The sequence below is a fragment of the Ascaphus truei genome, chromosome 10 (genome assembly GCF_040206685.1).
Source record: "Ascaphus truei isolate aAscTru1 chromosome 10, aAscTru1.hap1, whole genome shotgun sequence".
NCBI classification, from domain to species: Eukaryota; Metazoa; Chordata; class Amphibia; order Anura; family Ascaphidae; genus Ascaphus; species Ascaphus truei.
Window position 1 is genome coordinate 5,959,305 of NC_134492.1, and position 69,040 is coordinate 6,028,344.

Sequence of the window (69,040 nt, forward strand, 5' to 3'; positions counted from 1 at the left end):
AATTTTTGGACCCTGTCTGTTGAACTTATTTAATGAATTTCTCAGTGGAAAACAAATCCCTCCCCACATGACGAAGGCCAACAATAGTGGTGATCCCGAAAGAGGGAAATGGCCCTTTATGTTGTGGTAGCTACAGGCCAATCTCACTGCTTAACACGGATCTGAAAATCTATAGCAACATTTTAGCCAATAGACTGAATCTAATACTCCCAAGACTAATTCACTCTGATTAGGTGGGATTTGTGAGCGAGTGCCAGGCGTCAGACAACACAAGAAAAATTATTAATGTTATTGATCAAATACACAAATCCAAATTGAAAGCTATGCTGCTGAGTCTGGACGCGAAGAAAGCGTTTGATAGGATAAGGTGGGATTTTCTAGATAAGACATTAGAGGCATTTGGATTCTACGGAGTCATTTTACAGGGAGTCCGTGCTCTCTATCAATCCCAACAGCTACCCTGATATCCCAGGAGGGGAATCTAATAACAATCAAAAATGGGACTAGGCAGGCTTTTTGGACTCCATATTTATTGACTAAGGTGACACACCTTATCTTCAAGATAGAGAAGGACCTATCTTCAGGCGCTATCGCACTTTATAGAATAACGGCGACGTCCCGATGTCCAGCGCCTACATTTAAATACATGAAATATCTAATCAAGGATTTGAAAGAGTACAAACTCTACAATGACCAGCTTTGTATAACAATAATGTGTATCTACTATAAATAAGTTTATTTGCCCTTTAAAAATAGTTGATGGGTGGCTGATTGGTTTACAAATATTTCTGGAACAAAGTGCTTCCAGTGGCAGCACTTTTATTATTTTAATCTTAATTTAAATTAAACTATAAGAAGCGTATTTATTATAAAATATCGTACATTGACAATACATCTCATAGCAGCCAACAACTACACATCTGTGCAAGGTTTATAATAGGATATTAAATTCCTAAATGCTTTGTAGATTGATTTATTTTGTGTGCAAATGAAACCCCCACTTCTCCAAATCTGCTGGGGATTTCTGTTCAAGTCTCCAATGCACGTCCACAGATCTTCGTGTACTTGGGAAACGCACCACTTGGAGTGGTCATAGCGGGAATAAAAAGAAGTCAAAGTTGGTAAGGCGATTCTCCCGATGTTGTAGATGTGGTGTTGAAGGGAGCAGTTTGATGGGAGATCCGGCTGCCAGGTTTCTGCTAAGAGATGTGTCCCCAGTTTCTGAGCCATCCATGCTGCATAGATATCTGTGGGTATACTGTACATGTAAGAAACACAAACCATAAACAGACACCTACATGAATGATATTATTGTAACTTTAAGGGCATTTTACGCTACACACTATCCCCATGGAGAGACTGCAGCTCATTTTCACACATAGTATCATGGAAAAGTCAAACGCATCAGCTATGGATAGGAAACAAGAAAAAAGCGCAAAACGCAAATAGTGAAGTATATCAAATTCAATATTTTAGTGATAAAAAGGTGAGTATTCTGCGTACATCAAAGTTATAGAACATTCGCATTCACGTGTATCAATACACGAAATTACCACACAGCAATCATCAGGGGGGAGGGCCAGGGGGATCCCTGATGAAGAAGCACTTTTTAGCTTCGAAACGCGTCGGATTATTTTTGTTTTATTGTGGTACTTTTTAATACCTTCCTGCTAGTATTGTGTGCAAGGGATTAGTTAGACACTTTTCCTGTGCCCATAGCCCCTGGTTACACCGCTCGGGTGCGTCCTGTGCAAGCTGTGCCTTTTCTGTGTGACGTCATATTGATGCGCGATCACTAAGGCGGACAATCATTGCCGAGTGCCGGTCAGAGTAACTGCAGTGGGAACATTTGCCTGTGCACCCGCGTTACCGAATACCCGGCTGATGACTGCAGGAACTTTCCTTGGAGTACACACACAGTGTGCATTACGGGACAGACGTTTAAGTGGTCTTACCACCTCCATTCCTCGGACGGTCTTGGATGGTGGTTGCAGGCTGTCGTCACCGTGAAAGACCCAGATGACATCTGGAAACTGCGAGAGACGACCTACCAGAGATACATCCCCCTGGCCCTCCGCCCTGATGATTGCTGTGTGGTAATTTCGTGTATTGATACACGTGAATGCGAATGTTCTATAACTTTGATGTACGCAGAATACTCACCTTTTTATCACTAAAATATTGAATTTGATATACTTCACTATTTGCGTTTTGCGCTTTTTTCTTGTTTCCTATCTGTAGTTCGTGGGAGTGCTGAAACACTCTGTAATTATAGCAGCATACGCCAACACCAACGGTTTTGTATGGTTTATATACATTTTTCACTTCCACAGTCGGGTTGTGCCTTATGTAGTATTTTTTGTTCATTGTAACAACCATTCATAAGGACTAGTATTATAAGTGTTTCACTAAATAGACATTGTCTTACACATGATTGAGTTGTTTTTTGGGTTGCGCACTTTTATTTTATGCATCAGCTATGGATCCACAGGGTTCAGACGAAATACGCAGTGCCACACCCGACACACAGAAGGGAAATACAACGATGATTTAACATCAATAAAGATATGTTCTTAAACAGAACCTTAAAGTCAACAGCACTCAAATGTGTTTTAAGAACTACCATTACCCCTCCCTGGCACCGGGTCCTCCATTATGGGACCAACATACAGCAGCATTACGTGTAGGAGATATATTGAGGGTACGTGCTGATCACCATTTGAATGTTGGAACATTTTTCTGCAAGCTGATAACACACTGCTTAAATCAGTACAAAAAAAGGAGGAGTCTTAAAAAGTTCTCATGGGGCAAACAGAACCGAAGAGTACGGCCAGCACCCAAAGGCAATCGTGTCGAAAAAATGTTCACGTCCATCCCTGGACCTTTCATCTGGTGATGTGTACTCTGACTGTTCACCAATAAAATACAAGACTCATAGTAGAGCGCTATGAAGTTTCTTTGACTAATTAAGTCAATTTGGATTCTACATAAGGGACTTGAACATTTTCTTCTACATGACAACACTTTGCCGGCTTCCGAGGCAGCGAGGTGTCAAATTTCCTAAAATAACCTATTCAAGAAAATCTCTTTTTTTTTCTTTTCTTACCATCAATAAAGAATCGGGATTTGGCAAAGTTGAGGAGGTGTTCCCCTTGGGCTGATTGAAGCGCAATGAGGCGCGTTTCTTCTATCCGAGGGAAGCGACCGCCAAGACATATTTGTTGCAAACTCAACAATTCCTTCTGGTACAGGTCAGGGATGGAGCAGTTGTAGACATTTGGATTGTAATATAGCAACTGTGTGGCTGTTAAAAATAAAATGAAATAAAATCCCCCGATGCAACAACAAAATAATGATATTCTTTTCCTATATAGTGCAGATAGTGCATGCAGTACTGTACATAGAATGAGCCCCTGACATCCGAATTTGAAGCTGGCACTCTTGCTGCACAGTCAGGGTTATTGTTTTTACAATCAGTGCCTTTACTCACTGACCCGCTGACGTTCAGCTCACAATGCAAAAGAAAAATACTCCATATAGTTAATCTTGATATGCTACTAAAGTGCATTAGTGCATATTAGGCCATACAGAGCTGGTATGTACCATGAACTACCGTTATAATACATTTTAGTAACATTTGCTTATAAAAGACACCACCATTACTAAACGGCACTATTCAAAGCGACCCTTTCAGGCTCTGGAGAAACCTTTCAGTCCTTTCAAGTGAAAGAGAAAGAATAGTTTGTAAAAAACAAACAAGTCAGCACATCCAAAACCTACTGCTGTGCAGTTAGAAACAAAATTCCACTGTGTTGCATGGACTACTCGAGTATGAAGCTATTAAGTGACAGTAACACCCACGGAGGGTAGAGTATAGGTCTCAGGGGGTCCCTAATTGATCGTGAAAAGAGCCTCAGAGCAATGAAACAGTTCATACATTAATCCTTCACACGATATGAACAATGCCTGAAAAAGCCTAAATATTTAGTCCATGAAAAATTAAGTTAATTGTACATCATGTCTGGGCATCAATTTTAAAACATCAGTAGAAGGAGACTTACAGTGTACTCACAGGATCTCCCTCACGGTGTGTCGCGGTCGACGTGCTCCTGCCGGGATCCGGTATAGAAGATGAAGAGAGAAAAAATGGCGGTGCACAGTCGGACAGATACACCCAGGGCTGGTAAGTAAGCTATTTGAAAAGTTTATTGGCACATGACAGGATTAAAAAAAACACTAGCACGTTTCGCGCCTCTCAGCGCTTTATAGGAGCCGATAGGCGCGAAACGTGTTAGAGCGTTTTCATTCTCTCTTCAACTTCATTAACGAAAGGAATGTAACATGTCTTTTAGTGCCGGAAGATGTCTTGTTGAATAACACCGTTTAGTAAATATAGGCCTAAGTCTGTGCAATGTATGTAAAAGTGTTTCACTATATTGCAATTGTAACATTGTGTTCTTCCCTGGGACTTTCACGTGTATGCTGGACAGTAACTTATTGTGGACAATGTCGAGTAGTAATTCCCAACAGGGGCTTGTAAAGTCCTAGGGGTTCGGCAGGTGTCTCCAAGGGGTTCTCGCAAAAAAACAAAATGTAATGGCAGCTCCCAGGCAGTGAAGTCAGTTCCTGAGCAAATCGGGGACTGCGTAAGACCCCAAACTGCACCTTAACTTGGGTGGTTATTAATTACAGCAGTAGCTTCCAAAGTTGCTCCCCACAATGCTTTGCATCCACAGCAGCAAAGGCATTGTGGGACGTGGCCTTGGAAGCTCCCGTAGTCTGTAACAGCTACACACACACACCCCCCCTCCCCCCCCACACACACACACCCCCCACACCCCCCCCTCCCCCCCCACACACACACACACACACACCCCACACACACACACGTGCAGATTGGGGCCTTATTAAGTGTGTGTTTCCCCCACAGGCTCAGGACACTATTCTGCCTGGGATCGGGCAAACAGTTTTGTTAAGGAAATAAGATGTATTAACTAGAGGACACATCTTTTCTAGCAGGAGGTGCACAAAGGTTGAGAACCACTGATGTCAAGCAATACATTCCCAGCTCTTCCAGCATTCAAATGGTAACAATATAAGTCAATATTTGACTTGTTAAGTCATGGTTATTTTAACTAATACAATAATCTTACTGATATATAGCATTTTAATCACACAAAGTAATTTATGAAGCAAAGAATTATGGGCAAAGGTTACGCTACAGGTACAAATGGGAACTCAAAGAATTGAAGAGAACTGTTTGTGGATCTTCTCCCAGGCTCGTTGTGTTTATGCAGTGTATGGGAAATGAGTATGTACAGCAGGCTCGGAAAACGTTATGTAAAGTTCATAAGCACATGAAGTAAACATTGTCTGGTTTTCTTGTACATTTACTCAAGCATCGGCCAAAGTACATGAAACAGCACTCATGCCACGGTATGCTACTTTACATTCCACGCCTGTTAAACCACCGGTGAAAGCTCAGGAGATTCCAGAGCGGAATGTAGACATGTTCATGTTCTAAAAATGCCTATTTACACGGGAAAAAACTTTCATGATTTTAAAAGAAAGTGGAAGTCAGTGTGCAAATAAAAAGTAGTGGTACTCTGGTCTTGTGATTCAAAGGTAATCGCACGCAGGTCCACGGGTCACAAGGGCATCAAATGCTTCTAGAACAGAATCAATGTCATTATAAAGTCTGTTCTTTTTTGGGCAATATTTTATAAAGTTGAATTTCATAAAATTGCCTAGCAAAACGGCAGGCTAACATTCAGAAAATGCTTATAAAGCAGAAAATCCCGGCTGCTATATTTATTTGACCTGATTGGAGGAGTGTTCCGGTGCTGATTGGAGGAGTGTTCCGGTGCTGATTGGAGGAGTGTTCCGGCGCTGATTGGATGAGTGTTCCGGGGCTGATTGGAGGAGTGTTCCGGTACTGATTGGAGGAGTGTTCCGGCGCTGATGGAGGAGTGTTCCGGGGCTGATTGGAGGAGTGTTCCGGCGCTGATTGGAGGAGTGTTCCGGGGCTGATTGGAGGAGTGTTCCGGTGCTGATTGGTGGAGTGTTCCAGCACTGATTGGAGGAGTGTTCCGGCGCTGATGGAGGAGTGTTCCGGGGCTGATTGGAGGAGTGTTCCGGTGCTGATTGGAGGAGTGTTCCGGCGCTGATTGGAGGAGTGTTCCGGGGCTGATTGGAGGAGTGTTCCAGCGCTGATTGGAGGAGTGTTCCGGCGCTGATGGAGGAGTGTTCCGGGGCTGATTGGAGGAGTGTTCCGGGGCTGATTGGAGGAGTGTTCCGGGGCTAATTGGAGGAGTGTTCCCGGGCTAATTGGAGGAGTATTCCGGGGCTGATTGGAGGAGTGTTCCGGTGCTGATTGGAGGAGTGTTCCGGTGCTGATTGGAGGAGTGTTCCGGTGCTGATTGGAGGAGTGTCCCGGTGCTTATTGGAGGAGTGTTCCGGGGCTGATTGGAGGAGTGTTCCGGGGCTGATTGGAGGAGTGTTCCGGTGCTGATGGAGGAGTGTTCCGGCGCTGATTGGAGGAGTGTTCCGGTGCTGATTGGAGGAGTGTTCCGGTGCTGATTGGAGGAGTGTTCCGGTGCTGATTGGAGGAGTGTTCCGCTGCTGATTGGAGGAGTGTTCCGGTGCTTATTGGAGTAGTGTTCCGGGGCTGATTGGAGGAGTGTTCCGGGGCTGATTGGAGGAGTGTTCCGGTGCTGATTGGAGGAGTGTTCCGGTGCTGATTGGAGGAGTGTTCCGGTTCTGATTGGAGGAGTGTTCCGGTGCTTATTGGAGGAGTGTTCCGGGGCTGATTGGAGGAGTGTTCCGGGGCTGATTGGAGGAGTGTTCCAGGGCTGATTGGAGGAGTGTTCCGGTGCTGATTGGAGGGGTGTTCCGGTGCTGATTGGAGGAGTGTTCCGGTGCTGATTGGAGGAGTGTTCCAGTGCTGATTGGAGGAGTGTTCCGGTGCTGATTGGAGGAGTGTTCCGGGGCTGATTGGAGGAGTGTTCCGGTGCTGATTGGAGGACCTCAGATGCCCAGGGATCTCCGGTTAAGGAGATTTTGACACAAAAAAAAGTACAAATATGGCAGCGGACTACAAACATGGGCACCGCAATCACTAAGTTAAAGCCATGATGTCATCTCCCGATGACATTTCGTGGCTTTTCTATTGGCCGCTAGAGTGAGCCCTGACCCTGGCTACCATATTGTTTCACCAGTTTGCCCAGTGGACAGCTAGTCCACCCCAAACTCAGACGCCCCTGAGATCAGTGGTCCCTGGATATTGGGGGTCCATCGATGAGCTCAGGAGATCACCCCGATTTAGGTAAGATTTTTTAACCTTTTATCGATTTGATTTCAGCCCTATGTTGCTAACTGGAAAATAACAACATACTCACCAATCTCTTTAAACTGGTCATATCTGTAAGTCACACACATGGCTGTTTGCCCATATCGTCTACCTGTAGATGGATATCCAAAGCCTTTCTCAGGAAAAGGGGGGAAGTGTGGAACACTGTGAATCAGCCAGAATCCCTGAGATTTATTAAATAATAGGATTCCTGAAAAGAAAAAGATGTGTTCTATGGAAAGATAGCACATACTTTATACATTAATAGACATCGAAATAATACTGTCTTAGTATATATATATATATTAGATACCCCAGTGTCAACTTGTTTATAAGATGAAATAAATTGTTTAAAAGAGAAAAATGTCAGTATTTTCACTCATGTTTTGGTTTGGGATATTTAAAAAAATGGTGTTTTCGTTTTGGTTCCAAAACCCGATTTCTTTTGTTTTGGTTTTGCATTTTTACCAAGTTATGGAAAAAACCTCAAAATAAGCAGGAAAATGCTAAAATGGCATAATAAACCATAAATTATGCTTAAAATAAATATCAACTAATAACAATAATAGGGAAACTGAAATAAACCAACTGAAAAATGACAAATAATTAAAAAAAAAGATATTTGGCGAGAAACACTTGGAGATGGACGCTCAGCCCAGATGAGGGGCGATCAAGTCTCACTTAAATTTTTTTTATAAAAAAGAGACTAGATAGATTAGTACAGGAGTGGCCAACTCCAGTCCTCAAGGGTCACCAACAGGTCAGGTTTCACGGATGCCCCTGCTGCAGCACAGGTGGCTCAATCAGTGGCTCAGTCAAAGTCTTCGGTCACACTTGCTGATGATCAATTAATCAAGGGCATTTGATTAGCAGCACCTGTCTGCTACTTAGCATCTTAATCCCTATGGAAGCAGTAAGGGTGTACTTAGTTTTTCACACATAGCTTCTCCATTTTGGCTTTATTTTTGTTAAATAAATCATGACACGGTGTAACATTTCGTGTGTTCATCTGAGGTTGTATTTACCTAATTTTAAGACCTGCTAAGGAACAGATGATTGTTATTATGTCCTGATATGTAAAACCATAGAATTCAAAGAGGGTGTACTTTATTTTTCACACCACTGTACATGGTCCCTATTTAATATGTTGAGAAGCATATTAACAACTCTTTAGCTTCTATTTAAGTAAATTAAAGTGACAGCATCTTGACTGCGCGTCTTCCACTTCTCTCGCTATATTTGATAGGGAACCTGGTGTTGTTTTTCCGTTTCTCGTATGTTTTGAACTATATGTAATGTTAAATTGAAAAGTGTTTAAACGGCAAAACAAGCTAATTATTAACTGAGCTAATTGATCCATTTCACTGTACAAACAGTTTGGAAACCCTTGGTCAGTAGCCTGAAAATGACCAATGACCTTCAGAAAATCATCTTCAACCAAACACAAATAAGTGTTTTTTTAATCTGTAAAACAAGGGGTCAGGCACGTACTATATATTCATTTTTACATCTATTGTAAAGATATAAATGTGTCTACAAGTCCCACACAGGAAACCACACACCATGACGCCTGTTCATTAAAACTGCAAAATTGGCTTGTTTATTAAATGCCTCTCGCATGTCCAAAACATGCAGTATCAGCATTTTAGTTTGACATTTGGTCCCAGCTGTGCAAATCAATGCAGGAGGCACATTTCGTATAGAAATTAATACAATTCTCAAAATTAGGCAGTAACAATGGAGGGGGTAGGGGGTACGATACATTTTATTGGACAAACAAGTAGTTGATACGTTATAAGCTTCCGAACCTCTCAGGATCCTTCATCGGGTTACCCTGATCCTGAGAGGTTTGAAAGCTTGTACTATATCAAGTAATTGTTGGTCCAATAAAAAAGTACGGTACCCCCTCCTCCCCCCCCTCTCCTTTGTTACTACATGGAAGAGAGGATCAGCACGGCGACCCGCCCTTCTTTGCCAAAATTAGGCATTGAGAGAAAGAAAGAGTAACCTATTGAACTTGGGTGAAGAAACAAGTAGTTCAAATAATTTTATATTTATGCATATCTTTTGAACATAAATCGTCTTTGAAAGCTTTTCTCCGCAAGTTGAAAATGTTCATTCTTTTCATGGTATAGAAGGAGAGCACTTATAAAAGACTATTTCCGTTTCTCCCCACTCCCCAATGCACAATCCGACATATTGCTTAAAATAGAGCACATTTGATGCGCAAAGTTCATACAAATGAGATGTTTATTGTAGCTGTATATGTGCATAAAGAATTCTTAATTAATATGGTGTGAACTCCAGATATCAATAACATCCTAATGCATTCTATTTTTGAGTGAGTTTGCCTGGAAAAACTCACAGTTTAATGAATAGGACCCACAGTGTTTAAACTTTGCAGGGGGAGATTAAAGTTCTGAGGCAACCCCCAGAGTATTGGGGTTCGCTGCTTTCAGGTTTACTAAAGATGAGACAGTTACGTATATCTGGGCAATAGTGGTGCTATATATTTTCAGCCTGGGAATGGTGTGACTTTTGAATGGGTTGTTGGTGACCCCACAACAGGTTCTGTGAGGCTCAGTGCACACTTGCCATAGTGCCATGTAACATGTGTGTGAGAAGGCAAGCGGTGATTGAATTGTGTCGGTCATAAGAACAAACAGTTTGTCAACCAAACAAATGCACTTCCCTATAGAAAGAATTTTCAATTTACTTTTTAGATATCGGTTAAAAGGGGTCGTTTTGTACCCAGCCGTGTGTAAGAAAATCAGTCAAAACATTTCAAACCAAAGTAAGAAAAAAATGACATTAACGAAAGTACATGAAGACTCACCCTTGGTGTGGCCTCTTTTTGTAGTAAAGTTTTTGGTTCCTGGAGGAGCATCATTATACATCATATACGCTGTACTGTTTTTCTGGAGGAAAAGAATGTTAGTTTGGTATGTATGTGATTACCTCATACAGATAAGGGGGGCCGGTATACATAACTGCCTGTCATTCCCCCTAAACAGTTTGTATTACTGCTCCCCTCCAAATCCATTTCCCACAGAAGGTAAAGCTCTCTGACAAATACGCAGAGATGGGGGGAGGTGGTTCCATATCGGTCCCTGGCAAACGAGATGGGACGGCCGTCTCACTGAAAATCTCGCTGCCCTACGCAGAGGTATCATTAGGGACATTCTTGAAGTTGTTAAACTTTGAGCTCTGTAGAAAGCGCCGGCCGCATTCATCACATCGGGCATTGCGTGACAACTCTCCTCCAGGGCACCTGCAAAGTGCTCGCTCAGCGTGGAAAACCTCTTTCCCTTGAACAGAAATCACAAAGACCCCTCCTGGGACTTCATAATGGCTGCGGGTCAAGGCAGGTACAGTAGGCTCCATCTCGAGCTCAGGTCACATTGGGGTTTGGACACAAGTAGAGATGCTGTAGACTGATCAATATCAGATTGGGACACAAACAGAGATCTGGCCAGCTGTTCAAGTCTGATTCGATACACAAAGTCCTGCTCAGTCAGCCCCACGTTGGGCATCAAAAGTAACCCTCCTTACCCGGCTCTAAAGGAGGTCACATCAGATTAACTATACACATCCCTCTCCCACAACTTAATGTCCCTGTTTCTCTAATAGACGCTATCTGAAAGGGCATGTTACTATCAGAAAACAACAAACGATAACAGGACACATCTTAATACACACAAACCTATGTAGAGGACTCACAGTGAAGACCCAGTCAGAACTCTGAAGATCCTGCGTCAAGAACACAAGGGGAGGCTATATATGCTTACATTGGCCTTATACATCACATGGTGGGGAGGGGAGTAACCTGAGTGAGCCTATACTGTTAACTCCTTAAGGCAATTAACCCCTTACAGAACTAGTAGTCCACAAGTCACTTCCCTATTTTCTTGCAGTTTGCTCATGGAACATGTGGTGACCTATACAACACTGTAAGATATAATGATACCGGGCACTCAACAGCATTATCAGAAGCGTTTTAGCATTCAAAATCATGGGGATTGATGTGATGTGTTACACAGTATCACACACACACACACACACACACTCGGTACGCTTTTAAGAAGCAGCAGTTGGTTTTAAACCTTAGGAATAAAAATAACACACTTTATTATCTTCGTTAACAGCACAAAAATTAAGGTGTGTTACTTCAGCAAATTCCATTTCCACATTACAAAGTGTTAAAGCAGCCTCACCTCTCTGCTCCCCACAAAAGAAATTACTTTTTTTTTCTGGCTTAACTGAAATGGGGGGTTCCTTAGAGTGCATCTGTGGTCCTCCGTCATTTGGGCACCCACCCAGTTCCCAAGTGACCAGAGTTTTCATTTTTTGTGAGTTCCGTGAAAAAACAAAAAAGCATGGCCACCAATAGAAAGTTACAACGTCACCTCCCGATGATGTTGCGGGTTCTCATTGGCCACGGGAGCGAGCCACGACTTTGCAACCATTTTTTGTTCACCAGATTCTTGCCCGGTGGACAAAATGACTTGTTGCTTGGTAACCTGGGGGTCCTTAGACATCGGTGGACGATGGATCAGTTCAGGGGAATCCACCAATTCAGTTAAAGAAAACAACAGTGTGAATTGTGGCATTCAATGCCTGCCTGCGTCTCGTGTGAAATCCCTGATGGTTTGTAAGACATTGGTACAGATAAGTTTAACGAGTTACTCCGTTTATAGTATAGTAATAATGTATTATTGACTGTGGTTGCCAGATACAATATAAAAATTATATTTTGTAATTCCTAGGTTTGCTCTCAAACACTAAAGGAAAGATATAGGGATTATATGTTTATATATCAAGGTTTGAGTTGAGATGTTAGGTGCAGTATCTGAGTATTAGCTAGGGTACTAGAATCAGTGAAACCTGTCATTAATATAAACCTTTTCTATTGGCCGCTAGAGTGAGCCCTGACCCTGGCTACCATATTGTTTCACCAGTTTGCCCAGTGGACAGCTAGTCCACCCCAAACTCAGACGCCCCTGAGATCAGTGGTCCCTGGATATTGGGGGTCCATCGATGAGCTCAGGAGATCACCCCGATTTAGGTAAGATTTTTTAACCTTTTATCGATTTGATTTCAGCCCTATGTTGCTAACTGGAAAATAACAACATACTCACCAATCTCTTTAAACTGGTCATATCTGTAAGTCACACACATGGCTGTTTGCCCATATCGTCTACCTGTAGATGGATATCCAAAGCCTTTCTCAGGAAAAGGGGGGAAGTGTGGAACACTGTGAATCAGCCAGAATCCCTGAGATTTATTAAATAATAGGATTCCTGAAAAGAAAAAGATGTGTTCTATGGAAAGATAGCACATACTTTATACATTAATAGACATCGAAATAATACTGTCTTAGTATATATATATATATTAGATACCCCAGTGTCAACTTGTTTATAAGATGAAATAAATTGTTTAAAAGAGAAAAATGTCAGTATTTTCACTCATGTTTTGGTTTGGGATATTTAAAAAAATGGTGTTTTCGTTTTGGTTCCAAAACCCGATTTCTTTTGTTTTGGTTTTGCATTTTTACCAAGTTATGGAAAAAACCTCAAAATAAGCAGGAAAATGCTAAAATGGCATAATAAACCATAAATTATGCTTAAAATAAATATCAACTAATAACAATAATAGGGAAACTGAAATAAACCAACTGAAAAATGACAAATAATTAAAAAAAAAGATATTTGGCGAGAAACACTTGGAGATGGACGCTCAGCCCAGATGAGGGGCGATCAAGTCTCACTTAAATTTTTTTTATAAAAAAGAGACTAGATAGATTAGTACAGGAGTGGCCAACTCCAGTCCTCAAGGGTCACCAACAGGTCAGGTTTCACGGATGCCCCTGCTGCAGCACAGGTGGCTCAATCAGTGGCTCAGTCAAAGTCTTCGGTCACACTTGCTGATGATCAATTAATCAAGGGCATTTGATTAGCAGCACCTGTCTGCTACTTAGCATCTTAATCCCTATGGAAGCAGTAAGGGTGTACTTAGTTTTTCACACATAGCTTCTCCATTTTGGCTTTATTTTTGTTAAATAAATCATGACACGGTGTAACATTTCGTGTGTTCATCTGAGGTTGTATTTACCTAATTTTAAGACCTGCTAAGGAACAGATGATTGTTATTATGTCCTGATATGTAAAACCATAGAATTCAAAGAGGGTGTACTTTATTTTTCACACCACTGTACATGGTCCCTATTTAATATGTTGAGAAGCATATTAACAACTCTTTAGCTTCTATTTAAGTAAATTAAAGTGACAGCATCTTGACTGCGCGTCTTCCACTTCTCTCGCTATATTTGATAGGGAACCTGGTGTTGTTTTTCCGTTTCTCGTATGTTTTGAACTATATGTAATGTTAAATTGAAAAGTGTTTAAACGGCAAAACAAGCTAATTATTAACTGAGCTAATTGATCCATTTCACTGTACAAACAGTTTGGAAACCCTTGGTCAGTAGCCTGAAAATGACCAATGACCTTCAGAAAATCATCTTCAACCAAACACAAATAAGTGTTTTTTTAATCTGTAAAACAAGGGGTCAGGCACGTACTATATATTCATTTTTACATCTATTGTAAAGATATAAATGTGTCTACAAGTCCCACACAGGAAACCACACACCATGACGCCTGTTCATTAAAACTGCAAAATTGGCTTGTTTATTAAATGCCTCTCGCATGTCCAAAACATGCAGTATCAGCATTTTAGTTTGACATTTGGTCCCAGCTGTGCAAATCAATGCAGGAGGCACATTTCGTATAGAAATTAATACAATTCTCAAAATTAGGCAGTAACAATGGAGGGGGTAGGGGGTACGATACATTTTATTGGACAAACAAGTAGTTGATACGTTATAAGCTTCCGAACCTCTCAGGATCCTTCATCGGGTTACCCTGATCCTGAGAGGTTTGAAAGCTTGTACTATATCAAGTAATTGTTGGTCCAATAAAAAAGTACGGTACCCCCTCCTCCCCCCCCTCTCCTTTGTTACTACATGGAAGAGAGGATCAGCACGGCGACCCGCCCTTCTTTGCCAAAATTAGGCATTGAGAGAAAGAAAGAGTAACCTATTGAACTTGGGTGAAGAAACAAGTAGTTCAAATAATTTTATATTTATGCATATCTTTTGAACATAAATCGTCTTTGAAAGCTTTTCTCCGCAAGTTGAAAATGTTCATTCTTTTCATGGTATAGAAGGAGAGCACTTATAAAAGACTATTTCCGTTTCTCCCCACTCCCCAATGCACAATCCGACATATTGCTTAAAATAGAGCACATTTGATGCGCAAAGTTCATACAAATGAGATGTTTATTGTAGCTGTATATGTGCATAAAGAATTCTTAATTAATATGGTGTGAACTCCAGATATCAATAACATCCTAATGCATTCTATTTTTGAGTGAGTTTGCCTGGAAAAACTCACAGTTTAATGAATAGGACCCACAGTGTTTAAACTTTGCAGGGGGAGATTAAAGTTCTGAGGCAACCCCCAGAGTATTGGGGTTCGCTGCTTTCAGGTTTACTAAAGATGAGACAGTTACGTATATCTGGGCAATAGTGGTGCTATATATTTTCAGCCTGGGAATGGTGTGACTTTTGAATGGGTTGTTGGTGACCCCACAACAGGTTCTGTGAGGCTCAGTGCACACTTGCCATAGTGCCATGTAACATGTGTGTGAGAAGGCAAGCGGTGATTGAATTGTGTCGGTCATAAGAACAAACAGTTTGTCAACCAAACAAATGCACTTCCCTATAGAAAGAATTTTCAATTTACTTTTTAGATATCGGTTAAAAGGGGTCGTTTTGTACCCAGCCGTGTGTAAGAAAATCAGTCAAAACATTTCAAACCAAAGTAAGAAAAAAATGACATTAACGAAAGTACATGAAGACTCACCCTTGGTGTGGCCTCTTTTTGTAGTAAAGTTTTTGGTTCCTGGAGGAGCATCATTATACATCATATACGCTGTACTGTTTTTCTGGAGGAAAAGAATGTTAGTTTGGTATGTATGTGATTACCTCATACAGATAAGGGGGGCCGGTATACATAACTGCCTGTCATTCCCCCTAAACAGTTTGTATTACTGCTCCCCTCCAAATCCATTTCCCACAGAAGGTAAAGCTCTCTGACAAATACGCAGAGATGGGGGGAGGTGGTTCCATATCGGTCCCTGGCAAACGAGATGGGACGGCCGTCTCACTGAAAATCTCGCTGCCCTACGCAGAGGTATCATTAGGGACATTCTTGAAGTTGTTAAACTTTGAGCTCTGTAGAAAGCGCCGGCCGCATTCATCACATCGGGCATTGCGTGACAACTCTCCTCCAGGGCACCTGCAAAGTGCTCGCTCAGCGTGGAAAACCTCTTTCCCTTGAACAGAAATCACAAAGACCCCTCCTGGGACTTCATAATGGCTGCGGGTCAAGGCAGGTACAGTAGGCTCCATCTCGAGCTCAGGTCACATTGGGGTTTGGACACAAGTAGAGATGCTGTAGACTGATCAATATCAGATTGGGACACAAACAGAGATCTGGCCAGCTGTTCAAGTCTGATTCGATACACAAAGTCCTGCTCAGTCAGCCCCACGTTGGGCATCAAAAGTAACCCTCCTTACCCGGCTCTAAAGGAGGTCACATCAGATTAACTATACACATCCCTCTCCCACAACTTAATGTCCCTGTTTCTCTAATAGACGCTATCTGAAAGGGCATGTTACTATCAGAAAACAACAAACGATAACAGGACACATCTTAATACACACAAACCTATGTAGAGGACTCACAGTGAAGACCCAGTCAGAACTCTGAAGATCCTGCGTCAAGAACACAAGGGGAGGCTATATATGCTTACATTGGCCTTATACATCACATGGTGGGGAGGGGAGTAACCTGAGTGAGCCTATACTGTTAACTCCTTAAGGCAATTAACCCCTTACAGAACTAGTAGTCCACAAGTCACTTCCCTATTTTCTTGCAGTTTGCTCATGGAACATGTGGTGACCTATACAACACTGTAAGATATAATGATACCGGGCACTCAACAGCATTATCAGAAGCGTTTTAGCATTCAAAATCATGGGGATTGATGTGATGTGTTACACAGTATCACACACACACACACACACACTCGGTACGCTTTTAAGAAGCAGCAGTTGGTTTTAAACCTTAGGAATAAAAATAACACACTTTATTATCTTCGTTAACAGCACAAAAATTAAGGTGTGTTACTTCAGCAAATTCCATTTCCACATTACAAAGTGTTAAAGCAGCCTCACCTCTCTGCTCCCCACAAAAGAAATTACTTTTTTTTTCTGGCTTAACTGAAATGGGGGGTTCCTTAGAGTGCATCTGTGGTCCTCCGTCATTTGGGCACCCACCCAGTTCCCAAGTGACCAGAGTTTTCATTTTTTGTGAGTTCCGTGAAAAAACAAAAAAGCATGGCCACCAATAGAAAGTTACAACGTCACCTCCCGATGATGTTGCGGGTTCTCATTGGCCACGGGAGCGAGCCACGACTTTGCAACCATTTTTTGTTCACCAGATTCTTGCCCGGTGGACAAAATGACTTGTTGCTTGGTAACCTGGGGGTCCTTAGACATCGGTGGACGATGGATCAGTTCAGGGGAATCCACCAATTCAGTTAAAGAAAACAACAGTGTGAATTGTGGCATTCAATGCCTGCCTGCGTCTCGTGTGAAATCCCTGATGGTTTGTAAGACATTGGTACAGATAAGTTTAACGAGTTACTCCGTTTATAGTATAGTAATAATGTATTATTGACTGTGGTTGCCAGATACAATATAAAAATTATATTTTGTAATTCCTAGGTTTGCTCTCAAACACTAAAGGAAAGATATAGGGATTATATGTTTATATATCAAGGTTTGAGTTGAGATGTTAGGTGCAGTATCTGAGTATTAGCTAGGGTACTAGAATCAGTGAAACCTGTCATTAATATAAACCTCTGAGCAAATCATTCATTTTCACACTAGTACCTTTAAGAAATGTTTTGTTCAGGATGACTTTCTAAGGCTTACAGTTGCACTTTAATTCCCTCTAATCCTATTATTCATATTTTTTGAGTTTACAACCAAGGTTTTCCCTTGTGACTTCCATGGCTATGTTTAATAAAGTGCTCTGTAGCATTAATGTGATATATATATCAGTTGTTGATTAGATTGTCTTCATGTAGGGTTGAAAAAGCTGTGTCTAGTATGTCATGGTCAGACATTGTTATACTCCGCACGTCAGCTTGAGTAAAGGACCCTACTCTGTTCTCTTGTGATAACATAGTCATTTCTATAATATGATCCTTGCACAGTAACTCGAGGCGGTAGCGCTGTTCCATGCTTTGACTCTTGACCTGAATGAGTATCTTTGTGGTGAAAAAGTTAGCAGCTCCAACATTTCTGCCGCTATTAGGCAAAGATGTTTCCTGAGATATTTCGCTTTTACTATAAATGAGTAGCACATTGTAGGAATATGGGCTAGAACTAGCTTCTGATCTAAATGAAGTAGGGGAGCTTCTTGTAAAGTAGCTAATGATTGTGGTGCATTTTGCATCTCTGACAGGAATATGTTTATATATTATTAAGGTTATGTCTTAATCCCATTAATGTTTCATTAAATTCCTCTGAGCATAAACAGTGTTACATAAGGTTGAGTCCATAGTGACTTCAGCCGTGCGGAGGCGCGCTGAAGCTGAGGGAAAGCGGGTGCTTTCCCTGGCCTTAGTTCGCACGCCGTCCGGGGGCGTGTCGGGGGCAGGCCAGTGACGTCACAGAGCACCGCTCACGTGACCATCCCTTCGCGTGTAAACTAAAATGTGATTGTCGGCTACGCTTCCGCACGCCTGCGGACGCGTGCGCGAGCCCCTGTTAAAGCCGCTCTCACTGTCAAGCGTGAGCGCGGCTCAGAGCGGTCAGCGCCTAAGCGCTGACCATGCCCGCGGACTAAGACCTCATAATTGTTTTCTTCTTTTAATATGTGTAAACTTTCAAGACCTCAATGAAAATACGGAAACAAATGACATAACATGCAATGAATATGAAAGCAGGGTTTTATGCAGACAGGTGCAGTTCAAAGCCAAGTTCTGTGTGGAACATACTGTAGCTCTGTGCCTCACTCCACTATGCAACTAAATAGCACACATTGATGTATAGATCTTATAATGCCTATGTAACCATGCCTGGTGTGGCTACTAGCCTGCCCTCGCTGGCATGCAAGTCCCGGTAAGAACAGGCAGTGCCAGTACCAATTCTGGGTTTTCCCCACACAGGCAGCTTCCCTTGAGTGACAGGGGAGGAGGTGGGACTAGGTCTGTGATCTGCCAAATCCTGGGTTCACACCTAGTTCCTTCCCCCTACTGTACTTAAGGAAGTTGCAACCCCAAATTCTTCAGTTGTCTCTACCATGAGAGAGAAGGTATCACACAGGGCTGCTGAGCACTGGCAGGGCCTGGTCCCCTTCCCTAAGGGGAGAGTGAGTGATCACCTTTTCCCTTGGTCCAGCTAGAGGGTTGGGGAAGAGCAGGGACTGCTGCGGGGGCCCTCAACCCGTAGTGAAGGTCCAGGGACCATCCTAAGTCTGGAGACCAGAACAGTGACTGTATTGGGCAGGGACTGCATTCAGTTCGCACGGTGACCGGCTGCTGGTTCCTGCTCAGACTGCAGCCGTGATCACACAGACAGTGACTGTCTCCGTCTAGGTGTTTATAGGGCAGGAGAATGTCCTACTTCTGTCACTGGCTGTTACCCATTCATGAGGATGGGTTACAGCTTACTTTGGATACTTTTAATAGCACATTGTAAAGTGGTTCGACCTATTCATGTATATGGGGTATAGCTATATTTAACATCATTACTCTAGTACTCTGTAGTGTTACAGCTGATACAGCAACTGCTGTTATTTTGTCTTGTACACTTAACTATAAGGGCGCATATATTTACACTACATGAGGTACTAAACATATCAGTCACTCAGCTCTTTATTAGAATAGAGCTACATTTTTGTTACAATATTTCTGGCTGGACAAGTGCAACATCAGTAGCTGCTAAGTATCTTATATTTCCGCACCAAAGTGGGATCATTAAGAGGAGTTTGGTGTCTTTATTCTGTTATATTGTATGTGCTGTGTACTATTATTTGCACCAATCCTTAGGTAGCCGTGTAGTCCTTATGCTGCGCTTATACATCCGGCGACGCGACCGATGATGTCAACCGTCGCTGTCGCGACGAGTTGTATTTGGAAGTTTAGGTGACGTCGATGGATGACGTCATAAAAGGGGCGGGCAGAGGCACGGAGAAGCTCCCGATTGGCCGCAAGGGGAGACCGTCGCCGAAAAAATCAAATATCAGTGACTACCAGATTTCTGGTAGCACTGTCGCTCAGTCGCTTTGTCGCCGTTGCGTGCGCTTATAGTGCCGACGACAATGCATTTGTTTTCTGCAACGGCGATGTTGCGTCGCCGGAACTATAAGTGCAGCCTAAGGTGCAGGTCACAAGCCTTCAATACTCCTGTTACATGCAGCAAGCGATCACACCCGTGTCTGCTAAACTCACTAATTGATCAAATTTATTCAATGAAAGTGTTGGCGGGTTCTGTAACATTAGTGGCTGTCAGCAGCACCCTCTCAGCACCCTCTCAGCACCCTCTCCTCTACTCAAAGCCTATTTACACCAACCAAGGGTTATATGCATGTCAGACCCTTTACATAATTGATTTAATACAGCTCAACTATATATTTTAGTATTAGTGATGCAGGGTGTCACACTACACTCGTCATAGGATCATCACAGTGTATCTGTTCATTTTAACCAACATTATTTTAGTATTTATGATCATTAAAGATTTTATTTTAATTATACAACTAATCATTCAGTTCAGGGAGCACGAGTGTTACATGTTGGGTTTCTTTCTCCTCTAGTATACCATAATTAACCTACCCATCAGCACTCCTCCTACACTCCTCTAACATTATTAAGCTGAAGCGGGGCACCCCTATTGCTATCTATATACCCCAGAAGCCTGTCCTGCAGTGCCCACAACCATCAGCTACAACTCGGTATTCTGCGAGCCAACAGGTAGCATGCACCATACACCAGGTAACAGGGGGATCTCCCAGAGGGGGGGGGGAAACAGCGTTACACCTAGAAAATACTGAATGTCACATATGACCTTTACTGACCTGACGGTTACAAAAGCTAAGGGGAAGAAGTGGCTTTTTGGTAAATGTCTCTGACAAATAAATGTCTCTGACAAATAAATGTCTCTGAAATGGAAGAATCCGGTTTGAGATCTATTTCCCCTAAGAAAAGTCACCTTTTGATTCCTATAACCAGGCACCAAAATTAGATTTTAAAAGTGATGCAGTTCTAATATACTGAGTATCTTTGATTTCTATAGCAGGTTTTCGCACACTTCCCCAGCAGTGCAAATTCTGTATAACACTTCCTGTTCCGATCATTTGTTGGCAGTATTCCCAGCCGTTTGAGCTGCACACTGTAACAATAGTTAATGTTACCATAGTAATATCAGGATACATTGTAGCTGCTGAGTTACACTAACTGAAGGATTGAAAGTGAAAGGCAGCCATTTAGTGAACCCTGGGAAGCAGGATCTTTGCTGATAGATCATAGGAGAATGAATCGGTCAGCAGTTTAGGTAATTATATTTCAATAAAGGTAATCAAAGGCGGTATATATATATATATATATATATATATATATATATATATATATATATATGCAAATATAGCTGTATGCTCATCTGCATGTCTTAGGCAGGTCTGCAACCCCGCCTTTCCCCATTATCACCCAGCATACAGCACTTCCACTGCAGCAAGGGATTCTGGGAAATGACATGCAAATGAGCACACAGTGTCGCTTTTTGCCTCAATAACCATTTACATGTTAATAATGGTTATTGAGGCAAAAAGTGACACTGTGTGCTCATTTGCATGTCATTTCCCAGAATCCCTTGCTGCAGTGGAAGTGCTGTATGCTGGGTGATAATGGGGAAAGGCGGGGTTGCAGACCTGCCTAAGACATGCAGATGAGCATACAGCTATATTTGCATATTTGCTTTCCTGTGGAGGGTTTTTGTCACTTTTTTTACTCACCATAACTTAACTCAGTATTATTATATATATATATATATATATATATATATATATATATATATATATATATATAATATATAATTTTTTAAAGTTCCGCGTGGACTGTCTCTTTAATGTGCATGAAATTCTGGTTTTAAAAATTCTGTTGTCGATTATTTTATATAAAGTAGTACGTCTTATAATATCAATGTGTTATTATATCAGCATGTGTCTTCCTCCCTTAATCGCACCGGGTTTAATCCCATATAAGGTCCCCTGATAACTAAAAGGGTTATTACTTTAAGTAACTTGCAGAGCTGTCATGTAGAAGTTAACCCCCGTGCTGCTGGAGAGGCCGGCAGTAGGTTGCAAAGAGGTAAAGATGGAATTTGTGCAAACATCCAAATAATTTTTAGTGTGAGGACACTTGTGAGAAAAATGCTAAATAGTGGTACCCCCCACGGGGCAGAAATTAGCTCAATGTTGGCACATTTTCATAGACCCATTAGTTTCACATGTTATGATGCATGTATGAAAGGTAGACGTATAAAACTATGACTTCACTCTAAACGAGGGGCCCCCAACTGTTTTGTGCCCGAGGGCACACTTGAGAGTTCAGGAGAGAGTGATGGGCACCAATCAGTGAGCACACACACCTCCAGACCGGCACGAGAGAGAGGAGTGCAGCAGCTGTCACCGGCACTGCGGCAAGCTACTCACTGGCAACCGGCGAGCTACCGGGAGCTCGCGATCAACGTCTTGGAGACCCCTGATCTACGCCGTATTATCAACTGGTTGGCCGGGTCAGTGAAGGGCAACCACAAAAGGCTTGCTGGACGCCATGGTGGCTTTGGGGACCCCTGCTCCAAACCGTTCTCCTAGGGGCATCCTGCACAACGGTTTGGTGAAAGGGTGCGGAGAAGTTTCCTTTGCATCTCCGCGCGAGTGAAATAATGACACTCACGTTGTAGGTCTGGTACAGTTGCTGCAATACGTGCCCTGCAGCACCCTGCGTGGCGTTGATTTGGAATTTGCTGAATTGCCATTCCTGGGACTGTGAGTCCAGGTACAGATAGTCCAGCCCTGATCCAGCACTCGCATTGATTTTATGCTTCGGTAACTTATAAATGACAAACCTACAGAACATAAAAGAAAAAGCAAGAATGACAACGGTTAATGTAGTGCAGGGGCTCCCAACGCCAGTCCTGAACACCCCCCAACAGGTCAGGGTTTCAGGATATCCCTGCTTCAGCACAGGTGGCTCAATCAGTGGCTCAGTCTTCAACTGCACCATCTGTGCTAAAGCAGACTCTTAGACTGAGTCACTGATTGAGCACCTGTGCTGAAGCAGGGATATCCTTAAAACCTGACCTGTTGGGGGGTCTTGAGGACGGGAGTTCAGACCCCTGGTGTAGTGTTTAAGTATGACAATTGTCCTCGGATAAATCATATCATTGCGTTTCTATTGGCCTTGAACCAATCTGAAGCAATACACTCAGCAGAGTTAAAGCACCAGTCCCAGTTAGGTGGGAAATAGTTTTTGAATATACAATATTAACATTAATACGACTCTCTGCTTGTGTCGCTTTGCACCAAACGCGCTGTTTTAAATGGGCATTACCTCCTAGGACAGAATCATGTTCAGAAGATGACTGACACTATTTGTTAATAAAATCAAACAAGTAAAGGTATTTTTTTTTAAATACTTTTAAAAAAAAACTTTTCATGTCTCCATAGTAACCACATGTCTTGGAGTGTTTTTACTATCTTTACCTAAACTCTTTTGATGGCATTATAATTCATTTATAGAGGTAGGGATAAACAACAATAATTAGCAGATAACATTTGAGAAATGGACGTAAATAAATTGATACATTGTAACAAAAAATTCCACCATTTGCAAAGCATTTTTTTTTTTACTTTTGGGGGGAATTAATCCTACATACTCGCAGGGTCACTGCGCCCTGTGACTGCGCCCCCTGTGACTGCGCCCCCTGTGACTGCGCCTGCGCCCTGTGACTGCGCCTGCGCCCTGTGACTGCGCCTGCGCCCTGTGACTGCGCCTGCGCCCTGTGACTGCGCCTGCGCCCTGTGACTGCGCCTGCGCCCTGTGGCTGCGCCTGCGCCCTGTGACTGCGCCTGCGCCCTGTGACTGCGCCTGCGCCCTGTGACTGCGCCCTGTGACTCGGTGAAGGAATTGAAATCCTTGTTACCTTTCACTTCAGGGATTTGTCACTGAGGAGCTGCAGGGACCTTCTAACGAGTCACATCTTCGTGCAGGACTGTCCCCACCCGCTCGTTACCAGGACCTGGTACCTTATGTTTACCTACCAATCAACAGGGTCCCCGGCTTCATTTCGGCATGAGATTTCCGCCGCGATGAGAGCGATTCCTGACAAACATAACCCTGCGAAGAAAGATCCCGGAGACATTTTACTGTCTCGTGGATCCCACAACGTCTGAAAAATAAAAAGGGAAGTGAACCTCGGCACAGCTCACTATGCCGTCAGTGCGAGAATCAGGCGGATAAACCACAATGCCTGCTATTTGTAACCAGGGCACAGACAGACTACCGTTTCCACTGGGCCTCCATGAATGTCGGTGGCCTTGCGTGGACACCTCCTATTCTCCTTCTCTCTCCCCTCTCCCCTCCCCACCCCCTCCATCCCCCCTCTCCCCCCTCACCCCCCCCCCCCCAACCATTCCCCCCTCTCCGGTGTAATATGTAATTTGTTGTTGTTCATCTGAGGAAAAATAGAAATTGTGTGCTGCGCTAATCAAAAAGAAATGATACCTATATAAGGTGTAAGAAATGACAAATAAACCTTATGGTTGCTGTGAATAATTAAAGGCTGCTAATTACCCAGGTAACTCTGACTACCCGAGCCAGATAAGAGACTGCAAGAAAAATGTTACCTGACGTCGCCAGATGAACACAATATAACAAACAATGTGTAATAAACGTGAACACATCATTGTGAATGTTACCAAACGTGAAAGTCCTTAATGTTCTAAACGTGACAAGTGAATCCCCAAAAATCCGATAAATGAATGAATCCGGTGGACTCAAGGAATCCAGCACATAAAAGAAAGGGAAATAAAAATGCATATAGTGTAATACTGTAACAATGAATAAATACCAAAGGGCAGGGGAATGGTTAGTTCCCTATAACCGGAAAGTCAGCAAGATACTAAGATAACAATAGTACATTTAATGACAATAAAAAAACAATAAAAACAGCTCCGCTCCTCACGCTGGCAAACGAAAATTGGAATCCTACTTACTCGACCCAATTAGGAAATAAGCAGTATAACATCATAGGAACCAGCGCCTCTCGCTGCCGGCAGCTGCTCCCGGAGTTCTGACGGTGCGATCTCCAGGGCCCGCTGGGGCGTAAGGATCCTCCGGTTTCACTGACTGCACGATCGGGTAGGCTCACTTCCCTCTACTTGCTCGGGGTCCCGGATTACCCGGATGTCCGCTTGCTTCTCTCGCGAGAAGCGATGGTGTCGCGGGCACAGGCCGGGTGTGACGTCAAGTCTCGGGAGGTCCCAAAAGGCCGTATGGAAAAGAGTGCCCGTAGATTCTGCTCTGTTTGCACATGCGTGGGAGTCGGGCAAACTCCACCCTACGCGTTTCACGGATCCTTCCGCTTCTTCAGGGGTATGTTGTATGGGAGTTAGGTTCAAGCTTTAAATAGTCCCATCAATTATCACATTCAAGCTAAACATGTGATATCATTTGAGAATGAATAAATGCTCATCAAAGAACACCTATACTGAACTTCTAAATACATAATAATATACTTAACCCTTGTATTCATAAACATATATCAGTGCATTATTAATAAAACCCTTATAGTGCAACTTGCTAAACGCTTAACTGTATTGAAACAACTTCAATCATTCTATAATCATAGAATCTATCTTTAACTAGCTCTCATCTCTGCTTTAATGATGAAACTAACTATATACTTAATAGTATAGGAGTAGCTTAATTCATTCTATGATCATAGAAGACACACATCATGAATGTGTATTTTTCTCAACTCTACTCTCGGAGACACATTTAATTAAGATGGAACAAATAATTAGTACTATTATTACTTAGAACAATATAACCTATTCATATAAAAATACAGTACTATGCAATACAAATGTCTTAATATATGGTTAGTACAACTCATGGCTAAATCTATAAAGCAAAGTATCATTCAACCTCATATATTTGTAGTGTAGTAGTAATAAATGAATGCTGTTTAATTAATAGAATTTATATTTAGAATTACATCTACTTTTACACTAACCAGAAGAAATTCTACTTAAGTAAACATATGGGATCATTCTAGTTTAGTATATTATTAAATCAATAATTATCAATGATGATCAAAATAATGTTTGCAAAATATTTGGAATATTATTAATTTACATCTTTTAAATCAGATCAATGAAATATATTTTTTTGAATTAGCATTTCTATATGAATTATAATAAATATATCTGGTGTTCCACAACTGTTGATCAACCGATAGATCTCAAAACTAAATTAAATCACTAAAAGATATTATAAACTCCGAGGGCAAAATGTCTACTTGGTGAGGAGGGTATCATTAATTTAATGGGACCCAAGACATGATATCTAACTCATAGCTAAACCATAGCCTATCCTTACTATTTGATTATACACATGTAATCAGACAAGAAAATCCGGGGGGGGGGGTTTGGGGGAGAAAGAAGGGGGAGGGGTGAGGGTGATCCCCAGATGCATGGGAAAATTGGATAATATATATGTTCTGAAAACATGTGGGCTACACGCTCTCCATCCGTAATCTAGCATAAAGATATTAGTCACCTAAAAACGACACTATACTAAAATCTATATTGAGTCCTTTTGGGGCCATAGTTTGCAACTCATATATCCCAAAAAGTTCCCTCTTTGCCAAATGTTTAATTCGATCATCACCTCTCCAGTTCTGTACCAAAGCTTCAAATTGTTTATCTGAGGTTGTATTTACCTAATTTTAAGACCTGCTAAGGAACAGATGATTGTTATTATCTCCTGATATGTAAAACCATGGAATTCAAAGAGGGTGTACTTTCTTTTTCACACAACTATATTAAGCTCTCACCACCCCCAATACACACATTAAGCCCCCTCACCACAATACACAATAACCCCCTCCCAATACAATACATAATAACCCCCAATACAATAATACACAATACAATAATACCCCCCACCCAATACAACAATACACAATAACCCCACTTCCCCCCAATACACACACCTTTACCTGGGGGGTGGCCTCACCTGGGCAGGTACGGAAGTTGAGCCAGAATTCCGGGCTGACCCAATGGGTGTGGGGCTTATACTGGAGGCCAGGGCCAGCCGGGCACCCCCCCCCCCCCGCCCCGCCCCGCCCCGCCCTGCAGACACCGGGCCTGGTATATTTGTCCCGTCTCTCCCGAGTAAGGTAGGGGTTAACTGTTACACCGCTGGAGGAGGGTAGGGATAATCTGCCTAACTTCAATTCGTTTAAGTACCCACAACCTCTGCAAATTATTTGTGGGTATATATTGGGTCTCTTCAGTCACATCTGTTATAGAGAAGGGTTGTTTACCTGGGTGTATTAAAGCAACAATCAAAGCAGATATTTTTTTCTTCGTTTTGTTTATAAAGCATTGAAGGAGGGGATCCCGGGAGCTGAACCCCATTATTTTCAGCTCCGGAGACTCCCTGCTTCTTACCCCATAGGGGGTGCCAATAGCAGGTCCGCCTGTGCAAACTGGGGTTCTCGTAATGGCGGCGTTCAAACTTCCGCACCCTGCGGGTCAATAAAATGCTGTGACGTCATCCAGTCCGGTTTCCTATTGGTCGGCGTGACCGGGACCTTCAAACAGAGGAGATACCGGCACCCAATACAGAGGTAAGTATCCCCGGGAGCAGGGGGTCCCCAAAGCTGAAATGAAAGGGGTTCAGCTCCGAAGACCCCCTGGCTTCCAGCCTAATAAACCTGTGCGCAGATCGTTCTCACAACTCACCGCCCGGATTCCTGGGGCTGCCAGCCGACAACAAACGGTCTTCACGCAAACATTCCGGCAATTCGCTCATTTCTTGAAACATCGCTCAGAACTTTACTCACTGAGCTAGGACAGATCTGCACATTTCAGCATTAACTGGTATGTTTATTTCTATTGAAAATGTATGTTTTATATCATTTTCAAATAGCCAAATTATATTTAAATTAATTTCAAGTAATCCAGCGTGCAAACCCCCCCCCCTCCCCCCCCGCGGGAGCTGTCCCTTATACGCCCGGAATGTCAGCACGTCGCTGTTAATATGTTATTATAACATTGGAGCAGAAAGTAACTGATAAACTCGCAAAGTAAATAAAGTATCTGACCACGACAAACGGACAGAGGTTTCTTTACTATTTGCTGTCACCTTTCAACTGAACAAATAACAGCGGATTGGTCAGATTTGCAAGTACGTTAGTGAATACCCAGGCGCCCGTCTTACCAGTCGCTCATCACCATTAGCTGAGCGCATTTCAGCGCTTGCAACGCCTGCGCCTCGCACCCGGGGAGAATGGCGCAATCCTATGGAGGATTCGGGAAGGTAGGATGGCAAATACAGAATATGTTTAAAAACATGGGGTATCTTCAATCTGATTGTAAGCTCTTCGGGGCAGGGACTCCTTTTCCTATTGTTTTATGCCTGAAGCGCTTATTCACATTGCGTTATAATGTTATGTCGCGTGTGTTGTAAAGCGCTATGCACCTGCATAGAACGATATAAATAAAGATATACATTCCCTAAAACAACAAAAAAGAGAACCGCTCCATCGCATAAACCTGCAGAACAGTGACATGTTTAATGCACATCCGCAGATAAACGCTCACTTACTAGCATAAGATTCAAATAAGTGGGGGGGGGGGTGTATGTGTTAGAGGGGGGATGCATGTGATAGAGGGGGGGATGCATGTGATAGAGGGGGGTGCATGTGATAGAGGGGGGATGCATGTGATAGAGGGGGGATGCATGTGATAGAGGGGGGTGCATGTGATAGAGGGGGGATGCATGTGATAGAGGGGGGGATTCATGTGATAGAGGGGGGTGCATGTGATAGAGGGGGGGATGCATGTGATAGAGGGGGATTCATGTGATAGAGGGGGGTGCAGGTGATAGAGGGGGGATGCATGTGATAGAGGGGGGGATGCAGTTGATAGAGGGGGGATGCATGTGATAGAGGGGGGGATGCATGTGATAGAGGGGGGATGCATGTGATAGAGGGGGGGTGCAGGTGATAGAGGGGGGATGCATGTGATAGAGGGGGATGCGTGTGATAGAGGGGGATGCGTGTGATAGAGGGGGGATGCGTGTGATAGAGGGGGGTGCATGTGATAGAGGGGGGGATGCATGTGATAGAGGGGGGATGCGTGTGATAGAGGGGGGGTGCGTGTGATAGAGGGGGGGTGCAGGTGATAGAGGGGGGATGCATGTGATAGAGGGGGGATGCGTGTGTTAGAGGGGGGATGCGTGTGATAGAGGGGGGATGCGTGTGATAGAGGGGGGATGCGTGTGATAGAGGGGGATGCGTGTGATAGAGGGGGGATGCGTGTGATAGAGGGGGGGTGCAGGTGATAGAGGGGGGATGCATGTGATAGATGGGGATGCATGTGATAGAGGGGGGGTGCGTGTGATAGATGGGGATGCATGTGATAGATGGGGGATGCATGTGATAGAGGGGGATGCATGTGATAGAGGGGGGATGCATGTGATAGATGGGGATGCATGTGATAGAGGGGGGATGCATGTGATAGAGGGGGGATGCATGTGATAGAGGGGGATGCATGTGATAGAGGGGGGGTGCGTGTGATAGAGGGGGGATGCATGTGATAGATGGGGATGCATGTGATAGAGGGGGGATGCATGTGATAGAGGGGGATGCATGTGATAGAGGGGGGGTGCGTGTGATAGAGGGGGGATGCATGTGATACTGGGGGGGATGCCCGTGATAGAGGGGGGATTCATGTGATAGAGGGGGGATTCATGTGATAGAGGGGGGGATGCATGTGATAGAGGGGGGATGCGTGTGATAGAGGGGGGGTGCGTGTGATAGATGGGGATGCATGTGATAGAGGGGGGGGATGCATGTGATAGAGGGGGGATGCATGTGATAGAGGGGGGATGCATGTGATAGAGGGGGGATGCATGTGATAGAGGGGGGGTGCGTGTGATAGAGGGGGGATGCATGTGATAGATGGGGATGCATGTGATAGAGGGGGGATGCATGTGATAGAGGGGGATGCATGTGATAGAGGGGGGGTGCGTGTGATAGAGGGGGGATGCATGTGATACTGGGGGGGATGCCCGTGATAGAGGGGGGATTCATGTGATAGAGGGGGGATTCATGTGATAGAGGGGGGGATGCATGTGATAGAGGGGGGATGCGTGTGATAGAGGGGGGGTGCGTGTGATAGATGGGGATGCATGTGATAGAGGGGGGGGATGCATGTGATAGAGGGGGGATGCATGTGATAGAGGGGGGATGCATGTGATAGAGGGGGGATGCATGTGATAGAGGAGGGGATGCATGTGATAGATGGGGATGCGTGTGATAGAGGGGGGATGCATGTGATAGAGGGGGGGATGCATGTGATAGAGGAGGGATGCATGTGATAGAGGGGGGATGCGTGTGATAGAGGGGGGATGCATGTGATAGATGGGGATGCATGTGATAGAGGGGGGATGCATGTGATAGAGGGGGGATGCATGTGATAGAGGGGGGGTGCGTGTGATAGAGGGGGGATGCATGTGATAGATGGGGATGCATGTGATAGAGGGGGGATGCATGTGATAGAGGGGGATGCATGTGATAGAGGGGGGGTGCGTGTGATAGAGGGGGGATGCATGTGATACTGGGGGGGATGCCCGTGATAGAGGGGGGATGCGTGTGATAGAGGGGGGATTCATGTGATAGAGGGGGGGATGCATGTGATAGAGGGGGGATGCGTGTGATAGAGGGGGGGTGCGTGTGATAGATGGGGATGCATGTGATAGAGGGGGGGGATGCATGTGATAGAGGGGGGATGCATGTGATAGAGGGGGGATGCATGTGATAGAGGGGGGATGCATGTGATAGAGGAGGGGATGCATGTGATAGATGGGGATGCGTGTGATAGAGGGGGGATGCATGTGATAGAGGGGGGGATGCATGTGATAGAGGAGGGATGCATGTGATAGAGGGGGGATGCGTGTGATAGAGGGGGGATGCATGTGATAGAGGGGGGATGCGTGTGATAGAGGGGGGATGCATGTGATAGATGGGGATGCGTGTAATAGAGGGGGGATGCGTGTGATAGATGGGGGATGCATGTGATAGAGGGGGGATGCATGTGATAGAGGGGGGGATGCATGTGATAGAGGGGGGATGCATGTGATAGAGGGGGGATGCATGTGATAGATGGGGATGCGTGTGATAGAGGGGGGGATGCGTGTGATAGATGGGGGGTGCGTGTGATAGAGGGGGGGATGCATGTGATAGAGGGGGGATGCATGTGATAGAGGGGGATGCATGTGATAGATGGGGATGCATGTGATAGAGGGGGGATGCATGTGATAGATGGGGGATGCGTGTGATAGAGGGGGGGTGCGTGTGATAGAGGGGGGATGCATGTGATAGAGGGGGGTGCATGTGATAGAGGGGGGGTGCGTGTGATAGATGGGGGATGCGTGTGATAGAGGGGGGGTGCGTGTGATAGAGGGGGGATGCATGTGATAGAGGGGGGTGCATGTGATAGAGGGGGGTGCATGTGATAGAGGGGGGTGCGTGTGATAGAGGGAGGATGCATGTGATAGAGGGGGGATGCGTGTGATAGAGGGAGGATGCATGTGATAGAGGGGGGTGCATGTGATAGAGGGGGGGATGCATGTGATAGAGGGGGGTGCATGTGATAGAGGGGGGTGCATGTGATAGAGGGGGGGATGCATGTGATAGAGGGGGGTGCATGTGATAGAGGGGGATGCATGTGATAGAGGGAGGATGCATGTGATAGAGGGGGGGTGCGTGTGATAGAGGGGGGATGCATGTGATAGAGGGGGGGTGCGTGTGATAGAGGGGGGATGCATGTGATAGAGGGGGGTGCATGTGATAGAGGGGGGTGCGTGTGATAGAGGGGGGATGCGTGTGATAGAGGGGGGATTCATGTGATAGAGGGAGGATTCATGTGATAGAGGGGGGTGCATGTGATAGAGGGGGGATGCGTGTGATAGAGGGGGGTGCATGTGATAGAGGGAGGATTCATGTGATAGAGGGGGGTGCGTGTGATAGAGGGGGGATGCGTGTGATAGAGGGGGGTGCGTGTGATAGAGGGGGGATGCATGTGATAGAGGGGGAGATGCGTGTGATAGAGGGGGGATTCATGTGATAGAGGGAGGATTCATGTGATAGAGGGGGGGATGCGTGTGATAGAGGGGGGATGCATGTGATAGAGGGGGGTGCATGTGATAGAGGGGGGATGCGTGTGATAGAGGGGGGATGCGTGTGATAGAGGGGGGATGCGTGTGATAGAGGGAGGATTCATGTGATAGAGGGGGGTGCATGTGATAGAGGGGGGATGCGTGTGATAGAGGGGGGATGCGTGTGATAGAGGGGGGTGCATGTGATAGAGGGGGGTGCGTGTGATAGAGGGGGGATGCGTGTGATAGAGGGGGGTGCATGTGATAGAGGGGGGTGCGTGTGATAGAGGGGGGATGCGTGTGATAGAGGGGGGATTCATGTGATAGAGGGAGGATTCATGTGATAGAGGGGGGTGCGTGTGATAGAGGGGGGTGCATGTGATAGAGGGGGGTGCGTGTGATAGAGGGGGGATGCGTGTGATAGAGGGGGGATTCATGTGATAGAGGGAGGATTCATGTGATAGAGGGGGGTGCATGTGATAGAGGGGGGATGCGTGTGATAGAGGGGGGATGCGTGTGATAGAGGGGGGTTCATGTGATAGAGGGAGGATTCATGTGATAGAGGGGGGTGCGTGTGATAGAGGGGGGATGCGTGTGATAGAGGGGGGTGCGTGTGATAGAGGGGGGATGCATGTGATAGAGGGGGAGATGCGTGTGATAGAGGGGGGATTCATGTGATAGAGGGAGGATTCATGTGATAGAGGGGGGGATGCGTGTGATAGAGGGGGGATGCATGTGATAGAGGGGGGTGCATGTGATAGAGGGGGGATGCGTGTGATAGAGGGGGGATGCGTGTGATAGAGGGGGGATGCGTGTGATAGAGGGAGGATTCATGTGATAGAGGGGGGTGCATGTGATAGAGGGGGGATGCGTGTGATAGAGGGGGGATGCGTGTGATAGAGGGGGGATGCGTGTGATAGAGGGAGGATTCATGTGATAGAGGGGGGATGCATGTGATAGAGGGGGGTGCGTGTGATAGAGGGGGGATGCATGTGATAGAGGGGGGATGCATGTGATAGAGGGGGGGATGCGTGTGATAGAGGGGGGTGCGTGTGATAGAGGGGGGATGCGTGTGATAGAGGGGGGTGCGTGTGATAGAGGGGGGTGCGTGTGATAGAGGGGGGATGCGTGTGATAGAGGGGGGTGCGTGTGATAGAGGGGGGATGCATGTGATAGAGGGGGGTGCGTGTGATAGAGGGGGGATGCATGTGATAGAGGGGGGATGCATGTGATAGAGGGGGGGATGCGTGTGATAGAGGGGGATGCATGTGATAGAGGGGGGTGCGTGTGATAGAGGGGGGATGCATGTGATAGAGGGGGGATGCATGTGATAGAGGGGGGTGCGTGTGATAGAGGGGGGATGCATGTGATAGAGGGGGGATGCATGTGATAGAGGGGGGTGCGTGTGATAGAGGGGGGATGCATGTGATAGAGGGGGGATGCATGTGATAGAGGGGTGGTGCGTGTGATAGATGGGGATGTGTGTGATAGAGGAGGGGATGCATGTGATAGAGGGGGGTGCGTGTGATAGAGGGGGGATGCATGTGATAGAGGGGGGATGCATGTGATAAAGGGGGGATGCATGTGATAGAGGGGGGTGCGTGTGATAGAGGGGGGTGCGTGTGATAGAGGGGGGATGCATGTGATAGAGGGGGGATGCATGTGATAGAGGGGGGGTGCGTGTGATAGTGGGGGGATGCATGTGATAGATGGGGATGTGTGTGATAGAGGGGGGTGCGTGTGATAGAGGGGGGATGCATGTGATAGAGGGGGGATGCATGTGATAAAGGGGGGATGCATGTGATAGAGGGGGGTGCGTGTGATAGAGGGGGGATGCATGTGATAGAGTGGGATGCATGTGATAGAGGGGGATGCATGTGATAGAGAGGGGCATGCATGTGAGAGAGCGGGGGGATGCGTGTGAGAGAGTGGGGGGATGTATGTGATAGTGGGGGGATGCGTGTGATAGAGCTGGTTGATGCATGTGATACAGCCAGGGGGTGCGTGTGATAGAGCTGGGGGATGCTTCCTTGTCTTTTTTGGTATCAAAGCGCGCCTGCAAAATGTAAATGTGATAACCAAGCTTCCAGGGTCCGCCATGATTACATATCCTGTGTCTTTAATGATTATGGTGGTGGACAGCGCGTGGGTGAGTAAGGAAAGTATCACTAGCAATGTAATTACATAATAACTCCCGTGGCTAATTGAAGTACTCCAGCAGAGCAGCAGCATCATAACTCACGCTTCCCACGCGCTGTCACCATGTGCTGTCACCACGCGCAGTCACCACGTGCTGTCACCACGCGCACATTTACACGGTTACAAAGCAGGTTCAGGCTGCATTGGATACAATATAGCAATCATCGATAACATTCCATCTCACATAGATCCTCCGCATAGTTTTTGATCAGTGTATTCTGCCCGTGCTCACTTATGGATGTGAAAGTTCGACTCTAGATGTGAAGATAATTCAGAAACTACAGACAATACAAAGCAGTACGGAGAGATGCCTGCTGGGTATTTCCCGAAGAGACTGACTGGGTTTGAAACCAAACAAAAGTCTGTGACATCATCCCAAAGGTGAAGAAATTAAAATGGCGGTGGGACGGAAACATCTCAAGAAGAAATGACTGTCGTTGGACAAAGATGGCACTCAACTGGATTCCAAGAGAGATTAAAAGACTAAGGCCTCGGACATGCTTACCGTTGGCGTGCTGATGCGCGCTGAGGCTCAGGGAAAGCGGGTGCTTTCCCTGGCCTTGCGGTTGCTGGTCCTGCTCGTCGTAAGGGGGCGGGCCGGGGGCGGCCACGTCACTGGCCGGGGGCGGGCCAGTGATGTCACGGAGCTGGTTCGCCCTCATTGGACGAACCGCTCACGTGACCGGCCTGTCGCGCCGGCAAGCGGGGGAATTTTAAATTCCCCTAAGACCTGCACTTCCGCAAGCGTGCGGAAGCGCAGGTGAGCCCCTACTAAAGCCGCTCTAATTGCGGCTGTAGGGGCTCAGTGCTGAGCGGGAGCGCGCGTCAGCGCGCTTCCGCCAGCAAGCAGGCAACATGGCCGAGGCCTAAGACCCCAAGCAAAAGTAAGATGAGTAAATGAAATCAGAAACATTGTTGGAGCGATGTGGAGAAGAGAAGCTGCAACTGCAAGATGCGGGAGATCACTGGGGAGCTTCATGCAGCAGTGGTAATGCCATTTTTTGGTGCATGTAATGTGCCACGTCTAACTCAACAGTTATTGCACGTTTCCGGTGATATGTCTTCTTGTATGCCAATGATGTTATTATGGCAGGATTTATATAAAACATGTCAATATTTTGTTCTTCTATACTGCTGACATGCTTACAATGTAATAATAGGGAGTGAAGGGGGGGAGGGATGGTAAGCTCTAGCTACTGTCTGTGGTACGGTGCCAGGGGTGAGAGGATCATTGAACGTACAAAGTACTTGCCTAGACAAGTGAGAGAACCCCTTTTGAACAAGCACTCATAGTATGATTAATACAAGTAATTAAAAATACCTTTATTAGTGTATGTGGGTAAAATAAGTGAAGTACATAAACACTCAACATAATTAAAATACGTATTAAACTTAATGTCTCTGAGTCTGAATCGTAGACTAATGGAGGTGGTGTTTGAAGGAATATAATGTATCTGGCACCATGTGCAATGAAATCAAAATCAAGAATTCTAATATTGCTGTGTAGAATGAATAGGGTGCCTCAGTGTGGTGTGTATATTGTAGTTGAAAGGGTCTGGTGTGTGTTACGTAGGTAAAGTGTCAATCACACCGCTTTCAAACCACATCTGATTAATATGTGGTTCTCTGACAGTATGCAAAGTGTAATATAACTAGTACATTACTGGCCAGACCAACATAATCAATGCTGAGTGTGGCCTAATTCGAATCGATTGTCAGAGAGACCACCAAAGGGTTAATATATATCCTTCAAAACAACGCTGGATAAAATAAAATGTCAAAGAAAAAGGCTACTATGTAGCTAGGGGTAGTGAGGCTATATTGTGGGAACTATTAATGTATAATCATGTTTCAATTGATTCCCCCTGGTCAGTAATTATTCCAAGGTTATTATAGCCTCAGATGAGCTCAACAAAATATATATAGTAAATAAATATATAATGAAATGATTAACTGCTCGTATCCCCTGTGAAGGTAGCAAGTGTGTTTCTGAATAGGCTTGCTGGTATACAAATAAATAAATAAATAAGGCCAATTGCAAACGGTTAACTTCAGCTGCCTGTAGAATAAAGATCACTCTATCTCTGCAGACCTATATAGATGGTACAGGTAAGTGATTGATTTTAATGTTTATAATAGTCGCCCTGTTGGGTCAGTCCATGTGGATGTTGTGGTTCGGCAGGCTATATTGTTGTAGACTAATTTGTCTCTGTTACCACTTATCTTCTAGGGCGAATACGCCCTGTCTGCTAGATAAAGACGACTAGATATGATATAGGTGGTGCCCAGCAGCCGCTCGGTGAAGTACCCTCTACAATACAGGGGTGCTGTGGGGGGCTGCTATCTCGGAGCGTTTAATCTCTGCTCACGAGTGGCGACATCTGTTGAGTCTCCGCCCGGCATGGTGTATTCATGAACACCGCTGAGTGTAAAATTGCCGGGTGGAGCTCAAAGTGAAGCTGCGGCTATTCTCCGCGCTCTCAGAACAGACGTCGCCGCACCAGTGCACGTGCTGACGTCACAGAGGACCGCCCACCGACGTACGTTTCGCGTCACACTGACGCTTTCTCAAGGTGGCCCGCCTCTACGTTTGCCAACAGTTTATATAGCCAAGCGTTGCTATAGTAACGATCGCAATTGGGTAAGTATATCAATGTAATAAAGACAATGGTTTGTGTTGATATTTATTGCTGTTTAAACTATTTATTTAATTATTTTGGCTGGCTAAGAGTGAAACCATGTTCGAGATAGAACCCTTATTAACTCAGGTAAGTGAATGGTGATATTACTATTAAACAAACGTGAGGATATTGTAAGCGTTCAAACTGGGTAACTCAAGCTATCTGTAGAGTGTAGATATATATCACAGGTAAATTGGGACTAGTACCAGCCTACATCTGATAATAATAAAAAGAGAATTTAGGTTTTCCTTGCATTAATATTTAGTTGTTAATTTCTTGGGCAATGTGGAGACTGTATAGGGCAGATGAAGACACATATTTCCTATATGCTGAGCCAAAATTACTTTGATGGTGCCATCTTAGGGGTATGGGTAATACAAGCACATATTGCAGAGTGGGTGGTCACTGAAAGTTAGCTCAGTGGGTTATAGATATAATGAGGTGAAGGTATGTATGCAGATGGATATAACTTACATTTGCTGTGTAGATACATACATACAGCAGATGCAAAGAGTGTATTGATCCTATCCTATGAAGGGGGCAAACATAAAACCTTCATTAAGGCCCTGGGGATACAACGTTCCCAGGGTATAAATCCACTTTGCTTCTTTTTTAAGCAACTCTCGGTCCCAGTCACCCCTTCTGATGGTTTCAGGGAGTTGGCAGATACCTTTGAAACGTAGCTTGGAGTAATCTCCATCATGTGTGTTGTTAACATGTTTGGCCAGTGGGGTGCAAGATTTATTCCGAATTGACCCAATGTGCTCTAAGACCCTTCGTCTTAGTTGTCTGCTGGTTTTCCCCACATATTTTCTGCCACACATGCAAATAGCTTGGTAGATCACTCCAGTTGTTCTGCAATTTACAAAGTTGCGCATGGTAAATGTTCGGCTGCCATCCCAATTGTCAAAGGTTTTTGAAACATGAGCGTACTGACAGGCACGACAGCCTTGGCATTTGTAGTTACCAGGTGATCTCTTGTCTAACCAGGTGCCAGTGGTGTTGGGTTGAAGGTGGCTGTGGACCAAGAGGTCTCTGATGTTGGTCGATCTTCTGCTGACCATAGTAGGTCTAGATTGTAACACTTCCCTCAGGTCCGAGTCCTCTAAGAGAACATGCCAGTGTTTGTTCACAATTTCAAAGATGTTAGACCATTGTCTATTGTGAGTGCCTATCAGGCGTATGATTTTGCGTTCTCGTTGCTTGGGGTTGGGATGTAATAGTGTTGCTCTATGTGTGTTTTTAGCTCTGTTATATGCTTTGTTCAGGCTATTCTTGCTATAACCTCTAGCGAGGAAGTGTTGACGCATAGAGTGTGCTTGTACTTCAAATTCCTCATCATTCGAGCAGTTTCTTTTTACTCTTAAATACTGGCCAGTTGGAATGCCATGGATGAGGTTTTGAGGATGATGGCTTTTAGCATGTAAGAGGCTATTAGTAGCTGTTGTCTTGCGGTGAATAGTGGTTTCTAGCCTCCCATTACTAGCACGTGTTATTCTTAGGTCTAAGAAAACTATACTATCAGCCCCTATTTCATAAGTGAGTCTTAGATTGAGAGAATTCTGATTGAGTTTGTTGATGAACTCAATAAACAGCGTGCGTGGTCCTTGCCATAGGATTACAATATCATCTATGAATCTGGCCCATAGAATGATGTGGTTAGTATATACATCATTCTCTTCGGTGAACACTATCTCGGCCTCCCACCATCCCAGGTACAGGTTGAACACTTTATTCTACAGGCAGCTGAAGTTAACCGTTTGCAATTGGCCTTATTTATTTATTTGTATACCAGCAAGCCTATTCAGAAACACACTTACTACCTTCACAGGGGATACGAGCAGTTATTCATTTCATTATATATTTATTTACTATATATATTTTGTTGAGCTCATCTGAGGCTATAATAACCTTGGAATAATTACTGACCAGGGGGAATCAATTGAAACATGATTATACATTAATAGTTCCCACAATATAGCCTCACTACCCCTAGCTACATAGTAGCCTTTTTCTTTGACATTTTATTTTATCCAGCGTTGTTTTGAAGGATATATATTAACCCTTTGGTGGTCTCTCTGACAATCGATTCGAATTAGGCCACACTCAGCATTGATTATGTTGGTCTGGCCAGTAATGTACTAGTTATATTACACTTTGCATACTGTCAGAGAACCACATATTAATCAGATGTGGTTTGAAAGTGGTCTGATTGACACTTTACCTACGTAACACACACCAGACCCTTTCAACTACAATATACACACCACACTGAGGCACCCTATTCATTCTACACAGCAATATTAGAATTCTTGATTTTGATTTCATTGCACATGGTGCCAGATACATTATATTCCTTCAAACACCACCTCCATTAGTCTACGATTCAGACTCAGAGACATTAAGTTTAATACGTATTTTAATTGTGTTGAGTGTTTATGTACTTCACTTATTTTACCCACATACACTAATAAAGGTATTGTATTAATCCTACTATGAGTGCTTGTTCAAAAGGGGTTCTCTCACTTGTCTAGGCAAGTACTTTGTACGTTCAATGCTTACAATGTACACAGTGCTGTACATTGAATTTTGGAGACTAGTTCCTGCCCCAAAGATTTTACAATCTTATGTTTGGTGATCTAGTGACTTGGAAAGATTAAGGAAAGATGACACTGGAATTTGAATCGGGTTTACAGTTTACTTGGTTTACTTGGTTCACTCAATAACACTGAGCTACGCCTACAACCAATTTATAGCAATATTTAGGGGTGGGGGGACAATTCCTATGTGCCCCAGAATATGGTAACTTCCCTATTAACAAAGAATTACATGTCATGTAAGCAACGAACTGAAAATTCCAGGATTCTGATTTATGTATAAAATTAGACTCTTCTAACCACCAAGGTGAGATCGAACAAAATAATTATAGGTTGTGTAAAAAAAGACAGTGCTTAAAACAGTAGCTGTGTATTTGCTGTGTTGCCTCACCCAGAAATTCTGGTTTGATTTGTTTAGCACTGGGAATCAGTCAGTGCTCATAACAAGGAGGGGGTACAAGTATGTTGCTTGTGGCAGCAAGCTCAAACTGCGAGAGACAGACAGTGTGTGTGTATGTCTGTGTGCGCGTGTGTGTGCATGCATGCATAAACTTTTTTCTTTTCAGCTACTACTGAAATTAGGGGGTCGCTTATATTCAGGATCGCCCTATAATCGGGAAAATACGAATTTTAAATACTCAACAGAAACATTGTATCTTTTTATTGTGACATTTTATACGTATCATCATGGTAAGTATACTTTTTTTTTTTTGCTTTCAACCAGGAAAATCGCAATCATTATAATGACACTTTGGGACGTTTGTGTGTCAGATTTGTATGTGCAAACATATGCTTTGTGTTTAATTTGTAGGGTGGTTCTGTTTGTTTCTGCATTTCATCGTTCTGAAGAGACCGTCATTTCCTTATGAAATGCTATTTCTCCGCTTATAAAACGGCGTGTGAACATATTCATTTTGCAAGATTTCCTCATTTTATTTTTTTCTTACATGTATACGGCACAGATTTTCACAGAACTAAAACTGTGACCCAAAATGCACTTTCCTAATTGGTTCGGAAATGCCAGAAGTGTGAGCTCTGGCGAGCAGGTCCCCCTTTCCTTTCTGTATCTGTTTGTGCGTGTTTATCCTCGCGTGTATGTGGGCCAAAGCAGGGCCGCCACCTTCTACTGAAGGCCAACCCGGAGACAAAACAATTCCCTTACTTGGTGCGATGTGACACGTAGCGTAGCATCATGGCGTCACGTAGCCATGGCAACGTGGCGTCATTTAATGCCGCACAGCCATGTTCACTGCAGTTGGAGGGGGAATTGCAGAAGAAAACCGGAGAATGCGGGAGACACCGCTGTACCACACCCCACCGCCACCCATAGATTGACGGGCTAAACCCGTAAGTGCCCGAAACCCAGAGTCTCTGGGTCAAACCCGGAGAGGTGGCAACCCTGGGCCTATCTGTTTTTGTATATATGTTGGCGCTTCACAAATAAACGATAATAATAATAACGGTCTAATAAATACAGCGATGTGTTTCGGTGCAAAAATGTGTCATTTGTCATTGAAATGCCATTTTAACAGTTTCATGATTACGCCCCATAAAGAAAGATGAAATAATAATGAATTGGAGAATTGGATTTTTGAGAGAACTGGCTGTGTTTAGATTCTCAGACAGCAGCTGTCCTGTGACAAAGGGAACGCACGAATATTTGTTTTTAATGTTGCTGGATCGTCTCCATATCCCGTGCTGTTTCAGAAGTGTCTTGCAGCAAAACATTGCGCTAATTAACCTGTATCACTTCGTTATAGCTATAAAGTCCAATGGAAATAGGGGGTTATTTATTAAACTGTGATTTAGACTTGAAAGGACGTTTCCTAGCGATAGTACCCTGATCGGCACTATTGCACAGTTATAAATAGCCCTTACAGAATTTGATCAATATTTCTCAAGTGATTCTTAGTTAATAGTGATATTGATTATTGACACTTTGCAATAATGATCAAGATTTTGTCTGATTCCGTGGAGTTTAATAAGTAGGGTTTGGGTCAAAACTGGAATAATACATGAAAAAGTAAAAAAATGTTTTCAGAAGAACATTTCAGTTAAGTCATCCTATTACAGATTCATTCCAATTGTTTTGTACTATGGTTTTTAATACGTTTTGAGATATTATACATACAAATTATGTACAAATTGTGCAAGGTTATCAAATTTCTGCTTTGTTTGCTATGAACTAAAATAGTCGTATCTTTTTATTTTTAATGAGTCTTTGCAGGGCAGATAGCGCAGAAATCAGGTAAGAAATAGATGCCATTGACCGCAGAGATTGTTAGGCTCTAAGCATTGTTTATTTTCCATAATTTTATGACTAATAAACACATTATTTCTGCAATTATTTTAGGATGCGGATGTTGAATTTGTGCAGACAGGCTATGGAAAAAATGCAGTTAAAGTCCTGCACATTAAGAGGAACGGAAAACAACACTTTATCAAAGAAATAGAAGCCTCTGTTCAGCTTACCTTAAAGTCCAAGAAAGATTATCTGTATGGGGATAATTCTGACATTATTCCCACAGACACAATGAAGAATACAGTCTATGCCTTGGCAAAACTTAACGGGGTAAGTTATTCCCTTTGTTTTTCATATATTAATTCTCTGTATGTTAAGTCAAAAAAATAAACACCAACGAGGAAAACAACTAAACATATATTGGCTTTGCGATGTTACGATATTGTACATTATATTGCGATGTGTATTCAGCTGTCATACTGGATCTGGAAGTATTGCTGTCAACATTGCCAAGAACAAATTGAAAACAGGATTGTTACAATCCCCTTAGCGGCGATGTGTTTCATTCTTGCTGAATGACAGACGTACAGTAGTAAGAGTGCAGCCATGTTACTTTATCCCACACACAAAGACTTTGGGATCAGAAGACAAAGCAAACAGAACAAGTCAGCCTGCTTGGTTTTCTTGCCCAAATATACAAACACATTTCTTTCGCAGGAGTTTGTATTCACAGAAACATGTCATTATTGTTGGTGACTTTTAGACACATTAGAGCCTTGTTGTTGATACCAATTATTGGCGCTAGAATGTAAACTGCTATAGAGAAAAGGGAGCTGGAGTTTATTGTTTTATCTGACTTAAAAGTAGGTGAACAATGTAACACAGCGATGTGGGAAAGCAGCAGGATGTCACGTCGTATCGGGAGAGGTGTCAGCAGCACAAAGAGAGGGGGGAGGGGGGTGATGCCACGTTATACATCATTGGCGAGATCTCACCTAGAGCCGGGATGCGCAAACTTCCGGTGCTGCACCCCCCTGCCCGGCAGCCGCAGCATTCGTGCGGGTCATGTGACGTCACGTGACCCCGCCGCTCCATTTGACGTGCGTTGCCATGGTGACGTGTCACTGAAGAGCCGGCGAAGAGCAGGTAAGGGAGTTACAGCGGCCCCGCGCCTCACCCCGGCATTTAATTTAAATGCCTTGGGGAAGGGCGGGGGGCCTCTGTAACCGCAGCACCCCCCTCCCCCCCCTCCCCCCCGCGCCCCCAAAACAATTCTCGCGCCCCCTAACCAAGAGTGTAGCGTTCCAATCTAGAGACCAGGTCTTCGGAAGAACATAAACAAATGGGTTTGTGCAAAGAAGGGCGACTAAGATGGTGCATGATCTACAGCAGGGGTGCGCAAACTGGGAAGCGCAATCATTTTTTGGGGGGGGGGCGCGGCAGTTACATAGGTCCCACTCTCTTCCCCAAAGCATTTAAATTACATTCCGGGGAGCGTGCAAGGCCCCGGTAACTTACCTTCTCTCCGAAGGCTTAGTGCGACACGTTACCATGGCAATGATGACGTCACATAACCCCACAGCGTCATTTGACGCTAGATACCAGGTTGGGAGGGGAGGGGGGTGTTAGCACTGGGACTAAGCAGGCAGGGGGGCGCAGGGCCAAAAGTTTGCGCACCCCTGATCTACAGCATAAGACCTATCAGGAAAGACTACAGGACCTTAATATGCCGCTCAGAGGAGAGAAGGGAGAGGAGAGAAGGGAGAGGGGTGTGTGATAGAAACTGTCACATAGAGAAAAGGATTTCTCTTAAAGTACAGGAGGGAAGCATATTCCAAAGAGAGAGAAGAGCTACAAAAATATGTCATTCTCTGAAGCTGGAGGAGGCAGCTAAGGGGAAAAGGTGAGGAAGTATTTCTTCATGGGCAGGGTGGTAGATTTAGGGAGTAGGGTCCCAGCAGAGGGTGTCGGGCTAATATAGGAAGGGAAATCCCACATGTTTGGGACAGACACTCGGATACATCCCAAACACGAGAGAACGGCGCAAATAGGGCCTGAGGTTTTATAGCCGATAGGAAAATGGGCCAAGTGTTTCTTATCTGTCGTCAAATCCTATTCTGAGATATGATGGACATATTAAGATGCAGGTTATAATAAGAGATCTTCATTGTGAAGTTCAAACAATAAAAAGATTGTCCCTTGCGATGTCGTTATTTGACTTATTTGATTAAATATCCATTTAACAGACCTGACGTTATCCTTCCTGTTAAAGTGCTCACACAGTACATTTCGTTGTGTTAGCATTATATTGTATTATGGGTTTCTATGTATTATTTTAACAGATTAAAACCATAGAAGAATTTGCCATGAAGATTTCGACTCATTTTCTCACATCATTTAACCACGTTACCGAAGCAAAGATTCACATTGAGGAAGCCCCCTGGAAGCGCATGGAAAAGGTACAGAAAACTATCTGTTGTGTGTTGCAAACCTCCCAGCTTGTCCCCGAGTGCAGAGACAGACCCCCTGCTTGTCCCCGAGTGCAGAGACAGACCCCCTGCTTGTCCCCGAGTGCAGAGACAGACTCCCTGCTTGTCCCCGAGTGCAGAGACAGACTCCCTGCTTGTCCCCGAGTGCAGAGACAGACCCCCTGCTTGTCCCCGAGTGCAGAGACAGACTCCCTGCTTGTCCCCGAGTGCAGAGACAGACTCCCAGCTTGTCCCCGAGTGCAGAGACAGACTCCCTGCTTGTCCCCGAGTGCAGAGACAGACTCCCAGCTTGTCCCCGAGTGCAGAGACAGACCCCCTGCTTGTCCCCGAGTGCAGAGACAGACCCCCAGCTTGTCCCCGAGTGCAGAGACAGACCCCCAGCTTGTCCCCGAGTGCAGAGACAGACCCCCAGCTTGTCCCCGAGTGCAGAGACAGACCCCCTGCTTGTCCCCGAGTGCAGAGACAGACTCCCTGCTTGTCCCCGAGTGCAGAGACAGACTCCCTGCTTTGTCCCCTAGGAAGGAGCGGGACACGTCCATGCATTTATCTATTCTCCCGAGGGGATTCGCTTTTGTGAAGTGGAACAAAAAAAAGGAGGTGAGATAATAATCCTTACTTTTGTTTTTCGGCATTTTCATTGTTGTTTTGAAAAACCTTGTATCGTTTCAGATGAAAGAGTTAAACCAACGAGGACTTTCTGGCACACATCTCTCTTCCACACAAAAAGTCACGTGCCGGTGCTCACAGTATCTGGGATCGTCCTCTAGATCCCAAGGGTTTGTACAAGAGTACGGGATGATCCAGGCACACGGACTTAGCAAATAAGACATTTAATTCAGCTTTAGAAACCAGCGTTTCGAGTGCAACGCACTCACCTTGACAAAGAGTGCGTTGCACTCGAAACGTTGGTTTCTAAAGCTGAATTACATTTCTTATTTGCTAAATCCGTGTGCTTGGATCATCCCGTACTCGTCTCAAATGAAAGCATGATTACTTTTACACCAGAACACTTTTATTTGCATTATGGGAGTTTTAAGAAGCCTGTTGGTTAAATCAATCTCTAAGAAAGTCTAGGAACCAAACACATTAGTTTACAAGGCACCTGGATTTTCAGTAGCTATTCTCCTGCAGGTGTAAATTAATTCATGACTATCGTCAATGTTTTAATAAATCTTGCTCAATTGTTTTTAATTACATTTCAATAATTGAAATGCATTTTATTCTCATGTAGCTAAAAGATGTCTGGGTATTTTACACATTTTACATGAATATGTGATGTTATGAGGATGTAAATGATTATAGAATTCCTAGCAAGGGGGAAATAATTTTAGGGGTGATCCACAAGTTAAAGCAGCTGTAAAAATTACCTTTATATAAAAGCTGAGTGAGTGACTCTGTAGAAGGGCTGTGCCACTGGCATCCTGCCGGCTTAATTTTGGCCAAACAGGGGCAAGAATCCCTATTGATGCACTCACTTAGGATAGGACTCAAAAATAATAAAGTTTTATTGATAATAAGGAAAAAACACAAACTGATTAAAACCTAATAATAGCGCATGTTTGCCACAGCTAATCCTGGTGTACTGTATGAAAAGCCTCTGTTATACCATAATATTGAACACAGATATGATCAGGATAAGGTCATATTTCAATTGGTGATCTAGGTATTTAGGGCCAATTATTTGGTATTGCTCTGATGTTAATCATAGGATCAAATTAAGATCCTTAGGAGAGACCACTTGTATATATATATGTATGTATGAGGCTAATATGGAGTAGTCAATAGACAGATGGTACCTTGTGATGTAATACAAAGTATGTCACTGTTTATGCTTATTCTTGTATATATCACACACAGAGTTAGTGCACAACTGAATTTCCAGTGACTATAACTATTATTTATGCTGCTTTGTGCAAATTGACAACTTTTAAATAAGGTCATGTAATTTGCCCTGCTAGGGCTATACGTAGAACAGTTGGACTCAAAGCATCTACCTCAAGCCTCTAATCATATATATTTAGGCAAGTACTGCATTGAGTCAATGTTATGCATGGCTATTGCTGTCCTCTCCCATTACGGAAAGCATACAATGCTGGGTACCTGCAGACTTCGGTCAGAGATCCCTATCCAAGTGTGAGCTATACCTCAAAGTCCTAGCGCTGAGCGGGGTTGTTACATTTGATATAGGCTTAATTTTGGCTGCACATATATTTAATCCAACCTCAGGCACTCCCAGTAAATCAATGTAGAACGGGAAAGAAGTCGGTGGAAACATTATGGCTGGAGAAAGAGAGGGTGGGGAGGAGGGGGTGAATTGTGGTGGGAGGGAGAGAGAGGACGGGGAGACAGAGAAGGATGAGGGGGGGGGGGGGTTTGATAGAGAGATGTGGGAAGGAGAGAATGTAAGTATGGTATGAAAATGACATTACTCTTATTATATGTCTCACAAGTACTATTACAAATGATCTATGCCTCGAGTTTCCTAGCTGGCTCCTTTTCACAAAGTACTTGCTGCCTTTGGCTAGGTAGGCAGCTGACCAAAGCATTGTGAGGTCACATGAGTTTATTGGTGACATCATAATGCAGTGTGGGTTAGCTATCAATGCTGGAGTCTGCCAAGAGGCGGTATCAGTCATTGGGTAGCATGGAGCACAAGAGGTGGAGGGGTTTTGTTGTAGCAGCATCAGCTTGTTTACCTCAATAACATCCTTAAAACCAATGAAGACCAGTGGAGGTGGAGAGAAGAAGATGTGAGTGCAGCTTATACTAAAAATGGGGTAAGGTGGAATTCTAGATTTGTTTTTTGTTTTTTTTATTGAATGAATAGTCCCTTATATTACTATATTCTAAGGGGGGAAATCCCTTTCTTCTTCAGTCTGACACGATCATGACAAAGAGTGACGTGAGGGGGAAGCGACAGGAGAATGGGGGGTTAGCCCGACGTCATCATGATGAAATTTAGGGGGGTTATGGTGGGGAGTGAAAGGAAAGCGGGGTGAGGGGGGTTTAGTTTGCCATCATCATGACCAAATTAACGGGGTGATTGGGGGGGGGTGGGAGTGAAAGCAGAGGGGGAGTGAAAAATCTCACCAGAAAAGGCTCAAGTTTTTCTTGTTCATCTCAACGATCCACAGAACCAGCCCCAGAATGTGAGGAGAACGATCATTGCCCCGCTGGGTTATCATCTTCAATGTGAAGGTTTCCTTTAAACATTGGGGGTTTCCCTGTTAGGCCCAGGCCTAGGGCGGCAGCATTTTAAATCCGCCACTGCCTCTAAGTTTACAATGTTCTATCTAGTGTCTCTCTCCCTCTCCATTCCTGCTGGGATAAGGTTAGCTCTATGTTGTTCTAAGTGGATAAGTCTACAAAGTAACCCGTTCTGGTTAAATTATGTATCTTTTTCTCATTAGTTCAAACGTTTAACTTGGAGCTATGTGCTGGGCATGGTTGCCCCCTGTCACCTTTGCTTTTTTCATTATTGTTAAAGCTTTTCTCTATTTCTCTGAGACATTTGCTTCCAGGGTTTAAGATTGGACCACAAAGAGCTTTATATGCTTGTCACTTGGTCACAAAACTAGATTTGCATGATTTAACAGAGGCTATATCTAAGCGATATAATATATTTAAAAGCTGTACCATATTAGAAGATCTACTTGAATTGCATTTTAAATTATTTTAGATCTTATATCTCACAATCTCTTCAATAAATTTAATCAGGGTTCCTCTGGTCCTTGTCCAAAATGAAAACAGTTAACAGCAGAGCTACATTCACTGTATATAGAATTGTAAGACGACTGAGCAATTCTAGGGAAAAGTAGCACTACACATAAATAAAATAATGGGGCACCTTTCTCTTGTCTAATTACAAAATTAAACTGTAGGCTCTCCAGGGCACAAGCTTATTGCGCCTGCAAAATTCTATGGACAGCGCTATATACGAAAAAATATTTTTAGTATTCTAGCTGTACCCGGTGTAACATACGTCGATCAAGCAGATCTTAAAGGTTATGAATTAAACATTATGCTTTGTTTTCACCCCTACTTGTAATGCCTTGCTGTCTCTTGTCCCATCTTCCCCACCAAGCCCTGCTCTTCTTTACACGCCCTGCCTTACAGTCTGCTCCTGTCTGTGCACACTCCAGTCCCTCCTCTCTTACTTATCTCATCCTCTCCTTGCTATCTCTCTGTTTCCTCCTCCTACTGACCTTGGTGTCTCTCCTCCCCTCTCTTTGCACTCCCTCCTACCCGATGTGCGCACTGCTCTTCATTCCCTGCTCTTCGACATCCCTGTCCTCTCCTTGCTGTCTCTCTGTTTCCTCCTCCTACTGACCTTGATGTCTCTTTCTCTATATATATATATATATAAATTTCTGCTTTTTGGAGAAACACCTCTCTGGGCGGTTTCTACTATAGCATTACAGTAAGATTGTTAATATGATTTTGACCCCGAACACCTATTATTGCTCAAATTGATTTGACGCTATTTTTTAGGTGTTACGGCCTGGGGGGAACATTTTGAAATAAGTGGAACCCGATATTCTTGAGCTCGAGATCAGTGTAATTAAGCCATTTAAATGCACCAATATTTAGAGACTCCGTTAAGGAGTGAATGGTAAATTATCTGATTTTTCTTTTTTTACCATATTTTTGTAGATTTGAGAAGTAGATGACCCCATGTGGTACACATAAATGACATGTATATATTAGATTTGCACTAAGAATTTCATTACTATAGTGTGGGATTTTTTTCATTTCCATTTTTTCGTTTTTTTAGTGTTACATTCTTTTACACGCACACACATGTTTATAGTCAAATACTTTACTGACAACCTGAAATGTCTAAATATACTGATCCTGCGATGACGCCCTTTGGCGGTCTGGAGTTGTCCTTATTCTGTTATACAGACTCTTTTAAACATGTTGAAATACACTGTAAAAAAATATAATTGCACCAGACTGGAAGTTGTATCTGTCTCAGTCGGCTTATATATCATACTATTGATTTTCAGTTTTTTTAACATTTATTTACATTTCATCTCCATTTGAATTCTACTTTTCCTGAACAGGACTCCCTGTTATTTACTCTGGAATGAAAGAACTACGGATCCTGAAAACCACACAGTCTGGATTTGAGGGATTTCTGAAAGATAAATTTACTACACTTCCTGAGGTGAAAGATCGATGCTTTTCTACTGTTGTGAACTGCAAGTGGAAATACAACACCTGTAAGCGAGTTAACTTTGATTCGGTTTGGTAAGTGCGTGCAGCGTAACCACCATGACAGGCTCCCGCGATGCTTTGCTTCACAATGGGGTCCCGCCGGTAAATTAAATGGCTGTTGGTCAATAATGGTTATCGTACTCAAGTGGAAAACCACCAATATCTTCATCATATGTTTACTAATCTCAATAAAGCTTTTTTTAAGGGTTTATCCACCACAACATTCTGTCATCTCTGACTTCCGTGCAACAGGAGGAACAATATTAGATTGCAAATCACCCCGGGGATTAGTCACATAACTAAGTAAACTCAACACCTCTACTGCAGAGGGGCCGGATTCAAAGGGGGGCGGACAGGGAGGTCGCCGTAGGCCTCCACAAAGCAGGAGTCTCCACAAAGCAGGGGCCTCCACAAAGCAGGGACTGCCACACATGGTGAATAATTTGATAAGAGCCATTTTTTCGTAAATATTTTCTGATCTTGAATTCAGCTACTTTTGAAGTATGCAGTCACTGCGTAATACTGTAATATTAAATTATATATTATATAAAATATAAATATATATGAAATATTTTTTTTTTAAATAAGCGGCTATTCTATGCTACCTTTCTACGTATCCACTGAATTGCCTTCAAAAATCTAAATTCTGCCAATTTTTGGGGCAAGTAATGTTTTATTTACTAGAAATTTATTTAAACGAATAACTGCTCCTGGCTGTGTTTCTCTCGAACTAGTGGTAAAGTCTATTTACTGCTAATCTATAATCCAGTGGTAAAGTCTATTGACTGCTAATCTGTAAACTAGTGGTCAAATCTACCTACTGCTAATCTGTAAACTACTGGTAAAGTCTATTGACTGCTAATCTGTAAACTAGTGGTCAAGTCTACTTACTGCTAATCTGTAAACTACTGGTAAAGTCTGCTGCTAATCTGTAAACTACTGGTAAAGTCTGCTGCTAATTTTTAAACTAGTGGTAAATTATATTTACTGCTAATCTGTAAACTACTGGTAAAGTCTATTTACTGCTAATCTGTAAACTAGTGGTAAAGTCTATTTACTGCTAATCTGTAAACTACTGGTAAAGTCTACTTACTGCTAATCTGTAAACTAGTGGTAAAGTCTATTTACTGCTAATCTGTAAACTACTGGTAAAGTCTACTTACTGCTAATCTGTAAACTAGTGGTAAAGTCTACTTACTGCTAATCTGTAAACTAGTGGTAAAGTCTACTTACTGCTAATCTGTAAACTAGTGGCTACACATAAAGTAAAACTGTCAGTACTGGGTTTTGTGGCTGGAAACATGGAAGTGAACGGTTGGCTGAACACGAGGCTTCACAGTATCACTTGGAATCTCTAACAATTTGGGCGAAACGTGGAAAGGAATTTGGCAAAACAAGAAGCGGAGGTGAGTGGATATTGGCGGAAAGTTCTACACGTGTTGTGTGTTCCATAAAATTCATTGCTGAACGTGGACTGGCTTTCCGGGGTGATAATGAAGGGTTGGATCACCAAGGAATAGTAACTACAGTATCTTGGTATTATGGAACTGCTGGCTGTGATTGTTAATCTCTACAAAGAAGGTTACAGTGACAACACCGCAGGAAGTGTTCTTCTACAAAGATCTAATGAGAACGATTTCAGAGCTACATTTCCTAACGTGGAAATTGTTCTGAGAATGGATTTAGTGCAGATGGTGACCAATTGTACTGACGAACGGTCGTTTTCAAAGAAGAAATTCATAAAGAACAGGCTAAAATCCACAAAAACGCAGGAGCGTCTCATGGCGAGCATTGTTGAGCAACTCGGAAGTGATTTGCTGCGCGAATTCGAAGATATTATTGAAAATGTGCCTCTCAGAAAGCACGAAAATCCAGTTTCCTTTAGTTGAATGCATTTCTATGCAGGGTACCTACATTTGTTGCATTATAAATATAACTAGCGAATTTCTTATGTTTAATGAAGTTTTGTTTTATTTTGATGTTTGTGCAACGATTTCAGTTTAAAAACCCTGAAAAATTATTAGGCACATTGAATTTCATGTAAATCACAATTTATGACCAGAGATCCCGACTGGGGGGGAGCGGTTCGCCCTCACGTGCCCGTTACGTCACCCCTCGATCGCTGGAAATATCAAAATCTTCCGTTTGTCAGTGATCGCGACGGGTGACGTGTCGCGGTCATGCCCCCTATGGGCCCCCGTGACGGACAACATGTACTTGCTACAGCGCTGCACAACGTCGCCGTTGCCGTAGCAAGTACTATAAACTCTTCCTTAGTATCCTGTGTACAGTTTGCAGCTATTTCACCTTGCACATCCTGAAATGTTGACATGCAAGATAACCTTTCTCCGAACATTGATTTGTTGATGTTGAAAGACTAATTGTCAAGGTCACTAGCTTGCAAACAGCTACTGTGTAATTTAGTATTTCCATACCTTTATCACTATTTCCTATAAATGATATGCGGAGTTGTCCATGCTGGATGCAGTATTATACAGCATTACAAAAAGAAGCACAGGAAGTAATGACTTTCTTATTTTATAGGGAAACCATTAAGGAAACAATCCTTGATAAGTTTGCTGGGCCTTATGATAAAGGAGAATACTCCCCATCTGTGCAGAAAACCCTATATGATATCCAGGTGCTCAGCCTGAGCAAAGTACCAGAGGTATGTCTCGTGACCGGAGCCTAGGGATAGAGTCATGGAAGTGTCTGCAAGATATTGCTCAGTAATTGGGATGGAAACCTCTCCAGCAGAACCCAATTCAATGATGGGGATCTGAATAGAGAGACTTCTTGGGATACTGAAAGTAAGACTTCTGGGCATTACATTCATTAAAGACCTCTTGCTTTAATATATATATTACTGATTACTTTTATTTTGTAATAAAACATACTTCAACCATAGAGATTCACTATCTTTTTATGTATATATATATATATATATATATATATATATATATATATATATATATATGAATCTCTATGGTTGAAGTATGTTTTATTACAAAATAAAAGTAATCAGAGTCAACTATTACACTCAGAGCGGCTGACATAAGCTCCTCCCATGAGTTGCGTCAAATTGATTGTTTTTTTAAATATTAATGCTGTATTAGTAGTAATATTTGTTGTCCAGATGTTTATGTATTTATTTTTGTTTTGTGATCTGTATATATATTGTTGCATCTTTTGTAATTCATCCTGTGGAAATGTAATATGTGTTCTGATATTCCGTATGCTGGGGACAGTCACATGTGCTGGTAGGTAGCTCGTGGAAAGTGTATCATGAATAAAAAATGGAAATATTACTGTATGCTCATTTGCATGTCTTAGACAGGTCTGCAACCCCGCCTTTCACCATTATCACCCAGCACACAGCACTTCCACTGCAGCAAGGGATTCTGGGCAATGACATGCAAATGAGCACACAGTGTCACCTTTTGCTTCCAAACCATTTTTAACATGGTTCCCTATATATTTACGTAATAATCCCCTCAGAACAGGGCATTACTGACCATAAAAAAGATAGACACATTTGTAAAGTTATATTGCTTTTTATAAACATATTCTATATTTTCTTTTGTGCTTTTACTGTACTTCTTTATTAAACTTAAATTGTGAATACATAAAGCCCCCTCTATATACATACAGTACATACACTACAGCCACCTCCCCATACAGTACATACACACATATACACACAGTACTACAGCCACCTCCCCCATACACACACACGCACACACGCACACACGCACACACGCACACACGCACACACACACTGCAGCTCTCCCTCTACACACCTGTAACAGTTACAGTAACCTTGGGTATATCACTTATCTGCAGCCCTCCCTCCCACACACTCACTACAGCTCTCCCTCCCACACACTCACTGCAGCCCTCCCACACACTCACTCACTGCCGCCCTCCTTCCCACACTCACACACTGCAGCTCTCTCTCCCACACACTCACTGCAGCCCTCCCGCACACACTCACTGCAGCCCTCACTCCCACACACTCACTGCAGCCCTCCCACACACTCACTGCAGCCCTCCCACACACTCACTCACTGCAGCCCTCCCACACACTCAGCTCTCCATTTTCTCTATCTCCAGGGAGGGGGAGGAGTCAGTGCCTGGCTGCAGGCAGGGTGGGGGAGTCAGTGCCTGGCTGCAGGCAGGGTGGGGGAGGAGTCAGTGCCTGGCTGCAGGCAGGGTGGGGCAGGAGTCAGTGCCTGGCTGCAGACAGGCTGGGGGAGGAGTCAGTGCCTGGCTGTAGGCAGGGTGGGGAGGAGTCAGTGCCTGGCTGCAGGCAGGGAGGGGGAGGAGTCAGTGCCTGGCTGTAGGCAGGGTGGAGGAGGAGTCAGTGCCTGGCTGCAGGCAGGGTGGGGGAGTAGTCAGTGCCTGGCTGCAGGCAGGGTGGGGGAGGAGTCAGTGCCTGGCTGCAGGCAGGGAGGGGGAGGAGTCAGTGCCTGGATGCAGGCAGGGTGGGGAGGAGTCAGTGCCTGGCTGCAGGGAGGGTGGGGGAGGAGTCAGTGCCTGGCTGCAGGCAGGGTGGGGGAGGAGTCAGTGCCTGGCTGCAGGCAGGGTGGGGGAGGAGTCAGTGCCTGGCTGCAGGCAGGGTGGGGGAGGAGTCAGTGCCTGGCTGCAGGGAGGGGGAGGAGTCAGTGCCTGGATGCAGGCAGGGTGGGGAGGAGTCAGTGCCTGGCTGCAGGGAGCGTGGGGGTGGAGTCAGTGCCTGGCTGCAGGCAGGGTGGGGGAGGAGTCAGTGCCTGGCTGCAGGCAGGGTGGGGGAGGAGTCAGTGCCTGGCTGCAGGCAGGGTGGGGGAGGAGTCAGTGCCTGGCTGCAGGCAGGGAGGGGGAGGAGTCAGTGCCTGGCTGCAGGCAGGGAGGGGGAGGAGTCAGTGCCTGGCTGCAGGCAGGGAGGGGGAGGAGTCAGTGCCTGGCTGCAGGCAGGGAGGGGGAGGAGTCAGTGCCTGGCTGCAGGCAGGGAGGGGGAGGAGTCAGTGCCTGGCTGCAGGCAGGGAGGGGGAGGAGTCAGTGCCTGTCTGCAGGCAGGGTGGGGGAGGAGTCAGTGCCTGGCTGCAGGCAGGGAGGGGGAGGAGTCAGTGCCTGTCTGCAGGCAGGGTGGGGGAGGAGTCAGTGCCTGGCTGCAGGCAGGGAGAGGGAGGAGTCAGTGCCTGGCTGCAGGCAGGATGGGGGAGGAGTCAGTGCCTGGCTGCAGGCAGGGAGGGGGAGGAGTCAGTGCCTGGCTGCAGGCAGGGTGGGGGAGGGGTATAGAACATGCTGAGGTATAGAACATGCTGAGGTATAGAACATGTCAGAGGTATAGATCATGCCAGAGGTATAGAACATGCCAGAGGTATAGAACGTGTCAGAGGTATAGAACGTGTCAGAGGTATAGAACGTGTCAGAGGTATAGAACGTGTCAGAGGTATAGAACATGTCAGAGGTATAGAACATGTCAGAGGTATAGAACATGTCAGAGGTATAGAACATGTCAGATGTATAGAACATGTCAGAGGTATAGAACATGTCAGAGGTATAGAACATGGAGACACAAATGCACATTTCTTATGCACTATTGGCCATATTTGCCAACTGGTATTATGCTATAAAACACGGGTGCGCAAACTTTTTTGTTTGCGTCCCCTGGTTTCACTTGCCCATCCCCCCACCCCACCCCACCCCCCCCCCCCCCCAGACCTTTTCTCCGGCATCGGCAGTGTCCTTTGACGTCAGAACGTCATGTGACTTTGCATTGTCATTTTACCCTGCGGCATCATTTGACTTTGCGTTGTCATGGCGATGTGTCGCCAGAAGCCGCCATCGAGCAGGTAAGGGATATAGAAGCCTTGGGTGCTCCACCTGCATTTTATTTACATTTTGTGGGGAAGAGCATGGGGCCTCTGTAAGCTCCACGTCCCCCCAGAAAATGTTGCACCCCCAAGTTTGCGCAAATCTGCTATAAAATACACTTAGTGCCAGAATGGTCAACTGTATATATAGGGAACCAAAGCAAAAGCGCTACCATGCATGCATTTCTTTACTCCGTGGTTATAGACAATAATATTAAATATGAGTGGCTGGCTGGTGATAGGGATGGGAGACAGAACTTCGGAGGAGAAACACTCAAAGAAAAACAATTCGCTTGTTTCTCAACTTTTTTTTTAATGATCTAAATAATTTTTTTTATCATTTTCAGATTGAAGAAATTAATATCATATTTCCAAACAAACATTACTTTACCATCGATATGAGCAAGATGGGCATCACCAACCAGGACGAGGTAAAACTATACTGTGTAAACGTCGGAGTTAGTCCCCATCAGTTCCTATCACAGCGCAGACAACAATTATTATTACAGTGTGATAAGTTATGGTGAACCAAACTACTGGGCATGTAAGGCTCATTTGGTCTTTAACCATTGTAAAGTATCGTCACTCAATCCACTTGTCTTTTATAATGTGTCTTAAAGCATCAGTTCCGTCTGTCGCTATTTATTCTTTTACCTGAACCATCGGGTTCCCAAGAGCTCATCTGGGGTCCCCCAGTTGTCCACGACCTCCTGAGCAACAAGCTGGCTGTTCACCGGACAAGCTGGTCAATTCAAAAAGGTTGCGGAGTCCGGGGCACGGTCAGCGGTCAATAGAAAAGCCGTGTCATCTGGCGATTATACTGCAGTTTTCTATTGGTGACGCCAGGGTCGAAATTGTAGTACGGTGGCAATATTTTTAGTGTCAAAATCTGCAGACAAAAAACTACAAATATTATGGGAAGCAGGATGCCAGAGGGCCGTGGAACAGCTCTAAGGGATCCCCGCTTCAGGTGGGGGGGAAAGCGGTATGGCGGCTTTAAGAACATCCTTATTGATTTATCCCAACCTGTTAATCACAACATTTTACTAGGTTATCTTACATTATCCTAACAGTAAATTCAGCTCAGAAACTGTCTGCGTTGAATGTATGTACTTGTTTATAGCACCATCCCATTGCTTATTAAGCACATTAGTTAATTTATTATGAGCCTATTCATATATTTTATTCCTAGTGGTAAGAAATCCAATTCAACAATAATTATATTGGAGTGAATCCGTTATCAATACAGAAGTGTCAAGTGTGTCAGTATATTGCTTGATAGTTTTTTCCCCCATACATATTATATCTGATTTGCAAAGGTTCTTTCTTAATTTGGTATATGTTGGGATATAGTCAGTTACTGTATATTGGAGAGTTATATTAAGGGTACTGCTGTCTCTAAAATGTCTCTATAGAGAAGCCATGTTTAGGTTGACACTGAGTGATTATTGACAACTGTAGGTTTTAGCTGATGCAACCGAAGAGGCAATGACACTTAGGTTGGATTAATAAGGAGATCTGAGAATATTCCAGTACATACGCCATATTTGGTTATTCTATGTATGGAGTTGTGGGCCGTTCATATGACATCAGTTTGAAGCTGCAGGACCTAATTTGGAATCAAAATATATTGTAACAGCTGATTCCAGGATATTACCTGGATAAATATCCAGCAGCGTTAGCTGAGATAGGCGGAGAGACTGGGTGCAGAGAGAAGGAGGAGACAGGTGGAGAGGCGCTGGATGATTTATTACATCAGGATGTGAGGACATATCACCATGAAGAGAGAGAGAGAGAGACAGGTTAAACCCGACATGGAGGAAACAAGTTTTATCATGAGATTAAGATCAACTCAGAAACAGAAAGAAAGCTGTGCAACCATTTTTAAGAATACCATAATTTATTTGGAACGTCATCTGTCATTTTGTACTATTTTTATGTAAATAATTATCTTCAAAATAAACGTGTGATGTGATGAACCCGAATGACTGAAGTCTGTTGTGCTGGCGTAATTATGAAAAAGACATAAAAGGACATTTAACACTAATGTTATCATCAGAACATTTAAAGTAAAACTGAGAACTTGTAATGATGATTTATGCAACTTCACTGCATCTCGAGCTTAATGTGCTCATGGTTAGGGTCAGCGCAAAGGGTCAGCTGGATTGATAGATTTAAAAATATTTATTTTTTTCATCAGGTCTTGCTGCCTTCGGACAATCCATATGGGAACATTACTGGCACGGTTAGACGGAGACCATCCGCAAAGCTGTGATGTGATTTCAAGTTATGGACAACAAATATTCATCTGGACATTGATATTTTTAATGATTGATTGGTCATATATTGAATTATTTGAGATCAAGCACATTGTTACAGCGGGGAGAGGTAGATTGTTAGTTCAGCAAACAGCACCCCATCGGAGGAAATTTGAGTAAATATGGAATTGTTGTTAAAATATTGAATGGGACAATAACAAGGGAACCATTAATGTGAGTAAATAAAATCCCACAATATATACGAGATGCTATCTATTTGTATGTAACACGCATAACTACATATTGGCCTAAATATTGGATGTTCAATTTACCTCCATTTGTTCAAAATCAGTAAATATTTGATGCTTAGTGCATTTGTATATCTTTTATTACTGAACCAAATCATGTTTTAAATGTATTTAAACACATTATTTTTTCGTACATGTAGTGTTCGGAGCTGTTAGTATAAATTCTATTAGCATTATAGCTGTGTTGTATATCTATTGAAACCTTTGTCCTTCTGTAGGTGGGATAGTGCTGAAACCTTTGTCTTCTGTAGGTGGGATAGTGATGGAACCTTTGTCCTCCTGTAGGTGGGATAGTGATGAAACCTTTGTTCTTCTGTAGGTGGGATAGTGATGAAACCTTTGTCTTCTGTAGGTGGGATAGTGATGAAACCTTTGTCCTTCTGTAGGTGGGATAGTGATGAAACCTTTGTCCTCCTGCAGGTGGGATAGTGATGAAAGCTTTGTCCTTCTGTAGGTGGGATAGTGATGAAACCTTTGTCTTCTGTAGGTGGGATAGTGATGAAAGCTTTGTCCTTCTGTAGGTGGGATAGTGATGGAACCTTTGTTCTTCTGTAGGTGGGATAGTGATGAGAGCTTTGTCCTTCTGTAGGTGGGATAGTGATGAAACCTTTGTCCTTCTGTAGGTGGGATAGTGATGAAAGCTTTGTCCTTCTGTAGGTGGGATAGTGATGAAAGCTTTGTCCTTCTGTAGGTGGGATAGTGATGGAACCTTTGTCCTTCTGTAGGTGGGATAGTGATGAAAGCTTTGTCCTTCTGTAGGTGGGATAGTGATGGAAACGTTGTCCTTCTGTAGGTGGGATAGTGATGCAAGCTTTGTCCTTCTGTAGGTGGGATAGTGATGAAAGCTTTGTTCTTCTGTAGGTGGGATAGTGATGAAACCTTTGTCCTTCTGTAGGTGGGATAGTGAAATAACTGGGAGAGTGTAAAAATGTATGCAAATAAAAGAATGATCATATCTCTGTATGGCGCTAACATTTTCCACAGCTCAGTACTATCTGGGAGGACATACAATAACATTGTATGAAAAGAGTACATACATGTTAAGAGAAACCGACAATAAGGAAGGAGGTCCCTGTCCCACGGTTACAATCTAGATAGAAGGGAGTGACGACACAAGGAATAATGTGTGTGAGTTTCTTAGGAGGGTTTGGCAATCTACATCGGGAGAGCGTTGGATAAGCCTCCTTGAAGAAGTGTGTTTTTAAGGCACTTGTAATTATATGTATGGTCGGGAGATTCTAATTGTGCCGAATTGGTAGAGAATCACAGAGTTGGGGAGTAGCACAGGAGAAGGCTTGGAGGTGGGAGTGAGAGGGAGTAATAAGGCCGGTGGAGAAACTTAGATCAAGAGCGCAGCGTAGGCTGCATGTCTGAGTACTTGGATATTAGCTCAGAGGTGTAGAGAGTAGCGGAATTATGCATATATAGCTTTGTAGGCGAGCACAAGTGTCTTGAATGTGACTCTCCAGGGCAGTGATTCCGCGGCCGCCAGAAGGGGTATCTGAGAACTTTCACAGCTTTCCCAGGCCCGGCGAGGGCAGCCCAAGCAGCAGTCACTCGACGACTCCCACGCCCAGCAGCAGCCACCCAGTCACTGTGATCCTTACTCTTCCTGCTCCTGTCAGCGCTAGAAGTTGCGTTCCACTTCCGGCCAACAGGAGGGAGCCTCGGATCATTGCAGCACCATGTGCCCCAGGGTAAGAGAGGTGTGGGTGCGCGCTCTACTCTTCTCACAGCAGGGATGTTGCAGGGTACATGCAACCACACACGCGGGTTCTCTTGATAAGGCTTTATTGAGCCTTAAAAATATAGAGCACACAAAAACAAAATAGCTTCTCTTCAGCATACAAAAACAAAATAGCTTCTCTTCAGCAGACAAAAACAAAATAGCTTCTCTTCAGCATATAAAACAAGGCAGCTTCTCTTCAGCATGCAGGACACAGACAGTTCATCACACATGTACTTTGAAAAACAGACCTTATAGCAGTAATCTCTTCAGTATTTCAGTCCTGTCTCCTGACCTGCTAGCTTGCATGTGTGTACAGCCTGGGGGGTTTAAAACACCCTGATTATGCAGCTGGGGTCAGACTAATTAAGCACCCCTTCTCAACTGAAACTTAACCGCGTCAGTGCTGCACTGCAAGCCTAAACATAGGTTTGCCAGGTATATGGCTGGTGACGTTCATTCACCCTGTCACAAGGGATTTTTACCAATATTGCGGAGGTGGTAACGACATGATTTGGAGCGGTACTGAATGTGCGGGATGAATGAGGGTGGAGTGAAGAATGACACAATGAGCATCTAACTTTGGACATCGGGGTCATGGTGAAATCATCTATAGCAAGTGAGAACCCCGGTCTAGGTGTAGGGTTGTTAGGTGTCAAAAGGGTAAACGTAACATGTCAAAAATAAACTTAAGATAGTGATTGGACATCCATGAAGAGATAGAAAGATCGTTAGTGACATGGGATTAGAGAGAAGGGGAGATGTAAATTTGGAGAACATAGCCAGGGGGTACACCAGCTGTGAGTGCGAGTGAAACGAAGGATGTGCCAGTAATGGAAACACTGAACGTGCGCTCAGTTACAGTAGGTAAGGTGTAAACCAGGAGAGGGCAGTGTCACGGAGGCTGATAGAATGGAGGGACCAGGAGAGGGCAGTGTCACGGAGGCTGATAGAATGGAGGGACCAGAAGAGGGCAGTGTCACGGAGGCCAATGAAATGGAGGGACCAGGAGAGGGCAGTGTCACAGAGGCCAGTGGAATGGAGACCAGGAGAGGGCAGTGTCACGGAGGCCAATGGAATGGAGAGACCAGGAGAGGGCAGTGTCACAGTGGCCAATAGAATTGGGGGACCAGGAGAGGGCAGTGTCACGGAGGCCAATGGAATGGAGAGACCAGGAGAGGGCAGTGTCAGTGGCCAATAGAATTGGGGGACCAGGAGAGGGCAGTGTCATGGAGGCCAATAGAATGCAGGGACCAGGAGAGGGCAGTGTCACGGAGGCCAATAGAATGCAGAGGGCAGTGTCACAGAGGCCAATAGAATGAAGGGACCAGGAGTGGGCAGTGTCACGGAGGCCAATAGAATTGGGGGACCAGGAGGGCAGTGTCACAGAGGCCAATAGAATGCAGGGACCAGGAGAGGGCAGTGTCACGGAGGCCAATAGAATTGGGGGACCAGGAGAGGGCAGTGTCTCGGAGGCCAATAGAATTGGGGGACCAGGAGAGGGCAGTGTCACAGAGGCCAATAGAATTGGGGGACCAGGAGAGGGCAGTGTCACGGAGGCCAATAGAACAGATGGAATGACCAACGGAATCAAAAGCAGCAGAAAGGTCCAAAAGAATAAGTAGGGTGAATTGTCCTTGAGATTTGGCCTTAGGGAGGTCATTAATGACTTTTGTTAATGCAGTTTCACTACAGTGGTTAGAATTGAATCCAGACTGGAGTGCATCAAGGAAAGAGTTAAATGAGAGAAAGTGCAGTAGTATGCAGTTATGAGTCGGAGATAGGACGGTCTCTGGAAGGGGGGGGGGCAGGATCGAGAGAGGGTTTGTTCAGGATGGGTGTGACAGAAGCATGAATGGAAGGAGCCTGTGCTCATAGAAGAGATGAGTTAATGCAGGAAAAATTGCGGTGCAGAGTGAGAGGAGGAGATATGAAGGGATAGGATCGAGTGCAGGTTGTAGAGGGGACGAGGACAGAAGACTGGAGACCTATGTAATCACTTTACCATTATCCTTGGTCAAAATATTAGGGTCCATTTAGTTACGTGGTTCAGTAGTAGGTGATATTGCTAATTATGTGAAATGTGGCATTTCAACTCTCATTGCCTTGAACCTTAGGTATAGATGCATCCAACATTACCTTCCCCGTTATCTTGTGGTAAGGCATGTACAGTAATTAATGGTGCCATTTTGCAACTTGCAGCTCCATTGATAACATGTTAAAACTTGTACCAGCAAAAACATGCTCAGACGATAATTGGTGCGATTACGTTAGTTAAATCTGCATGGTCAGCAAACACACTGCCTCCAGCCATCGCAGTGCTGCGTTACTGCACAAGTTTGCATGAAATAATCAAGAAAAGCTTCTTTTTTTAACTACTGTAGCAGAAGCTTTGCATGTTTTGGTTAATTTCAGAAGCAAAATGTAATAAAGGATCAGCTCTTAGCCTGTGTAAAGCAAGGTTCAACAAATAGCCTTATTAAAGAGATGAAATAAAGCTTTTATAAACCTTTCAGTTACCAGGGAAACAGTGAAAGCTTCACAAGGGTTAAAAAAATGACACTTGCAAGATTTTAAAAGGCTCCAAGAAGCTTAGTCTGCCGAATTATACATATCACCGACATTAGTTTATGCTGCTCCTTGGTGGTACCGACCCACTCAGAGAAGCAATACCCATTATAATTGTGTTTGAATCTCTTAAAAAATCAGTGATCCTTTGAACGTATGAGGGTTTCCACCAGGTAATTCTGCACAATTTCACAGCTGCAGCGGTTCCGTAGTTATCATGGCGTGTCGGGGGAAATGGTGCATATAGTTACACTATCACAGTATGTTTGCTTCATTTTTATATCCTCAAGAAATGACAGCATGATCAGCAACAAACAGTGATTACCTGGGTATAAGAAGCCTGTACACCAGGCATGTCAAACATGCGGCCCGCAACGGATATTTTTGCGGCCCGCTCACAACCAGCACGGCGGTCGTGTGTCGGCTAGCGCGTGGGCGGCGGTTAAAAGTTTTGGCCGCGGGAGAAGCGAGTAGCACGGGCGGAAGTAAAATCTGGCCTGCAGGGGCTGGAGGCGTATGGTGGCCAGGTGCAGTCAATCTGCACTCGTGCCGTGTGTGGGAGGACACGGGGGCGGAGTCAAAACCCCGGCGGAGAAACTGCATTCTCCTTGAAGCCTGGTAAACCTGGGGGAGGGTGTGTGTGTTTGTGTATGAGTGTGTGTGTGTCTGAGTGTGTGTGTCTGTGTGTGAGTGTGTCTGTCCCTGTGCCTCTGTCCCCGTCTCTCTGCCTCTCTGCGCCTCTCTCCCTCTCTCTCTGCCTCTCGTTTTTATCTTAACTGCCCTATACCTACACCGAAATAACCTATTCTGCTTTCTTCCGGATCTGACTCAAGTTTCTCACGGGAGACATCGGAAGACAGATAGGAAACACCTCCCCTCCAGTATAGTACCTTGAGGGACTACGGATCAGGTAAGATTCCAGGCGGGATTGCTGCTTTGGAAATCAAGAGGGGGCGTCCTGACACTGGTTAATGGGTTCAGAAGTCATTCACATCTGGCTTTTTTTTTTTCCGTTTTGTGAGGTACACACACACACACACACACACACACACACACAACTTTTCGAAATAAACCTACGTTTCTATGAAAATATAAGTTGTTTTTTTTTTGCAGCCCACCTAGACTTAAACCTTGTTTATTTGGCCTTGTTAGCATTTGAGTTTGACATGCTTGCTGTACACTGTAATATACCTGGTCTGTTCTCCCGATCTCTTCTTGGCTTGCATCTCTTTTCCGGTTGCCTTATTACCGTATAAAACAGTGCGTGCATGGCTTTTATTCAATCATCTAACCGAAATGAGAGATTTTGAGACATCCATAGGAAAAGTAGCATATATTGTATCCTACAGTGACACTAGTGTATGTGCAAATAGGAAAAGGATAAAACCAAGCAAATGTTATCAATGGGAATTAAGTAGAAACAGCCGTGTTAGTCCAGTTGTGATACTGAAGTAGTTGAAGGACGAAGCGCCCTTAATGGCGTGAAACGCGTAGACGGAGGACATGGTTCACCTGTTCGTGTGTGTGTGCAGCAATAAAAGCCTTTTTGAAGTGAAACTTCCTTAGTGGCACCTCATTCGTGATGGGGCAAAAATGGATTGTGGAGACAGAAATGAAACGGATGTGACGTCAGTGCTGGCAGTTGAGGCCGGGCTGTGTTCTGGCTCAGCCCGACCCCAACACTGACATCACACCCGCTCCACAAATCAGATGCGGCGGCGGCGGCGATAGCCGCCGGCGCCGCTCCTAACGGGCGCTGCTCCCCCCACATGGCTAATGACATATGCGGCGGCGGCGGCGGCGATAGCCGCCGGCGCCGCTCCTAACGGCCGCCATTCCCCCCGCACATCCGCTGCCAAGCCGCGCATGCTCAGTAATCATGGGGACTGGAGGAAAGCCACGCATGCGCAGAAGCGGTTGGCAGCGGCGCCGTTCCCCGCCCGCTGCCACGGCTGTAAACATGTGTTGCCGTTCCCCGTCTGCTGCCCGGGACAGCAGAGACCGCCTGACCGGGACAGCAGAGACCGCCCGACCGGGACAGCCCCCCCCCCCTTTCCTAACCCGAATGGGACCTCCCTCCCAGCCCACACATGTGCCCGCCTAACTTCCACTACCGCTGCCATGCCGCGCATGCGCAGAAGCGGCTGGCAGCGGCGCCATTCAGCCCTCCAGTGACGCGGGCGTTTGCGGGCCCCCCAGGAAGCGGTGTTACAAAAACCCGGGCGCAACCCGCGCGGACCCCCCCCCCCAGACCCCCCACACACTGACGGACCCCCCCGGACCCCCCACACACTGACGGACCCCCCCACATACTGACTGACCCCCCCCGGACCCCCCCACACACTGACAGATCCCCTCAGACCTCCACACACACTGACTGACCCCCCCAGACCCCCACACACACTGACTGACCCCCCCAGACCCCCACACACACTGACTGACCCCCCCAGACCCCCACACACACTGACTGACCCCCCCAGACCCCCACACATACTGACTGACCCCCCAGACCACCAAACACACTGACTGACCATCCCAGACCCCCACACACACTGACTGACCCCCCAGAGACCCACACACACTGACTGAACCCCCCAGACCCCCACACACACTGACTGACCCCCCCAGACCCCCACACACATTGACTGACCCCCCCAGACCCCCACACACACTGACTGACCCCCCCCAGACCCCCACACACACTGACTGACCCCCCCAGACCCCCACACACACTGACTAACCCCCCAGACCACAACACACACTGACTGAACCCCCCAGACCCCCACACACACTGACTGAACCCCCCAGACCCCCACACACACTGACTGAACCCCCCAGACCCCCACACACACTGACAGACCCCCACACACACTGCCTGACCCCCCCAGACCCCCACACACACTGACTGACCCCCCCAGACCCCCAAACACACTGACTGACCACCCCAGACCCCCACACACTGACTGACCCCCCAGAGACCCACACACACTGACTGACCCCCACACACACTGACTGAACCCCCCAGACCCCCACACACACTGACAGACCCCCACACACACTGCCTGACCCCCCAGACCCCCACACACACTGCCTGACCCCCCCAGACCCCCACACACACTGCCTGACCCCCCAGACCCCCACACACACTGACCCCCCCAGAGCCCCACACACACTGACTGACCCCCCCAGACCCCCACACACTGACCCCCACGACCCCCACACACACTCACAGTCACACGCACACTTAGTCACACTCACACGCACACTCACAGTCACACGTACACTCAGTCACACTCACACTCAGTCACACTCACAGTCAGACGCACTCAGTCACACTCACAGTCAGACGCACACGTACAGTCACACGCACACGCATAGTCACACGCACAGTCACACGCACACGCATAGTCACACGCACACTCAGTCACACGCACACTCTCAGTCACACGCACACTCTGTCACCCGCACACTCTGTCACACGCACACTCTGTCACACGCGCACTCTCAGTCACACGCGCACTCTCAGTCACACGCACACTCTGTCACACGCACACTCTGTCACGCGCACACTCTGTCACATGCGCACACTCTGTCACACGCGCACTCTCAGTCACGCGCACTCTCAGTCACACGCGCACTCTCAGTCACACGCGCACTCTCAGTCACACGCGCACTCTCAGTCACACGCGCACTCTCAGTCACACGCGCACTCTGTCACACGCGCACACTCTCAGTCACACGCGCACACTCTCAGTCACACGCGCACACTCTCAGTCACACGCGCACACTCTCAGTCACACGCGCACACTCTCAGTCACACGCGCACACTCTCAGTCACACACGCACACTCTCAGTCACACGCACACTCTCAGTCACACGCACACTCTCAGTCACACGCGCACTCTCTCAGTCACACGCGCACACTCTCAGTCACACGCGCACTCTCTCAGTCACACGCACACTCTCAGTCACACGCACACTCTCAGTCACACGCACACTCTCAGTCACACGCACACTCTCAGTCACATGCACAGTCACACGCACAGTCACACGCGGAATTCACACTTAGTGCAAATAGCTAATACAGGGGATGTGTGCCGAGCACGCGCATTCTAAGTCAAATTTATTTGCATTTTGTCATTGAGATTGTATTTTGATTTTTAATTAAAACATCACCAACACCAACACAAATACAATTTCTGTGACAAAAGTCAAAGAAGTTTCACTTACTATGCGCGTGCTCAGCACACACAGCTTTTTTATTCTTTCAATTGCGGTTCGATTGCGCAGATTATCATCATACCGCAGTGGCTCCGGATATCTCCTTTTCAACTGCTAGATCAAGGACGCCCGCCAGGAGAGAGGGCGTCGCGGGAGGTCCTGTACTTGCTGAATTACCCACCCACCATCGCGTGAACTGGGAAAAAACGGATACCAGCACGGGGACACCTTTGCCAGATCGGAAGCCAGGCTGCAGAGGTAAGGGCCACAGGATATACCTCTGAGCCCCGAGTACTAATTAGAGGCAGTTTCCCCTCACCGTTTCTCTCCACACAGACGACACAGCCTGACTATCAGCACTGCACTGTGTACCAGCGAATCACCAGAGCGCAGGGCAGCACCGAGACATTCGTGTGATACCGAAGTACTCATTTACTCTGCTCTATCAATGCACAGAATTAAAAGGAAAAGCTACTAAACCTTTGACAGGTGCAAAATAGCAAGCGTTACAAGATTCACCCAAACATCAGTTACAAGCTCTCCGCACAATTTAATCAGAATTTTTCCCAGTGATACATATATTTATAACATTCAACATTAAAATAAAACCTGAAGTATCTGTGTAACAAACAGACACTTTCCCCACACACTTCTTTCCATTCGAGCGTTCATGCATTTTGAACATTAGTTAACAAAACGACATTTGTTTGAAAAATGTATTTTTTCCCCAACAGTAAGAGCTGAAGCACCTTTGAGACGGTCACAATGTCACTGGCAAAATTCTAAGTAACCCTGGAGATGGGTACTGTGATATTATTACCCAGAAGGGTATATAGTATGAAGACGTCCCTGCAGTGCTTCCATAAAATAAAATCTAAACACTGTTTAACGTGATCTCTCTCAGTGGTGCGCACGTTCAGTCCTCGAGGGCCGGGTATTTAGGATTTCTCTCATTAATAAGTACTTGGGCTATTAGCCCAGTCTCGATTATCACTAAGTCAACTTGCCAAGGAAAGCATTCCCTAGAAAATCCAGCCTTTTTGGTAGTCCTGGAAGACTACATTTGAGCTCCACTAATCTGCATGGTCAGATCCAAAAACTCAATCCCAGAAAAGGGTCCGGTTTTTCATGTCCGTCTGTAAAAATTCTACAAAAAGCAACTTTCTCTTACACCATGTATTGTTACCTTCAGAAGCACAACGCTAACAAAAGCAGACATCATCAGTTTACAGAAATTGGCAAATACAAAACAAAGCATGTTTTCTCTCAACAGAGTGTGTGTGTGTGTGTGTGTGTGTGTGTGTGTGTGTGTGTGTGTGTGTGTGTGTGTGTGTGTGTGTGTGTGTGTGTGTGTGTGTGTGTGTGTGTACAAAGAAAAAACAATTTCATACAACATAAAACTACATTGTAAAATCTGGTACCTGTTTTTAGCATATATCTTTGTTTTATAAACAAACAAAATGAAGAATATAAGGTGGACACATTGTCGTAATACAAGGGAGAGAACATCAAGTAGTGAAGATGAAGATGAAGCCTGAATTACGAGCTGTAATTAGCACCTTGTAAATGTACATTTACCTAAGGTCCAAGTTCCATACAGGTTATAAAAAATATGTTTTCACATTTTTATATTAGTCACATCATTTATGGTCAGAACTTCCAGCCATTTTCTGCAGGGACTCTTAAATATGTCTGTCATTTTTTATTATCTGCAAAATAACAACAAAAACTAGTAGTTTTGCAATCCCTACCTCAATTAGACATTATTCCTCCATTAGCCCCAAGCAAAATGCAGGACGTACCGTATATTCTGTGGAGTTTATTGTTGTGCTTTTTGCCGCTAGGCTTTTAAAAGCTATTAAACATATCCTAAAGTGTGCGATAATTACTACAAAATGTTAGATGAGGTGTCGCATGCCTGAGTGATACTGAGGTTTCAAGAGCTAAAAACAATGAAATGGAAACATCACGATTTAAATATCATTTTTTTTCTTTACAGTAAAATAACATTTTCACACTTAACGGATTACATGAAAGTACCATTGTGACAGACGCACAGCCCTATGTATACTTTAGTTAAGTATATTGCATGGAACCACATCGATGAGTGGGCAGCAGTGACAGACCTAGTAACAGTAACACATTTTTTCATAACCAGAAGATACATGTTCCATTGTCTTCGTAATTAAAGCCGCGGTGCAGAGGGACACGCCCCGCGGTGCAGAGGGAGACGCCCCGCGGTGCAGAGGGAGACGCCCCGCGGTGCAGAGGGAGACGCCCCGCGGAGCAGAGGGAGACGCCCCGCGGTGCAGAGGGAGACGCCCCGCGGTGCAGAGGGAGACGCCCCGCGGTGCAGAGGGAGACACCCGCGGTGCAGAGGGAGATGCCCCGCGGAGCAGAGGGAGACGCCCCGCGGTGCAGAGGGACACGCCCCGCGGTGCAGAGGGAGACGCCCCGCGGTGCAGAGGGAGACGCCCCGCGGTGCAGAGGGAGACGCCCCGCGGAGCAGAGGGAGACGCCCCGCGGTGCAGAGGGAGACGCCCCGCGGTGCAGAGGGAGACACCCGCGGTGCAGAGGGAGACGCCCCGCGGTGCAGAGGGACACGCCCCGCGGTGCAGAGGGAGACGCCCCGCGGTGCAGAGGGAGACGCCCCGCGGTGCAGAGGGAGACGCCCCGCGGTGCAGAGGGAGACGCCCCGCGGCGCGGCACCAAGACTAGAAAACAAAACGGTAAAACACCA

At 45.0% G+C, this 69,040-nt stretch overlaps 2 protein-coding genes across 3 annotated transcripts; one reads left to right on the plus strand and one right to left on the minus strand.

Annotated features, from left to right (window-relative positions):
* Positions 1 to 899: 899 nt before the first annotated feature.
* DNASE2B (deoxyribonuclease 2 beta) lies at positions 900 to 27,735 on the minus strand. The gene is made up of 7 exons (XM_075615667.1): positions 27,517 to 27,735; positions 23,806 to 23,933; positions 22,439 to 22,610; positions 15,274 to 15,355; positions 12,487 to 12,648; positions 3,107 to 3,304; positions 900 to 1,247 (listed from the first exon to the last, which is right to left on the minus strand). The coding sequence occupies exons 2-7, from the start codon at positions 23,904 to 23,906 to the stop codon at positions 913 to 915; spliced, it is 1,050 nt and encodes a 349-aa protein (XP_075471782.1). The 5' UTR covers positions 23,907 to 23,933; positions 27,517 to 27,735; the 3' UTR covers positions 900 to 912.
* A 163-nt stretch (positions 27,736 to 27,898) lies between these two features.
* LOC142503471 (uricase-like) lies at positions 27,899 to 57,849 on the plus strand. Of its 2 annotated transcripts, none has more exons than XM_075615668.1 (8): positions 27,899 to 28,093; positions 41,767 to 41,985; positions 43,998 to 44,114; positions 44,663 to 44,741; positions 49,211 to 49,397; positions 51,909 to 52,032; positions 55,567 to 55,650; positions 57,420 to 57,849. In XM_075615668.1, the coding sequence occupies exons 1-8, from the start codon at positions 28,064 to 28,066 to the stop codon at positions 57,492 to 57,494; spliced, it is 915 nt and encodes a 304-aa protein (XP_075471783.1). In that variant the 5' UTR covers positions 27,899 to 28,063; the 3' UTR covers positions 57,495 to 57,849. The 2 variants fall into 2 exon arrangements, with proteins under 2 accessions (XP_075471783.1, XP_075471784.1); XM_075615669.1 differs by lacking the exon at positions 27,899 to 28,093 and adding an exon at positions 39,880 to 40,103.
* Positions 57,850 to 69,040: the final 11,191 nt, after the last annotated feature.

Excerpts from the sequence above, each read along its gene's own strand:
- DNASE2B (XM_075615667.1), bottom strand. The coding sequence starts at position 23,906 with ATGTCTCCGGGATCTTTCTTCGCAGGGTTATGTTTGTCAGGAATCGCT. Across the intron at positions 12,649-15,273 it reads AAAAAGAGGCCACACCAAGG|GAATCCTATTATTTAATAAA; the intron begins GTGAGTCTTCAT and ends TTTTCTTTTCAG. Across the intron at positions 3,305-12,486 it reads TGACCAGTTTAAAGAGATTG|CCACACAGTTGCTATATTAC; the intron begins GTGAGTATGTTG and ends TATTTTTAACAG.
- LOC142503471 (XM_075615668.1), top strand. The coding sequence starts at position 28,064 with ATGGCGCAATCCTATGGAGGATTCGGGAAG. Across the intron at positions 44,115-44,662 it reads CCTGGAAGCGCATGGAAAAG|GAAGGAGCGGGACACGTCCA; the intron begins GTACAGAAAACT and ends TTTGTCCCCTAG. Across the intron at positions 44,742-49,210 it reads AGTGGAACAAAAAAAAGGAG|GACTCCCTGTTATTTACTCT; the intron begins GTGAGATAATAA and ends TTTCCTGAACAG.